Raw genomic sequence first — 72,089 nt, forward strand, 5'->3', positions numbered from 1 at the left:
TTACAAACTTGTTTCAACCTGTAAATTGCTCAGGAAAATTTTTCTATACGTTTTAATATTGTACATCTCAATTATCAGTTAATCAAGTTCGTTACTCAAGATAGTCAGGTCCATTGTTGACAATAATTGTCATTAGTTTAAGCAAATAAACTCGAAGGAGCAGATAATAGGTAAATTTTCACCTGGTCCAATCAAAAGTATAATAAGAACAATTTGTTGTTTGTGGTAAAATAGCTTAAAATTATCCTGGTCGGGATAAAAAGTCTGATTCTTTCATCAAATATTGACAATTGCCATCACCTAGTTCTGTAAAAGAATCTGTGTTGAACCAGTCCAGGTGGCGATGATGACATCGTGTCGAAAATATCGACAAACCCGAGATCATCGAGTTAGGTGCTCTGAGGTCTGGGCAGAAACACTAAGCTTAACTTCCACTATTTATTCTAATAAACTGGAAAAATGACAGTTGAAAACAGACCTGTCAGCTAACTGTTTCACATTTAATCAGCTCTCGTTGCGATAACATCATTTGCATAACTTACCAATTAAATAACTTGTGAGTGCCCAGGAATGCTACGAAATGTGGCGGAACTCGGCTTTGAAATTAGAGCATCTTTTGCCGTCACTGTCGCTATATGGCAAAGGAAAGGGTTCTACTTCTTTTCCCTCGATTCATTTAACCCCGCAAATTTTAACCCCGTATCTTTTAACCCCTCTATCATTTAACCCCTATATCATTTCACCCCTCTATCATTTCATACCGCCAATGAGGAGTCGACATTAAAGGCATATTTTGTCATAATTAAGTAGATAACTTAATCCCATGTTCGGTTGTGATAGTCTCATATCAAGTCCCACGGGCCGCTAAGGCATGGCCAAATGACTATATTGCTAATTAAATAGTCCTTATTTTACAAAAGAATAAAATCGGGTTGAAATGATAGAGGGGTTAAGTGATAGAGGGGTTAAATGATAGAGGGGTTAAATGATAGAGGGGTTAAATAATGGAGGGGTTAAATGATAGAGGTTTTAAATGATGGAGGGGTGGAAAAATCGGGATTAAATGATAGGGGGGTTAAATAAATAGGGGTGGAAAAGCGGTACCCCAAAGAAAAGATAGTTTAATCAATTCCAGCGTGGTTTAAGTTACGCATTTGTTATAGTTGCAACATGGGTTGATCAAAAAAATTACCACAAGTTTAATTATTAATGCTCTCCCGAAGTTATTCAACAATTCAATTTGACCTCGGAAGTTGATAACTACTCGATGCTGATGACAACCGTAAGATAATATTCAGAAATACACAGAGGCTATTATACTCCGATGTCATCAGAAATACGTCAAAGTCATTATTTTAAAAGACTGTGCTGATTACCTGGACGGGTTGTTGTTCCCGTTTGTCTTTCACGAGTTCAGCTTTCATTTTGCCCGGAGGAGGGAAGTTGCAGCCATATTTTGAAAATCGCCCACATCCCGTCACTACCTCACTAGCGACCAACAGAATTGCCACAAGACAGACAGTTCTCAATAGCATTCTTGCAATTTAGTTCTTGTAACGTCTTTAGAGGACAATTTGAGAAATGTTATTTATTTCAGAGAAAAGTTAAAACTAAATTTTTCTGGGTCAAACAGCAAATAACACTTTCAAAAATCTATTTTAAAAAATTGTATTAGTCGTCGAGAAACACTATTAATAAATTAAACGTAGTTTTATTTGGCTTGCTATTTGTTTCAGCAGAAGTAAAACCATGTTTTTACGGTCCTCAACTGGTTCAAATGTCGTAATTAAGAGACTTTCCGGGGAGCTAATATCTTAAATAACCAATATTTTATTGTGGCCTGGCATATATTTGTAGTCGTGTAGGCGTCTACTGGAGCCAGATTGCATATGAAGTTGTCTTTTTTCCGGATACATGAGAAATGGTGATGTTTTGTAACTGAAAACGAAATGTCATGTATACATTTTATCAAGCACTAAAACATGGAGTAACACCAAATAAGCATCTTTGCCAGGCAAATAACTCCCAAGGCTTTATATTTTTGTATTGTATATGAATTTTTTTTAATAACGACATTATTCTTGCAAGAGAGGGCACCAGTATAGCCAAACGAGCGCAGAGAAAATGAAAATAAAATGTGAAATACAGCCGAATATTTCTTGAGATGAGTTTGGTCGATATTCAACTCAACACTTTAAAGGTATTTTTGTGAAAAGTACTTAAAAATAATGTAACAAATGTCTTTGTGGTCGCAGCCTCCTTCTTCCACCGTTAGGGGTGCGGCCAACTTGCCGAAAACCAAACTTAAGCAACGTCAAGTGATTAATTCGCCCTTGCTTACATTTGTCGTATTTTAGTCTAAACCAATCAGATTGTTTGCGCAATCAGACTTCAACATTCGGCTGTCATAATCATTTGACCACGAGTCTGTGCTTCTTCTCGTAGGTCACGGAGACTTGGTACAGTGCGCTCGGGTATCAAGTGCTGCCATGGTACCCTCATTTGTCACAATAGTTAAACAAAATCTGTTAATTTTGATTCTGAGAAATTAACAAATTAAGAAAATATTCAGTTTCAATTTTGCAAGTGTTAATTGTTATTATTCATTATATTTGCCCACCTTTATGATAAAGTATCCCTGTTGTTATAACAGCTTATTATCAACAAAAATTTACAAAAAAGTAAAATTGTGTACAATTTTTTGATTATTTAAAAGTAAATCATACCAAAGTAAATCTAATTCTTAAAGCAAGTCAGCATAGCAGGCTTAAATCCAAGGCGTATAAAATTCTAAAAGCCAATTCAAGCAACCTCTGCAGAAGCAACAGAAACCTCGGCTTGAAGAGAAATTATCAACTCTCAACCAGATAAATTAACTCTCTCGAGAATGTCGCTCTAGAGATTGGTACCATTGCTTCGTTTATCAGCATCTGGAATCGTCTGTGACGAAGATCTGGCAATTAGGAAGAGCACAATAAATTTTAATGCCTAGTCTGATGAATTGTGAATAGAAGACATAGCATGACCGGGAAAAATTTTTTTCAGTGTATTACAAAACATACAAAAAAAATATGAAAATTACCCATATATTTACCCATATAAGCAGAGATAACTTTCTACAGTTTTTCGTTTTAATTTTTAGGTTTGCGCTTGTAGTATTCAACACTAAGTTTAAAAATTTAAAATATTGAAAATTAGTAAAAAATTTTATCATCTTTAACATAAAAACCGCAACAAGAATTTCAGAAAGCAAGGCTTGATATCACCGTTGCGTTTTAAAAATTGATTTTTTTTGTAATTCTTTTTCCGAGGACACATTTCCTAATGAACTTGAACACGTGTTCAGCTTTGTTCTTTTTTGGCAAAAATTAATGCATATTTGTATCATTGTGGCATATAGCTAATTTTCGGTTAGGTCACATCTTTTTAACAAACAATAAATTTTTCCTCGCGTAGGTAGTTAATTGGGATCAAATTTTCTCAAATTGACCTCTTTACCTTGAGTTACAGACTTTTACCAATTGCTATACTTTACAAACTAAGCTATTGTTAAAATCCAATGTTCGAAAACAGAAGTCAACAATCAAAAACGGAGGTAAATGCTCGAACAGAAAGAAGTCAAAATTCAAGTCATGAACAAACTTGCTTTCTGCTAAAAAAAACCTGTAGAATATCATTACTCCTCTTCGAGTCGTAAAAAACCAAGAGCACCGCAATATAGCTCCGCTCAGTTTACAGCTTCGCAGCTATAAAAAAAGAACTGAAGTGTGAAAAAGTGGCCCAAGAAGTCAAAGAAAGCTTTAGAACAAAAGCGCAAAAACGGTCCAGCAAAAATGTTGCATAAAAAAACCGACAGGGATACATAGAATAATTTCTTCAAACTTCGTTCGAGAGCAATTAAAAATCTACGAGAGGATTAAACCTGCCTCCCATTGTGAACTGTGTTTCTTTTTCAATTTCATGCTGTGCAAATTTAATTATTTGAAATCTATTTGTCAATTTCCTGCCAATTTATTGAGTTCGGTAATCTGGACAATGCAATCTAACAAAAGTTCTATAAAAATTTCTTTTATATTTATATTTTTGAATATTTGTATTTCTTTAAAAGTAAAGCTGTCCTAAATTAATTCCCAATGCGAAGCGAATCTCCAATCCTGTATAAGAAATAAATGTTTTTAACTCCAGAAATGATACTTGGTTATTCATAAAAAGAGCCTCCAAGATACGAGTACTCATTGAATATTCGATAACCACACCCAAATTTTAAATATATATCTGAACAACCAACTCATTAACATCAAGGATTTTAAAATTTTTGGAACGTGCTCAAATTGCTTGAAAAATAAAAACGAATATTTTCATTGATCAATTGTTGGTCGAGAGAAAGTAACTTGATCTATGGATAAAAGGTACCGGCAGTGATAAGCGATGTCAATAGTCTCGAATAGTCTTCACCTAATAAAAAAAACATTCATAATGTTCATAACATTAATAAAATACATCAGTATATATGATAACATAAACTTAGAAAAATTTATATATATATGATCACATAAACATCAGTATATATGATAACAAAAAACAAGAACTTAGAAAAATTTACATTTGAAATATGAATCATTAGCACCCAAAATTGAACCCCCCCCCCCATTTTTTTTAAATCAGTGCTGTTATCTACAAGAAGTCGACTCAGCAGTGTGTTGCTGTGGGGGCCGAAGTCCCACCGAGTGGAACAACTCTATCAGTCTCAAGTTGCAGATTCCCCGGTGAGATAATTCCAGTTTTTGATACTGTGGCAGTCTATAAAGAGAAGATGTAGTATATTGTTTTCTTATAAACAGTTTTTCGCACGCTCAAAAATGAAGTACAATTTAAGAGCAAAAGAAGCTTTGACAGACATTCGTTCCGAGAATGAGGTAAATCCCATCCCAAGCAGTGGTTTAACTCAACCGATGTCCAACCTTACAATAGAAAATAAGTTCCACATTTCACCTGGCTCTATTTTATTCATTCCTGACACAGCCGACAAATTATATAAGATCCAGGTATTAGAACATCTTTTGGAAGAAACGAAAGTTAGATACATTGGATGGGGCCCTGATTACGACTCTTGGTTCAACTCAAAATCAATATGGTCCTATTGGTGTTTCAAAAAACCTTTAAGTAAATTGAAAAGAACCTCCAAGGAACTATCAGACAAAATTGACGATCTGCTAATTAATGCCGAGAGCGCACTCTATGTAAACGAAGCATTAACCGGTTTGAACTCCGAAAGAATTAGAACAGATGGTAACCTTCCAGATATATAAACTTTGCTTCACACTAAAGTCCCGACTATCCGCTATGTCCCTATCAATGTAAGGTACAAATGGTCAGAGCTTTTCTCTGACGTCATTAATGATTGCATTGAAGATCCTAATACGGAACTAAACTGGAAAAAACCCTTCGGATTGTCTAAATGCATTTTACGTGCCAGTAACAGAGGCGGGCAAAAACACAGGCGGAACAACGACCAAAGAATTCTAGAAAGAATTAATTGCTGGAACAGCGGAGACTTTGGAGGGCTATGGAACGAAGCTTGCTCTTTGAAACAATCGAAACGATCAAACGATACAAACTCCGAAGAGATTATCATACGTGCAAAAAATTTGTGTTTCCAGGGCCAATATGGCAGAGCAGCAAAAGTTTTGGCTTCTGATGGTTTTGCACCAGTCAACAAGGCAACTCTCGATAGTTTGAAAAAACTGCATCCCCCTGAAGAAAAGCCTATTGTAGTCCAAAATTTTTCATCACAAGCCTATCAACTCAGTGAGGAAAATGTTTCGGAACAGCTGAACTCGTTTTCAAGATTTACAGCAGCTTGTCCTTCAAAAATGTTTCCCGAACATCTTTTGCATGCTGTACAGTGTACCGCTTCAGATCAGTCACAAGTTGCTTTGAGAGTACTGACTAAGTTTTTAAACATAAGCTGCCGTGGGGAACTTCCCGAATTTGTTTCACAAGCTCTATGTAGTGCATCTTTATCAGCCTTGCTGAAAAAGAAAGCCGGTATTCGCCCTATTGCAGTCGGAGAAGTCTTGAGAAGGCTAATAGCTAAATGTTAAGCCAAGGAAGCAAATTTAGAAGCAACGGAACTTTTCCAGAGCCTGCAATTGGGTGTGGGAGTGAAGGAAGGAGCGGAAGCCATCATACATTCGACTAAGATTTCGTATGAAAAATTACTCACCTCGTCCAGTTCCTCGGGTATTTTGCAAATTGACTTTTGCAATGCATTCAATTCGATAAAACGCAGTGAAATGCTGAAAGCCGTTGCAAATTCAATGCCAGGCATTGCTGCTTTTACCAATTCCTGTTATTCACAACACAGCCAATTATTCTATGACAAATTTGTTGTTAGCAGTGAAAGCGGTATCCAACAAGGCGACCCATTAGGCCCTTTGCTTTTCTCTCTGACGCTCTGGCCCATTATAGAGAAAAGTCAGGAAACTGCGCCAGAGCTTCAACAGCATTCCTGGTATCTAGATGACGGTGTCTTGGTGGGCTCAGAGGACGATCTCATTAGATCTTGGGATCTTTTATGCCAGCTCGGACCTGATCGCGGCCTCCACATCAGGGTCGATAAGTGCGAACTGTGGTCCACGGTAGATTTAGACAGACTGGATACAAGAATAAAACGAAATGATATTTCGGGCCTTGAGGTTCTTGGAGCTGCGTTAGGAACCCCAGAGTTTGTCTGCATGAAACTTAACGAAAGGATAGGGAAAATAGGTGTACTTTTCGAAAAGTTGGACTATCTTGATGACCCTCAGTGCGCCCTAGGTATCCTACGCCACTGTATTGGGTCCCCCAAAATGGTGTATTCTTTGCGCTGTCAAACGCCCACACGTCCAGTTATTGAATCCCTAAAAGAATTTGACGCCCAACAGCGCGAAAAACTTGAGAATATCCTTGGAACTGTTCTTCCAGAAGAATCCTGGACTCAAGCAACCCTACCCATAACCCTTTCAGGTTTGGGCGTTCGCCAATGCCAAGACCAGTATAAAGCATCATACATTGGCTCTGTTCTCTCCTCTGAAGATCTTGTTTCCAAAATAACCGGTGAGAGCCCAAAAAACTGCCAAGTTTTTCAGGATCTTTATTCCAGTATAGCACAACTGGACATTTCAAACCTCTCACAAAAGACGATTCAGCATTCTCTTGATAATGAAAAATTTCATGCTCTCAAAGAGAATCTAGCCTGTGAGAGAGAATCAGCCCGACTTCTCTCATTGTCTGTCCGACATGCTGGAGCTTGGTTGTCTGCTCCCCCCATTCAAGCTCTTGGGCTTCATATGGCACCAAATGAGTTTAGAATTAGTGCAAAGTACAGACTGGGTGTCCCTGTCTACGACGCCGAAAGGAAGTGCCCGTTCTGTAAAGCAGGAGTTCTTGACATCTATGGGGATCATGCCATTGCGTGTCACGGTCGGGGAGACGCAATTGCAAGACATGACCGTATTCGAGATAAATTAGTGTCTGCTTGCTCATCTGCGAATCTCTCACCGGTAGTGGAAAAAAAGAACCTAATTCCAGAAAGCCAGGCACGCCCTGGAGACATCTTTGTCCCTACTTGGAAAGCGGGAAAACCTGCTGCATTTGATGTAACTGTTACTTCGTCGCTGCAATCCAACTCTCTCACTAATGCGGCTACAAAGGCAGGATACGCACTTGATGCAGCAGATGAAAGAAAATATTGTCTCCACGACGATAACTGCGCAAAGATGGGAATCACATTTGTTCCCCTTGCAATTGAAGTTCTTGGCGGGATATCGGCAACCCTCAAGAAAACACTCAAGCGGTTGGCTGTGTTAAGTGACAATCGTTCCTTCCAAGCGCAGGGGTTGTCTGTAGCTTTCTGTAAACTAATGCAATCCTTGTCAATCACCGCTATTCGGGGATCAGCGGATATGTTGCTGGCACGGGCTCCATAGTAGACTGTTTTGCTTTTTGGGTGCTCGACTGCTCGGAGGGGAGATGGTTGATCCAGTACTGTTGCAATCATTGTCGACAGATATGATCAAGGGGTCTGCCTCAATGATTTTGACACGCTCTTTATGGCCAGATTTAACAAATTCAGAATCAGAAGAGTCGAGAGTGGCCTTTAATGATAAGTCACCAAAACGATTGCAACAAACGGGAGACTTATCAATGTGCAGTTCTAGTATTTTTTATTCTTACCTGACCAAAGTGGGGAGAATAAAAACATACATTTTACATGTGAAAAATAAAAAAACGCCGACGAAATGAGATTCATAAACTGTTGATCTGTGGTATTGACAATCACCGTTTTGTTAACCAAGTTAATTATTTTTGGTTCTAGTGTTTAATTTAACCCTATATTTTAAAGGGGAAAAGAGTGTAAAGAGTGTTAAAAATATATCTTTGCCTACTGAAAAAAAATAACATAAACAGTGGGCTCAAATTTGTTTGAGCAATTATACCGTCAAATTTGACAACGGGGAGCTCAATCACGTAGATACTAAATTTCGATAGCTGGCATAAAATTTGTTTTTTGGGAAGTTATGTTACGTAGGAAGATAATGATTCTTTTACAGAATTAATTCTTTTAAATCATTTAAGAGATAGCAAATGGATCAGAAATACACATCAAAGGAAAAATTACATTTCAGAGATAAATATTCTTCAAATAATTTAAGTAAATTAAAACGCCCCACGTTACGAGCTAAGATTGTCATAACAGTTAAATAAGTTTAGAGCATCAAGTTCTGTCATTAATAGTTTCTGGTTCTGCATCATTGTCATTTTCATCTTCAGATCCTGTTTCTCCTTCTGAACTTTCACCTTCGTCCGATCCAGAACCAGACCCGCTTTCTGATTCACTTGAACCCTCTTCGGAATCGCCACTAGCCTCATTTTCTCCCTCGCTGTCGCTCACAGCAACTGCTACACTGTCGCCTGTTGAAGATGGATTCTCAATCGAATCCAAAGTTTGACTGTCGGTTGCTGATTCATTACTATCACCAGGATCCTCACGATTATCATCTGTCGATGCCAATTTGTTATCTTGTCCACTGTTTTCGGGATTCTCATCAGCTGCCTGAGATGGTTCATTGATCCCAGTTTTATTGCTGTCAGTTAAATGAGTTGTTTTATCCTGGTCTGTATTTTCGGCATGTTGATCTTCATTTTCCGGGGTTGCATTTTGATTCGTCGATATAACATCCTTGGTCAATTCCTCGCCTAATTGATCACTATTTTGGCTGGTTTCTGCCACAGAACCAGCAGTACCAGTTAAATTCTCATGGAATGCAGATGTAGATGCTTGTTCACTGGTTCCAGGAATCTCAGCGTCGCTTTCCGATTCCGATCCGGAACCCGAACTGGTTTCTCCGGACTCGGTATCAGAACTGCTTTCACCCGCTTCCTCTTCACTGCTCGTATTTAACCTTCCCTCATCATCTTCCTGAGTAATCTCACCCTCGCTCAGACTATCATTGGCTGAATCATCATTTTGATTCGCGGTCGAATCATTTTTGATACTTTTTGGCTTTCTTGTCCTCCGGTTAAATGAACCCATAATATTGTCCATAACAGCATTGCGACGCTTTGCAGGCGTAATTGTATTCGTGCCAATCAAACTTGGCTGTGCAGACAAATCATCTGCACCATCTTCAGTGTCAGCTATCACCGGTTCCGATAAACCATTCTCTTCTTCAACTAACAACTTGTTATCAGAGACAGCAGCAGTAGAATCTGTACTGATCTCAGTTTCCGGTTCTTTCGGAACTGTATTGCCATTAATAGAACTTGCAGACGTTTTGGGTTTTTCAGAGAGCTTAGTTGAAACATCGTCAATTATTCTCGGAGTCACCGATTCGAAATTGTCGTCTTCGTTCTCAGAGCTTGCCGAGGATTCATCAGAGCTTTCACTTGAACTTCCGTTTGATTCGTCAACTTGGGCCTGAGCTGCTAGACCTCGATTAGCCGGAACCTCGAGCTCTTTCCACTTTCGAGTGCTCACTGGTTTCTTTTTATTCTCATCTCGGTAGGCCAATGGTAGGTCTGGAACCTTGAAATCGGCATCAGTAAATGTTCGATTTGCTCTTTCGTTTAGTTTTGAATCATCAACCGCTTTCGAAGAACTTGGAATGATACTTCCGTCAACTTTATAGAGCGAATCGTCGTCAATATTAACTCCTCGTCGGCGATTTGGGTTTGGTTCGGTTCCAGATGACGTCACAACTTGGGATAAAGTAGGATGAGCATCTTCATCACAGCTGCTTTCAGAGTCTGTTTCAAATTGTTTGCTCTGGATTATTTCCTCGAGAGGCTTTGGAACTGGACACTGTGTTGGAATCACTTGACTCTTCACTGGACCACCTCTGGAAGGTGTTTCTTCTGGTATAAATGAAGTTACGATCTGTGAGCCGACAAAGCTAAAAAAGAACAAAAGTTTTTTAAAAGCTATTGTTAATAAACAGAAACAAAAATTAAACATAGCCTACAGATTGCCGGAAAATAGCCGCGATAGACGCTTGTGGTCTTACATGAATTGAAACTACTAAAGAAATAAGATAGACAGATCGACCACCAGTCCTTTAATAGACCACTAGACTTTTTGGGTTAGAATCGGACTGTCAATTTTATGACACATACGGTCTATAAGGAAAAAGACTAATACTGAAGAATTAGTGCATCTAAGTTTGGCACTACTTAGATGCACACTATTATCTTTAACTAGTAAATGTTCATAAAATTCAAAAAAGTTCCATAGGTGAGTTCAGAAGTCATTTATTTGAGTGAGGTAAGTCACGCAATTGACCTAAATCAGAAATGACGCCACGAACACAGCAGTAGACGTCATTCGAGTCAATGAAAAAGTCAATTCCAAGAAGTCAGGTAGTAAAAATCATCGATGCAGACGACGAATAAAAAAAAACATAGCAGGACAAGTCCTAACGTAGAACTCAAAGACTTTTCATTGACTAAACCAAAAATTAGAGCTAGAACGGACTAGGAGTGATTTATGAAAACCGTTTCTGAAAAAAATCAGATCAAAAAATTAAAAAGAACAGAATATCATTGTCAAAATGCCGCATGTGAACAGAAAAACCACTAGCGAGAATGGAAATCCAGTTCAATCAAAAACCTAGGCCTAGAATGAACTAGGAATGGATTGAGAAAACCATTTACGAAAAACCCGATCCAAAAAATCGAATAAAAACAGTAAATACAATAGAAATTGCCGCATGTGAACAAAAAAACCACTAGCGAGAAAGCGAATTTTTGTTCAAACACCATTTTCTCACTCTACTTTAAAATTAGAGCAAAAAATGTCAAGCTGCAAATTCACTAGCTTTTTCGCTCCCTTTCCCGTTTCGGCGTGACCAAAATCACAACTCCAATTTGACTTCAAAAATCATGAAAATGTGTGAACAGATCTTAAAAAAACATAAAATGTGAAGAATTCCGGAAACGACTCGAAGTGCAAATCCACTTAAAAGCCATCCAACTACTCATCAGACAAAACGTGCCTCCCCCTTTTTATGATTATCTTGAAACAAAACCATTAAAACAAGAAAATGAAATCTGTTAAAATATGATAAAAAATCTAATTTTTTCATAAATTGAGATCACGAAATAAATATCTGTGCGAAAAGACTTCATCAAAAAAATTAATACCTATTAAAACCACTAATGAGATTTTTTTTAAATACTTGAAACCAAATCATGAAGAAAAAGCTCTCACAAACAACTTGACTTAAAAAAACTAGACGCTTGTGGTCTTACATGAATTGAAACAACTAAAGAAATAAGATAACAGATCGACCACCAGTCCTTTATTAGACCACTAGACTTTTTGGGTTGGAATCGGACTGTCAATTTAATGACACATACAGTCTATAAGGAAAAAGACTAATACTCAAGGATTAGTGCATCTAAGTTTGGCACTACTTAGATGCACACTATTGATCTTTAACTAGTAAATGTTCAAAAAATTCACAAAAATTCCATATGTGATTTCAGAAGTCATTTAATTGAGTGAGGTAAGTCACGCAATTGACCTAAAAACTGAAATGATGCCACGCACACAAAATTTAACTGCAAAGCAGTAGACGTCATTGGAGTCAATGAAAATGTCAATTCCAAGAAGTCAGGTAGTAAGAATCATCGATGGAGACGACGAATAAAAAAAACATAGCAGGACAAGTCCTGACGTAGAACTCAAAGATTTTTCATTGACTAAACCAAAAACGAGATCTAGAACGGACTAGGAGTGAATTGTAAAAACCATTTCTGAAAAAATCAGATCAAAAAATTAAAAAGAACAGAAAAACCACTAGCGAGAATGGAAATTCAGTTCAAACAAAAACCTAGGCATAGAATGAACTATGAATGGATTGAGAAAACCATTTACAAAAAACCCGATCCAAAAATCGAATAAAAACAGTAAATACAGTAGAAATTGCCGCATGTGAACAAAAAACCACTAGCGAGAAGGCGAATTTTTGTTCAAACACCATTTTCTCACTCTACTTTAAAATTAGAGTAAAAAAATGTCCAAGCTGCAAAACCACTAGCTTTTTCGCTCCATTTCCCGTTTCCGCGTGGCCAAAATCACAACTCCAATTTGACTTCAAAAATAATGAAAATGTGTGAACAGATCTTAATAAAAAACATAGCCGGAAGAATTCCGGAAACGACTCGAAGTGCAAATCCACTTAAAAGCCATGCAACTACTCATCAGACAAAACGTGCCTCCCCCTTTTTATGATTATCTTGAAACAAAACCATTAAAACAAAAGCAAAAACAAGAAAATGAAATCTGTTAAAATATGATAAAATCTGATCAAATTTTGTCATAAATTGAGATCTCGAAATAAATATCTGTGCAAAAAGACTTCATCAAAAAAACTAATACCTACTAAAACCACTACTGAGAATTTTTGTTAAATACTTGAAACCAAATCATGAAGAAAAAACTCTCACAAACAATTTGACTTGAAAAACTGAAAAAATTTTTAATATTACAAAAGCACATAAATCAAAGAAAAATTCCTTTCAGCCAATAGGGTATCCAGATGCTCGCAATATAATCGGCAAGTCATAATAAGCTCAAAAAAACTTCTCTGAAAACAGAAAAAAAAACAAAACCGCAAAAATTAAGAAAAATAGTTTCAATTTTCGTCGTTTTTTGTCATATTTCTCAACAAAAAATGCTTAATATCTAAAAAACCGTAACCACTTGTTATCTAAAAATTACACAAGTAATAGGGGTTTTTCAATACCCATTTAAGGCAGTAAAACAGAACAATCTTCAAAAAATCTTAAAAATTAGCCCAAAAATCAGCAAAAAACAAGAAAAGCCTCCGAATTAGCAGAAAATTCAAATGAATTTTCACAAACCTTCAAACCACCACCAAAACCATCCTAAGATTAAAACAAAACCATAACCAAACCTCTTAATCAAAAAAAAATTGAAAAAACTGCTTCAAAATTCCGCAGGTGAACAAAAAATTTCGATCGCCTACAGAATTTTTTTTTCGCCTCAATTTCTCGTTCTCTAGAAAACAGCGATATGAACAAAAAACGACTCTCTTTTTGCTCCACTCTTCATTTTGTTCAGCAACAAAATCACTCCAAATTTTTTTCACGTGTTTCATTTCCCGCTTCAAAATTCACTCCAATAAAATTGATTTAAAAAAGGACTTCTCCAATACTCCTCTTCAAGTCGTAAAAAGACAGCTTCTTTGAATTTTTCAAAAACCGCGAGGTCCACGATAAAAGCCGCTATCGCTTCGCGGCTATTAATCAATTAAATAAAGAAATTGTTTTTAAAATGTACTCAAAAACAGTTAATGAAAATCTATCAATGTCAAGCTATTCACCAATTTGGCTTTGGATGTGTAGAGCTTTTGGAATAATTTTCCAAGTTAGAAATCATTAATACACCAAGAAGAAAAAGACCCTTAGCTTAAATAATACGGCATAACCAAAAAGTGACCCGAGCAATTGAGAGTAGAAACACTCAAACTCTTCAAAGTCCAACACATTCAGGAAAGAGTAGCCCAAGTATTGAACGAAAACAATCAGATATAAGTTAAGTCTTTGCACTTCAAAGTTAAGGCATGTCTACTCACTTCGGTCTAAGCTCTTTCATATATTCAACATAATTCGAGTAATTCTCCGGAGCAGTGTACCCGACCACCTTATCCTCCTGGTGACCCACTTTGTCCGGTTTAAACCCGTGTCTTCTCACTGAGTGCCTGGCTTCCCTGATGAGAGTTGACTTGAGTACCGGGTTGTCAGGTCCCCCCGTGTTGCCAGAAGCAGCAGCCTCAGCTGCTATCTGCTTCCTAAGTTGTTCACGCTTCTCCAGATCCTCTCTGTCTTTCTTCCGCATTGCACGCTTCACTATTTTCTCTCGCATTTTTACTAAAAAAACATCACTTCATTTTATTCCTCATTATTCCCAAAGTTCTTGATGTGACGTTTTTTAAACTTATCGTAGATCATCAAATTTATAATGTCATTCAATATTTATAATATCAATCGATATATTACAATATTTATTCAATTTTATAATATCATATTATAATTATAATTGACCGAACTGGGTCACAAACTCCAAGTTATTTTAGATCATTTCTAAATAAGGCCCGATGCTAACAAGGAGGCTCGGTAATGTGCGTACGCACATAATTTTCCGACCCCGCTCATCCACATTCTTGACTTAGATGGCTACCAAATGAAGCGATAGAAAAGTTTCAAAAACATACACATCGTTCAATAAACAACCAATGAAATACGATAATGACACGCTAGAGGGCCGATGAAAGTTGTTGATAATAGGACTACTAGAAAGGACAATAATAAAAATCAAACAACAAACATTATTTACGATCATAACTCGATGTCTATAATAAAAAAAATCATAACAAAATCAAACTCGCATCAGATAAAAACCAAACAACAGAATTTAATCTATACTTCAATAGAAAAGATATGGGACCTGTCCACAATACGACTGGTTAACAGGTCGACAAAAGAGCAAATAGGTGCGAGGTTCAAAAATAATTTCCATTTTTGAAAACAATTAATTTCAGTTATTAATGGCATTAGATATCAGCTGAAATCACTAATATGTTCATTTAAATCTACATAGGAAGCAATTGAGACATGTCATCATTCAAAATTCGATTGCGCAAAATTTCAAAGCCAATGAGATAACCGATTATTGCTATAACTTAAAAAGAAACCAAAAATCCTTTGAAAGGTATGAATACATAAAAATCTAACTTTTTATGAAATCTCGATTGATTAAATTTAAAGACCTCAGGAAGCCAATTGGGCCTGTTAATAATGAGACTAAGTCACGAGCCCACAAAAAAAAATAAAGAAGACAAAACTTCAAACAATTTTACGACATGTCACTGTTTAAGGCACTATAATTATGAGATTCATCATTTTACTTTCATCTTAACATCAACGAGTTTTTCTTATAAAAAAGATTACTTTGACATTACAACAAAAACAAACCCAAAAATAGAACAGTATCCAAATCTCGAGAACTTTTTATGAGACTAAATGGTCAAAGCAATCAGTCACAACGTATAACCAAGCGCGCAAAGAAAATTTGAACCAAAATATGTAATTGAAACTTCTAATGAGTGATATTAAGTTACATGGTGACGAAAAAAAAGCAAAAAGAAGACAGATGAAACATTTTCTTTTTTTTTAATTTAATATGAAAGTCATTAAAACAAACAGCTATAAACTGAAATCTTTAACTAGGTTGGGTTATAAGACTTGAGAAAGAAATTCAGATTTATCGTAATCAGTTATATGGCGCACTAAAACGAAAAGAAGGACAAACATAGGCAAAATGAAAAAAAACACAAAGTTTTGCGAGATAACTGTGTCTCAGTCCAAAAAGCATAAACTATTCAACAAAAACAATTAACATATCCAAATATGCCTCTTTCCAACGTTGTCCATTTTCCCTTCAATGCCTTCCTTTAATTGGACTTGTCAATAATGCGATAATTCGACAAGGAAAAAATGAACTATGCAATTATGATCAAAAATAAAAGAAAAATTGAAAACGCGTAGTACCATTAGTTGAATATAAAACCGTTACCGACGTTAATTTATAACTCAAAGAAAGTCTGTTTCCGCCTGTTTTTACTAAGATTTCGCCCAAACTTGAGAGAAAAAAGAAAGAAAATAGTAGCAATGTAAAAAAATTCACCAAAATTTTCTCAGAACGAATATATTCAAAGTAATGAGACATTAGCTAACAAATGAAAAAAATGTCTAGGTTCTTTTATACCTTCTAAATGCTAACTAGATCTTTGATTGGGGACACTAAGTCATTGAGCTACAAAAAGTAAAGAAATGAAAGCAAAACGCAAGAAGCCCATAACAATTTCTCAGAGCTTAACTCTGAAACAATAAAATAATCTCGTTGGGTCTCGTTAATTTTAAATAGTATCTGTCATTAATTGAGCCCTGATTTGAAAATCTTGTCCTTAATTTACATAAAAAACATTTACATAGCGGAAATATTTTGAAAAAAGGTCGCGCCCCATTAAAATCTAAACAATTTCAATCATAAGGATCCATAGTGAGTTCAAGATCAGCCCAGATATTGCTGCACGTCTAACAAAACACTCAATTATTGAAATGGATGCGAAATAGATCAATTCTATACAAAATTTTTCAGTTTGTCAAAAATAAAACATAGCTGGCAGATTGCCAGAAAATAGCCGCAATAGATTCGTAGATCGGCAGTATAAAAAAAACAGTAAAAAAGACAGACCAAAAAAAACTCGTCTTTTCATTGAAGGCTGATCTGTTATATTTTAAAATCTGTATAAGTTTTTGCTGCCTCTATTAGCTGCTCTCTAATATCCTTCATTTAGAGTGACACACACCCATTTGACCTTATCTCTTTAAATTAAAGTAAATAAAAGTCAATTTCAAAGTGGGGAAGTCATTTTTGAGAGTGAGGTAAGTCAAGTGTGACCAAAAATTTAATCACGCGCATGAACAAAAAACTCGCTCCACTAAGAGCGAAAAATGACGTCACACATGCAATTCAGTTGAAATTGCATGAACGGATGAACAAAAAGTGGCTGTGACGTCATATGGTCGTAACAAAAATCAAGACGACGAAATAAAAAAAACCAAGAGAAGGCCAATAATAGCCCCAGCTATCGCTGTGCGGCTATTAATAATGCATTTTGTATAATTATCGAGTTTGAATTGTCTTAACAAAAAAAAACCCATTTGAGTATATAGTCCCCCCCCCCCCCCCCCTCAAGAGGGGTCGGAACAAAAAGTTTCCCCCAGAACCTTAAATCAAGCCGAGATTAGAATTCACAACTTTATTTAAGGCATGCGCATAATGAATATTGAACAAAGTCATCAATGGAGTTGGGTTCCATATTGCCCTAAAGCAAAACGTAGTGGGCCAAATTGCTGAAAGTTGTCTATACGATATGAAATTACAAAAGGATCTAGCTAAACAAGTTTGCGTAGTTGATGTATTACACGTCGTGGTATTAATGATAGTGTTAACACTAATACTAGAGGTGTACCTTCTTTGGTTTGCATCTTCTGTTGTTGTCTTAGAGCCCTGAGAGCCTCCTTTCTCGCCATCTCCTCTCTCAATGCCCTCTCCTCCTCTATCTGCTTCAGTCTCGCCTCCTCAAGTGCTTCCACTCTCCTGTCCAGAATAGCCGTCTCCAGATTCTACCACAACAAAAACATCTTCATCCAGGAACTGTTATTTCGATCAATTGCGCGAATGATTGTACTTTTTTACATAAAGATTGAGAACGTTATAAATTACTTCGAGTTTATTCCATTGCTTGCATTTATAAATTTACAACCAACAAAACAAAACTCGAAAGCACATCAAAAGGTCACTAGACCTGTCAAGTGATGCCCGCTACCAATCTTTATGTAAAAAAGTACAATCATTCGTGCAATTTCCTTGCATTTATCGTGCGTTTCAGAAGTATCTTTTCAATTAAAAAGGCCAATAAAGTTTGACACTTTTCATATTCTGGCGCTCGTTAAGTCATGGATCACCAGAAACCAACTTGAGATAAAAAAAACATACGTGATAGAAGATCTGATCTTCTCCATTACTGACAGCCCAATACGTTATTGACATGTTTCATGTTTTGAAAAATCATTATGTTTTAATATAGCACGTTCACTTACTTGGGGGCTGAAAATAAAGAAAGAGACAGATCCAACAACGTGAGTAACTGAGCCAAACGCAAGGTATTTTCCCATTGCACTCAAATGACCCGCAAGCGGCTTGCTTCCCCAGTAGCCAGCTGGAGCTCAGGGATGCTAGCATTTCTACGTAACGTAATTTTAAAATGCTTTGGATTAGAAACAAATGAACAGCTTCAACTAACCTTAACCCTCTCGAAAACAGCATGCACCAAAATGACAGCTTGCGCTTTCCGTTTCGCCACTAACTGTACTCGAGCCTTTTTTGCCAACTCCAGTCTCCTGAGCAACTCAAGCACAACAAGACGCCGCTTACGTGTACTCCTCACTTTCAACGCCTCTTTCAACAATCGGTCAATCTCAGTGTTCGTTTGTAAACCAGGAGTATCTTCTTCGCTTGATATGTCATCCAAATCCGATAGAAACGATGCCATTTTCCGTTTATTGCCTGTCGTATCTTTAGGCTCGGTCGGATCGCACATTACAACTTGTCGTTCTTCGTTTTCTTCAACAGGTGATTCCTTGTCTGGTTCGGGCAACGCCGGTCCCATAGACAACGAGAGCTCTTTCGGAATTTTCCTGGCACGACTTTGCGACATCTCGTAAAGCACTGATCGTGGCAGAGTTTTTGGCATTGGGAACGTAACTTTATCTCTTCGTTCTCGTTTCGCTTCCGACTCTGCTCGATCGTCGCTCAGACGTTTCCGACTTTTGCTGTTTTCTGCACGTCGATCTTTAGAACTGGCCTCATTTCGTCTTTTGCTAGATGACTTGTGATGTGACGGGAGTTTAACACGTGATGAGAACTCCTGACCGTAAGAGTTCATTTGACCACTTCGACCTCCAAGTCTGTTCTCATATTTGAGAATCTTGCTTTGCTTCTCTTTATCTTTCAGTATTTCATCTTTATGGAGCTCTTTGAATCGTTCCAGTTTTCGCTGCTGAATTTTGCGTTGGGAAAGGAATCCAGTGCCGTCGAAGTCAACCTAGAAAAACTCAAATCAGAGGGAAGATGCTCTAAAACTATAAAATGCGATAACTTCAAAACAGTTTCTGAACAAATTCTACGATACGTTAAGGTTCTACATTCTAAAGTTTGGTTTACCCATTGAAACGATTTTTATATACCACATAAAGGTGCACACAAATTACTTACAGATGGTTATAAGTTACGGGTATGGTGGGGGGGGGGGGGGGCAGTTTCAGCAGAGAATCTTATATACTCCCCTTGTTCAAACCCGGATCAAACATAATACAAGGGTACAAACGTAGTATTCAGAAGTCATACTTGTGACCGGATTTGCATCCCACACAAACTTGGATGTTTTTATGAATTCCGATTATTTTAAACTCAAACTAAGGAGGCTGTTATTTTCTTTTGTCGAAGAAAAATATGACAAAAATCCGTTTAAGTAATGGTTACGTTACTCTGCTTGAAGTCACTGAGAACCTCTGGCGTTTATCGAGAACCGCGAAGCGGTTCCAGATATTAAGTCAGAGTTAAGTGACTTCTGCAGAGTCGCGTAAACATGCTTAAAAGTCGAAACCCGCACGTTTTAAAATATGAGAAAAATCAATTTCTGGCACTGCAGACTATCAGCATTCAAAAATGTGCACGTGGGTATTTTACGTGTTTATTCTAAAACTTGTTTGATCTATAATGCCTAAACAAGCAATCAAGTCTTATAATAATTAGATAGTCTTAAAACACTACAATTAATTAGACGAATTTTTAGATTCGTCCAGCTAGCCCGCGATTCACTTTTTTTGAGTCATCCTAATTTTTTTTTTATATTTTCATCAGTCATACCTTATACGTATTCATATAAGTCCTGTCATCTATATCCTTGTAGTACAGCCTCTTCCCACGCAGTGCGTTCATTGCGACTGTGAATCCGAGATACGTCTCATACTGAATATACACTTCGAATGTCTTCAGAGTCGTCACATCAGCAGCATCGCATTGAGCCTCAAAGCTGTCAAAATTGAACACTCCGATTCCGTTCGATTCTCGTTTGCGTTTTTTGTAGTTTGAGTCACTTGCGTCAAGTTGCTTCAGAAGTGGGATTTCAATTCGTCTGACCACACCGTACAGTTCGAACACACGGCGCACTATAGATTCTTCTGGCTTGTCCGGAACTGGGATGTTGAGCCAGGGTCGCTTGCGGAACTCCCGTCTAGCTTGCCGTCTTGCTTCCTAAATATAAAGGAGGGATTGCTTTCTTAATTTGATAAATCAAAACGCTAGATGCTCACTCTAACAATCGTAATACCTCTTTTCATTAAAACATTAGAACAAGGGAATTCTTAACTTCTCTTTTCATTATGCAACAGAAAAGAAGTATTCAAAAAAATCGGAGCTGTTTCAAGCAACACCTCGTGGCGTATGTTCTAGTTGGTTCTCTGATGTGCGATCACAGATTCAACCTCAAACCTAACATTTAGTAATGAAAATCCAAAATTGATATTACTAAACAATGGTCACATAATGTAGACATAAATTGTAAAAGCTAGTTCCACTTATAAGGCCGAACAAATCAAACTCGTTCAAAAACGCATCAGTTGATTAACACTCAGTTATGAAAACAAATAATTTCGTTCACGAAGAAAAGGAAATATTTCCAAATTTTGTTCACGCGCCGGTGAGGACAGATTCCAACTCACTTGATCAATTCGTTTCTGCTTTGACTCCTCATCTTCAGGTGCGCCATTTTCTTCACGTCCGTTTTCGGGTTCAACGTCTCCTACGTTTTCCTTCTCATTTTCATCATCATTCTCTCCTTCGACAGCCGTGAACGCATTCTTTTTCCATTGCAGACCTGATTTACTTGCTTTGGTTGAATTGCCAGCGATCTGCTTTTTGTTCGAGGTCTTAATTTTATTATGTTTCGATTCTTCTTTGTTATTGGATGACGATCGTGAACGACTCGACGACTGACTTCTTGAGGAAGCACTCCGAGAGCTCGAGCGCGAATCCGAAGAATCATTGCGACTTCGGCTCCTGCTACGAGACGCCGAGTTCGAGTCGTCAGATCTTCGGCTTCTATGTTTCCTTTTGCGCTTTTTCTGCTTCGATTTCCGTTTAGAAGTGGACTTCGATTTGCTCTTGGATTTCTCAACTCTGTAGATTTGATGCACTTCGTTTTTAGTGTGCAGGAACGTTTTGCCTTCTTCGGTATTCTGGTAATCTCCTGTAAATCAAAAATTAGATGTCATTTGGTAATTTGGGAGTAATGTGAATATAGTACTTACAGGCACACAAGAGAATTTTTAAAAAAATCATTTTTTAAAATGATCTCTATCATGGATTTTGAAATTTAAAAACAATGGTTTATTTAAAACTCTCCTCTTGTGTGCCTGTAAGTACCATATACACATTACTGTTGGCATATCCTCGTGTACGTGTGCCACTTTTATAGTAGGGTCTCGGGGTTGGGGGCAGAAAAATGGGGTCTAAATAGCCAGATGGAGGACGGTGGACGGGGGAGTGGTGAGAAGGGACGGGGTGACAAAAATGTGGGGGGGGGGGGGGTCAAACTCTTTAGATTAGATTATGAACAGCCATTCACAGCATAAATTTATGTACCCTCGGCACAGTTTTGGTGAATCGCATACAAAGGTATCAGTAGGGTGCAAGGCTCAAGAGAGCTGTTCAGCCATATAATGACCTCTGGGCTTTACTTGTTTATCTTTTGGAGGACGAAAAGTTAAAAGCATCGATCAAAACATCGGTCTAGCGAAAAATTGAATAGCTACTAAACAACAAAGACAGGCGGAAGATTAACAACAGATTTCTGCTCGATATATTTCGAGGTTCTGCATTAAAAAACTAACGAGAAAAACAATTCAGAGCCAATCTAGAACCGGGCAAAACAGAAAGAATGTCCTCGTTTTTGGTTCGGCTATGAGTGTTATTATTCTTAGTATAGGTTTGTTGATGTATTGACCTAGCACGATATCACGTTATCTGCAGTTATTCTTCGGGCTATTTTTATACTATGCTAAAAAACATCTTAATCTGCGTGAATAAAGTAATTCGTGTCAAAGAACATTTAACAAGATTAAGAGAACTTTCACTAATCTTTAAAGGAAAGTTTTGACAAAAACCCGCCAAATGTATTTGCAACTAAAGGCTCAACATGAAACACAATTTGAACAGTAGATCAGTTAGCACATTTAGCTATAAATATGAGGGCACAAAAGTTTAATTCACTGATTTTAAGATGACGTTTGCACCCAATAATTAATTCTTGCCCAAGAACATTCAAAAAGAGCAAAGGAAAACTCAATTTTTGTGAAGATAGCGATGACTTCCATTACATATTAAATTTAACAGTAGAACAGCATGGAGAATTACATAGAAAGTTCAAGAGGTTCTACAAGAGCTTTAAACAATAGTATTTCGTTAAAAAAATTAGTGTAAAAAACTAAAAGAAAGTCAGTAAGATTCCAATTTCGTGCCACTGCAAACAAAAGCCTGCCCATTTTCGGCGAGCAAAACCGATCACGACACACTGAAGCAAATCTCAAACGCAAATCAAACAGCATGAAAAAAACTTTGAAAACATTAAATTATTTTAAGTTACCTGTCAAATAGATTTGAATGGCAAGGACATGCGACTATAATAATCGATTGACTTCAAGTCTGAGAGTAATTAGGAATTCAAAAGCCAAATAAAGAGAGTCAAGGTACGGAACTTGCTTCGAATTTGATGATATCACGCTATTCCAGCGCCTTAAATAATGTTACTAAAGCTTATTATAGACGACCACTAAAAAGAATTGAACTGTAAAGCTGAAACCAATTTCGCAGCAGTGTGCGGTCCAATTTTATCAGTGAACAGCCATCAATCAAAAATTGTATTTAAACACACATACAAAGAAATCGCGAAAAATCTTACCAGTCAAAATAAATAAATGAAAAACACTGATATCAATGAATAATAATTTAAAAAATAAACAACCGACCAAACGTCGCAAGAAAAGCTCTCGCAAGAAAAGGCTTGCTCAATTACAGCCTGCTTCAGTCGAGGGTGGGGAGCCTTAGTGGGACTAAGAAGTTCGATAGTGGGCTTCAACCACATTAGAGGTTAACATATACCACTATTAAGATTTAAAGAGAAAAATTACACCAGGTTCTGCGCACTTTTCATTTGACTTTTAGTATTAAATTGCCGCCAATTGAGTTCAGCTGCTTGAAATTGTGATTGAGAGAGAATTTTAGATCACGCGAAACGCAAAAAGCAAAGGGCGTAAAAGTCACTTGAAAAGTCAAAACGGTCAAGCAAACATTTTGCATAAAAAAGACACACGTTTACAATAATTGCTTCTGTACGAGAGCAATAAAAAACTGACTCTCGCGCCATTTCTTGTCTTCCCAAAAGATCATCAACTAGAAAATTAACTACTCTCATAAAATATTGAGCTGGTGGAGGAGGGTTGAATTCAAATCCAGACTGATAAAAAGTAGAAAAACTCAAGAACAAATTCAAGGGAGCCCAATATTGTATAAAAAGTAGTCAAATGAGCCAAAAAATAGTAGCTTTATAATTTCTCCCCGGCTGACCAGCGGGCACTCTTTGTTGCGATAACCGGCCCGCTGTTTACGAATTACATTCAACAGAGGACAGGAAATAAAGCGATGGACAGCAGTCCTCTGGGACTCGCAACCTATAGAAATCCAAATAGTTCTTTTTTGTTTCTTTGGTGTACTCGAATACATTATAAATCTCAAAAAATATCCGCGCTATTGATTTTAACTGTTACTAAAGCATTATTTCTGAAAGATTAAATAATTATTACATGACCATTGCGTGTATAAAAAACTCGTGCCAAAGAACAATCAACAAGATGGAGTTTACCTGTCTTTAATGAGAATTTTTGACAAAACCTGAAAAATCTTATTTGAAACTGAAAATTTGCAAACTCAAAATTTGAAACTCAAAAGAGAATATTTGTGAGAGTTACAAACGTTCGTAGATAAACGAAAGCTAAGAGCAGGTCCCTAAAAATTATCCCTTTTTCGGGCTACAGCGAATAATACGCATATCCAATCTTTAGCAAGCAAAACAACTAAGCAACCAACTAATTTTTAGGTTTTATCAGATCACCAGTGCAACCACGGCCCAAGTAAGCACAAAATATATACATAACCCAAAAAACAAACATTTTCTAAACAGTCTACAGGCTAAAAAGAATAATGCTTCACATAAAATGTCCGAAGAACTAAACTCGGCAAAAGAAGAAAACAAGCAAATCCGTTTGTCAAAGAAATTTTATTCAACAGTTAAGTGAAAAACGGATAAAAGCTTGTATCCTTCAGACAAAAACCAAAAGGGTGTAATATTATGGAAGAGACACAAAAGATGTAAAATGTTGCAACTAAACTGCGAACACAGATTGATTATAAAGTTCCATGAAATTACCATCCCAACGGACCTATCAAACTTATTTGGGCAGCAATGACACACACACACACACACGACTATATTCATTGACTCAGTCTTTGTTTGAGAGCTACTAAGAAGTAAAAAGCCTTTTAACGAGTGTCGGGAACACGGAATTTGATTATGGCTTGCTTAGAGGAATAAAGTTACTCCAGCGCCTCAAATGACGTTATTAGAGCATATAGACCACCAATTCTGTCCCAGTTGTAGCTCAAGTTTTAACAGTTAACTGCCATGAACTGAAAAATTCGTATAAAAACAGGTGTAAAAAACTTTACAAAAATTGAGGGCCTTGAGAGCAAACAGAAAATTGATACCACTTTTATCTGCCTGCAATGTAGGGATACACCACTCTGTAATTTTAAATTCGAAACGGCTATCGCCACTTCAGTAGGTTACGTGCACAAAATTGAGAAAATATGTCATTACATGGTAAATCAGTATATTGAGTGCACCCACTAAGCCTAGAGGTGACCAAATAATCGCATAATAATCATACCATTTCTGGACAAAATTTGCCATTCAACTCAAGCATTTGAGTAAGAAATCAGAAACTACACTAACCAGATTGAAATTGCAACAATATCTTTTTCTGTTGCTCCCGTTTCCGATTTGCTTCCTCTTCGTCTGAATCAGTAGTAGACGACGCAAACTCGTCCTGTGATTGGTCAGACGAACTAACAGGCGAGCCTCGTTGACGTCGACGATTCCGCATCATCCGTTTTTTCCTCGCCTTTTCCCTTTTTCGTTCAAACTCTTTAACTGCACGTTGTTTATCCCGATGGTAATTTGAAAACCAAGCGCAGGGAATTCCAGTCAGAAGGATTGTATCTGGTCGCAAGCCGGGTTTATCCTCGTTGCTTCCTATCATTTTCGAGAAGTGAGTAACCCAATCGTTCTGTTTCGGGATAATGACGTCATACTCGGCTGCGTTCAGCTATCAAATCACAAATACACACATGCAATGCTTCATCACTATGGTCACCAAACAAATATCGGACGGAAGGTAATAATTTCAAGGAGCCATTTGACTATCAGTTGAGGAACTGGTCAAAATGCTCTTGGAATAGCTATCATAAAAAGAAATATTAGCATTGAACGAAATAGGTAACTTAGTGCCAATACAGGCTTGCCTCTCTGTGTGAAAATGAACGCTTAGAATGTCATCCAAAAATTACAACGAATTAATATATTCAGTTGATAAATGCAGACAAAAACAGCGTCTAATTTTAAAATTTATATGGTTTCGAATGTTGGATAACCCGAAGGGAACCAAAAATTGGGTATTTCACATTATATTTCCCCAACGAATATATAGCCACGCGTTATGGTATATTTACAGCAACTGCGAGACGAAAGGTTATTTGACCAATAAGCTTGGGGTTCTATAATAAGAAACACCCAAAAACCAAAAAATCAAGCAACACAAGTTCTAAGCAATCAAATACGAAAGTAGTTTAATTAATGTAGCTTTAGAGAATTTTTTGTGTCTTCTCAGTTTACATTATTTTCCCGTATTCATTAATAAAACGAGAAGGATAACACAAGCTCCTGTTGTCAAAATTTGTTCAAAACCTTGAAAACGTTTTCTGTTCATTGTTAATTTTTGTCTCCCGGCTTTCGTCTTGAAGAGCAGTTACAAATGGGTGGGTAAATATAGCTAACACTACTTCACAGTGAGCTGGAACAAACATCTACCGTTCTAACCCTCCATTAGATGAGTGCAAGGATCTTTTTGAGACTGCCCGATATTTTTCATACCAGTTTAGCAGATTCGTTTAAGTTTTTTTCTGAAAAAAGCGGCAACATTCAAAAACTCATGAAAGAAGCACATCTATTGTTGAAAAGATTTCCCAGAACTTCTATTGTATAAAAAAACGTGGAAGAACTTTAAAATTTTTACCTTTCACGGCCACAAAAAATTACTTCTTGTTTAAGAGAATTTCACTCCACACTAAAATCTAAGTTACTGCGGTTTTTTTTGTTAAAACTGCGGGTTTTTTGGCCATTAAAAACTCTGTACATTTAAAAATGCACATTTAAAGTGCATTTTTAATTCATCTCCTCAAGCGCGGCAGTTCAGAGTACTGGTACAAGGCTTGAGTGATTTTCTTAGGAGACAAATAAGCCAAAAAATTAAACAAGTTTTTACAATTGAATTCACTTGACAACCGCGTTGAAGCATTGACTTACATCAACGCCAAACTTGCAGTGAAAAATACTGGTAAATGATTTCTCGCTTAGATTAATCTTTATCATAATAAGCCGGTGAATTAAAAGTAAAATTTTGAACTGATTCTTCGCTCAGATTAACGCTGTCTTTAGAAGCTCGAAGAAAAATTTGACGAATTTGGAGCTTAATCTGTCCAAGTTGGAGAATAGAAGTTTGAGCTTTCTTGGTTCAGGTTAAGTGTTCAGTTAAAAAAAACTTATAATTAGTTAAAAAAAAACAAATAATTTTTAGAGCAACAAATTGTTCTAATATATTCATAGGTATTAGGAAGGGGCGACTAATGAAAAAATGGCTACATTCTAAACTTTTTAAAATGTAGCTGTCACTTTTGACTAATGACAATATCGCGGAACACCAACCTTTGCTTTTGGTGCATTTTTTGCCGTCTATCAAAAACGTTTTGAATTTTTTTTTAATGTGTTCAAATGACTAATTGAAGTATCTCACTTCAAGTCAATCAAAAGGAACTTTCAATGAAAACTTAAGCTGTAGAGGAAAAACTGTATAGAGAACTCGAAACCATCGTTTTGAAAAAAAAATTTTGAGCCCAGAAGTTTAGATTAAACACCTTTCGTTGTCTTAAGATCAGACGGGTTGTAATTTAATATTTGGTACTAGTTATTACCGTCATTAAATTTTGGTTCACCGGCTGTTGCACAGATTTGATGTTGGCAAGTGTCATTTTTCAAATTTGGAAGTTGGTTTATGGTAGGCTTTAACACCTAATTTAGTAGTTTGTACTCCAAGAAAAACTTTATTGGGAGAATTTATTGTTTCAGTTTCAGATCAGAAAAACTGCATTGTTTGCGATATAAGCTCGTCTTTACTGAGGCCTCTGATGAGGCCTTTGATTTTTGAGCTAGCTAGTAAAAGTCCTGATTAGTGTAAATGACTTATCACTAAGGTGTTCAGAAGTAGTAGACTTGTCTTCTCAGGGAGCGGGCTAGAGATACGTTTTGAAGTTTTTATACTAGCCGCCATTTTGCGTAATATGTTTCCATTCGTCGTGAAAACTTGCAGTGCAATCAAGATATATACCAAAGTATTTTAGGCAATTTACATTTGGTGTTTCGTAATTACCGATCAACAATTTGCTTATTTTGATCTCCTCTAGTATTGATATTTTTGAGAATACTATTTAAGAATGTCCCCTACGCAATATTGAATTAAAAATCGGGTGAATTTTTACAATTTGTACATTCCCAATGGAAAAAACTAAGAAAAGTGAGAAAAGTGATCATATTTTGGTTCCAGGTGCTCGCAATTATCACAAACACAATTAAATCTACGCGATTCACAAAGAGGGGCAAATGAAGTACTTTTTTAATCATACAAACGAAATATTAGGAGTGGAATGATGTAGATTATGAACCTTGAAGACAGCATCGCTTCCAAAACTTTTCAACTGAATGAAACTACCGTTAAGCTTCGATACGAAAATGGCCAAGTCCCGCTTGTCCTCTATCTCTCCTGAAAGCAAACACGTGGACACAGAGTTAAGTACAAACATTGAAAGTTTAGAACAAACACTGCAAACTGAAGTTCCTTTACTGTAGTTCTGTGCGATACAGGTAAGCTGGAATTCAAATAGTGCCACATTTCAGGTAGATTAGTTCTTAAATTATCTAGAATGATAGAATTAATTTAAATTTTAAATATTCTTAAATGATTAAATGCTTCTTTTCAGGCTTGACATGTGGCCCCCTTCAAGGGGCTTTTATTTTAATGCCCTAATGGGAAAGATAGGATATACGCGTTGCTGAGTATGCTACATATTAAAGTGGGGTATGATCATCTATTGCCTACAACGTGCGGTAAAAATACAAGTTTTCTTTATAACTAAGAATATAATTTCAGGTATTTTTTACCTGATTTTTTTTTCAAATGAAGCAGCCATGGCACAAGACTGCAACACGCTGACTAAGATCGTTTTATGTACCGTATAGCGATCTTCCAACCTCAGGTAAAAACAAGAAGTCGCTAAACTTAAAAAAAAGGTTAATATTTCAACAATGGTACCAAATACTTCAAGTAAATTAGCCAGTCACAATGATCCCCGCCATGACATCGTCGCCGAACGATAGTTGATTTGAGTTCATCAATTGACCACGTACAATGAGGTTAAGAAAGGCAGATTTATGGTGATCTCAGTCTCAGAATTTCTTTAAAATTCTTTTCTCGAACTTCACTCCAAAAGCTTTAATACTTAGCTAATTATTACATAGCTCAATTATTTGATCAGATCTATCAACAACCAACCACAACGAGCATCCTACATGCTTCAACAAACAAGCAAAACTTACCCAGGTATCGTAGAAACGTGTTTGTCTCCTTCAAAATCTTCAGATTCTTAAACTCCCGAGGTGTGACCAACTTCCTAATATTGGTCATGACTTCACTATTGGACACAACCCTCGATCCCTCCTTCCCTTTCACGAACGGAATCGATACAGTTATGCTCACTTTGGCAACTGGCTTCAAGTACAGACCACTCGAAGCCCAGAGGTCGGTGACCCCTTCCGGACAAGGTCGGCATTCCACTATTTCGCCCACCGGGCCAAGGTGCGATCGTATTGAAGGTTGTTGGCTCGACGAAGCCATATACAACCTGAAAAACGAGAACAAAAATTTTGAAGGAAAAAAGCTGCATATTTTTTTACGAAAGAGAACAAATTGAACTGATTAACTTGAGCTAAAAATTGAATACAGTCTTCAATATTCACCAAATTCTCCCAACTTGAGATCATTTTTCGTTAAAAAATGAAACTATTGACAGTTGTTCGAGCTCATATTCTTTAATCCATTTTTAGATTCTAATTTCTCACACCAGAGATTCAATGTGATCCTAATATAGAAACAATGTTATCTCGATTTCTAAAGATTTCGGATTCTATTTCGGATGCAAACCAAAACTATCAAGAAACGCTCACGGAAAAATCTATTGCGACAAATATAAACTTCGCGAAACAAATAAGAGCAATGTGAGTTAAATCTGAGTAAATAAGTTTCTAAAGCTATTCTAAAAATAACAAACTCCGAGTAAATAAATATCTAAGTTGATAAAATACTAGCTCTTATAAGACCAAAGGAACACACTGCACCTGAAATAATCTAGCATAATGAATCCTTAGATTGGGAAAATGTAAAGCAAAAGTAACAGCTGATTGCACGGACCTCTTCCGTTTATGCACCTCCCCGACAGCTTAGGGGGTGCATATTATATACAAACCCAAGACGCACATTTTTACGGGCCATGTTTTTACAAGGCTTACGACGTAATTTATGTTATGACACCTGCTCTGTAACGGTGGGGGGGGGGGCAAAACGGAAAAGATCTGATTAAACAACTGTTATTTCTGTGAACCCTGAAACTTCAATTTGGCACACGTATTCTGTTGATTTCTGGTTGAAACGGTACTTTCATGTAGAGTCAAACTTAAGCGCAAATAGTTCATGATCAAAGCAGTTCATAATAATTTATGTAACTTCCTTAGCATCAAATGCAACTGAAAATAATATTAGCATATGTATCAGTCTAAACCCGCACCCTAGTCTCATAGCATATCAGTACTGAAACATTGCATTCCAATTGTATATCGTCCAATCATAGTGTATCCCAAAAAATTGCTACCTAATTATTTGCAGTATAAGCATCTATATTTCAGATCCTTTTTTTCTAAAAATCGATAGACTGAGCATCTCTGATTTTTGATGCGCATAATTATTATAGGAAATTAAAGAAAAGATGTAAATTTCAAAGAAAACTTGATTCTAATTTCAGACGATGCACTTTGTGAGTATGACGATGGCATTAATATCAGGGGAGTTGATATTTTATTCTGTCCTTTTCAACTGTTTTGATTAATTTTTGTCAGGTTTTTGAACTTTAAAGATTTCTATGTAATTGTAGGTAATTGAGCTATTTAAGGCCCAATTTCTTGAAACTGAAAAATTTTATTCAAAAGTTATCTGATGAGCACTGGAAACAAAGTTCAATAGGGACCGCTTTTTTTGGTATTAGGACCAAAACTGAATCGAATTTACAGAAATCGGAAAAAACATTGTTTTCGTATAGATGACGGGCGATAGAAGACTCTCGCCCGAGGGATGCCATCTGGAGAAATACCAACCACCCTATGAAAAAGAAGGCGGGAGAGAAAACTGACCTACGTTGTCTCAATATCTTGGCAATCAGACTTTACACTCGTTTTTGCAATTTTGCGCGGTAAGAATATCTTGTGTCCGATGTTAGGTCCATTCTAGAAAATCGTTTGGACTTCGCGAGCGCTATTTTGCCTACACAAGTCATATTTATGAAAACATGAAATGGAAAGACATGCAAGCAATAAAATTCAAAAGAACAACTTGAACCTGAGCAGTTAATTACCTTATCGAAATAATATCATACGAGCCATAAAACAAAAAGACTTGGAATGGAAGAAATGAACTACAACATTTTGATCAAAACGCTGGAGGTTTTATGCATTTGAGTGATTTGACTTTGCAAGTGTGCGAAAAGTTTATCTCAAAGTGGTAAGACTAGATATGTTGTTTTTGCGCCTCTCGTTTGATAATAGAAATTGACGTTATCATGTCTTTACACATGCTAAGCTCATTGCAAAGTCGTCGGGTTTCTTAATTTTCATAGTAACAACGAGTTGCTTAAAAACATTTCAAATTAAAACTGTGATCATTACTCACTCAGTTGTCTGTTGCTATGTTGATAATGGTACACTTAGGGATATAGGATTTCTGAACGAAATGCCTTTGAATTCTCTATCAATTGCTTTAAGCCCCTTACCACAAGATTCTTTACCACAGTTATTAGCATATGTATGAATTGAATAATTTAAAGCGATTTCCGTTTTTTAATTTTAACAAATGATTGAGAGCGTTTCAAATCAGACTTCAATTTCGCTTTTATCTTTGCTGGATAATACCACATAAGGAACATGAGAGGGCTGCCCGTATGTGACGTAAAAGGAATATAGCGACGTGGAATTCGAGAAATTGAGAGAGAATTAGAAGCGAATTCGGTCAACATAACAACGGAGAATAATGATGCTCTAGAGAAATTCTTTCAGAAAACTTGATACAAACAGTTAAAGAAATAAAACCACCATTTCAAATCACATTTAGAGAGCAGATTTTTGCGTTTGTTAGCTTGTCCATTCTAATATCAGATTTTTAAGTCGGGGAATTGCTATTAGACGTTTTCTGATAGTAGTTGCTTTGAATTGAGTTGGAGGACTTGATTCTTGAAAACGATTGTTTTAATTAGGGTGCGAGTAGTATGATTTTCAAGTCGAAGGACTTTAAATTTCATTTTTGCTCATCGCAGATTTTCAACCGGCGTAAAAACGCCTCGAAAATTGAATTTGCACTTGTAAAACTAAGGGAAGCAACTTACTTTTGATGTTAAAAATCCACCCGTTGACGACAGTAAAAGAAAAAATGTGACATTACACGGTAAGTTACTGTTATTCAGGAGCATTTTCAGCATCAACCCAATCGCCATTAGATCAGAATTCGAAGCGAATCTACCGTAAACGATAAGACTCGCTACTAATCCTAACGGCCAAATTTTGTTGACTCAACAGATTACCATAAGTCAGATTACCATAAAAACTGCATTTTTCGCATCAACTCATATACTCTAAAACAGAGTGGAGGAAGAATAGCTCCTGCAATTTGTATTAAAAAAATGCATTGGTCACTTATTGCAACATCTCTTCCCCCTCAACCAACTTCTATTTTGTTCAGATAGCTGGACGAGAGCTATTCGATCAATTGTGCTGCTACTAAATAAATTCTGCTGCAACTGGAACATTTATGCATTTGATGATCTCGTATATTAAAAACACACCATAACGAAATCATTGATTCATTTTTGATTCATAACTCATATACTTCTTTATAAGTTAACAGTTTAATATAACCCATTTACTTTTCTCTCCTATCCTTACATCGATTCGAAAGCTAGTTAAGACGTGCACGTCGTCTCAACCGGCAGCTAGCATCTGCTGAACTCCATTTGAAAGCCAGCTAGCACCAAAAGGGTCATTAAAACTTATTTGTATAAGCATTTTACGAGCAGTTTTTTCCGATTGTTAGGTTGTCCATTCTAATATCAGACTTTTAAGTCGGGGAATTGCTATTAGACTTTTTCTGATAGAAGTTGCTTTGAATTGAGTTGGAGGACTTGATTCTTGATAACGATTGTTTTAGTTAGGGTGCGAGTAGTATGACTTTCAAGTCCGAGGACTTCAAATTTCATTTTTGCATATCGCAGATTTGCAGCCGGCGTAAAAACGCCTCAAAAATTGAATTTGCTCTTGTAAAACTAGGGGATGCAACTTTTATTTGATGTTCAAAATACACCCGTAGACGACAGTAAAACAAAACATGTGACATTACACGGTAACTTATTCAGGAGCATTTTCAGCATCAACTCAAGCGCCATTAGATCAGAATTCGAAGTGAATCTACCGTAAACGAAAAGAATCGCTACTAATCCTAACGGCCAATCTTTTTTGACTGAAGTGTAGTCAAAAACAGTCAGATTACCATAAAAACTGCAATTTTTGCATCAACTCATTTACTCCAAAAGAGTGGAGAAAGAATAGCTCCTGCAATTTGTATTAAAAAAATGAATTTGTCATTATTGCTACATCTCTTCCCCCTCAACCAACTTCTATTTTGTTCAAATAGCTGGACGATAGCCATTCAATCAATTGTGCTGCTACTAAATCAATTCTGCTGCAACTGGGACATTTATGCATTTGATAATCTCGTATATTATAAACTCACCATTAACGAAATCATTGATTCATTTTTGATTCATAAGTCATATACTTCTTTTAAAGTCAACAGTTTTATATAACCCATTTACTTTTCTCTCATAACGTTACCTCGATTCGAACGCTAGTTAAGACGTGCACGCCGTTCCAATCGCCAGCTAGCATCTGCTTAACTCTAATCGAAAGCCAGTTAGCACCAAAAGGGTCATTAAAACTTATTTGTAGAAGAATTTTACAAAATTTGCTATGGAAAACGACTGTTTCCTCAATCAATGGCAGAGTCAGGTACTGCGAGATCGAGCCTCAATCAAACGACATAGAAAACATGGATTACAGTATTACAATTCAAGGGTACGAATAGAAATAACCGATTAGAAAGCATACGAATCACTATTCACAAAAATTACAACTGACCACCGTTGCAATGACACTTCAAAAACCAACAGATGATGAAGAGAAAAGAGTAACTGTACATTTTACCAATAGCGCGATTGTTGTTAACCATGAAGAAACTTCAGAAAAAAACTAAAAAGAACTGATTGAAAATAGTCTGAAAATTGGTTTACTAAGAACCAGTGCCAAGTAAAAGATTCATTTCTTTCCTGAGGGGCGCACTTTAAAACGTGACTCAAACTTGCTAAATATTCACAACGCAAATGACAGCTGTTTTCTTATTGTTACACTGCTGAATAGCAACTTGTGAAGAGAAGCACGCATATCCTGGGCCTTGTTTTAGACAGCGGACAAATGTCTGTCAGCTGACTTTTAGACAGCTGACTAATAGCAGTGAAAGCCCAATTGCTAAACAACCGAAGAGAGATTTGGATATGCCAATGAGTTTATTAGACACACCTAGATTCGAAGACATGAACCAAGTTCAAGTCAACCTATTCCCGTAATAAATGATTAAGTTTCTCTTAAAAATAATAAACAAGAAACAGGAAAAAGCCATCATAATCGTGTGGTGAAAAGTAAGTTAAAAGAATAGAAAAAAATAAAAAGGTGTGTAAAGTTTGGAAACGAAGATTAAATTTTATTTCAGGTGAATCAAATCAATTGCTGCCATTACGTGTTCCGAGTGGTAAAGCGTACTGGACTTACTACTGCTCAGCAATGGAAAAACATACAACTACATTCTTATACTAAATCTGCTGAAATGATGACGGTAATGCTTTCATATCTGTACATCAGCCAATTTATTAACAGATTAATAAAAATTCTGCCTCGAAAGATTCTGTTCAGATAATGCCTGAGCGATCGGAAAAGAAAATTAAGTTTAAAAACGCAGTCAGATGATTTTTGCAATTCGTGTTATACCTAGATGTGGAGTCTCTAATAGACCAATTTCTGCAGCAAAACATAAGCAAAACAATGCGGGCACTACCGCTATAGAGAAGCATGAAACGTGTTGTTTTTGTCTGATTGTTATCAAACGCGAAAAACTGAACTTGTTCACGTCGATATTTACACTGGCCCGATTGTATTGCGCGTTTAATGACTAAATTGGAAAAACTAGCCCATTCCGTTTATCATCAGACAAGGAAATTCCCATACTTTATTGGTTCAGCGCCAGCAAAAATATCCCTCTTGGCTGATTCGCAGCCTGGCGTTCCAAAATGATGAAAAGATGCTTAACCACTGTCATTTCAAAGGACAATTCAATGGGTATGCTCAAAGCGCGCGTAATTGTAAACGCAGAACTATCCATTAAACTCCAATCATAGCTCACAATATCAATTCCGACCTGCACCATATCGACAAGGCAATTTACACAGCGTCGCTAACTACAAAAATTGATGTCATAGCCACAAAAGATGAGAACTTCACTGCGTTGAACTTCAGAGTGTTCATATGAACGAGAAAGCGCCAACGAGAAGAAGTTGCAGTTCGTGAATACCTACGTTTTATTGATAACTTCAAATCAAGGCCCTGCAGCCTTAAAGAATTATTTGAAGCGCAGACGGACAAAAATCTTCCTCGCCAAGTTCTATCGTGAATATACCGGAAGTCAGAGCGCTCTCGAACAGAAAAGAAATTTACCACACTTCTATAATGATTCCTTCACTAAGCTCAACGATGTAACGCTTCCCAGTTTAAAGAACTGGGAAAAGTCTGAAAGATGAAATTGAGACTAAAACGCAAGATCTCAATCAGATGAATAAAGTCTTTAGAGTTCAACAGCGGGAATTTGAAGGAAGTCCTCAACTCTATATAACAGGTGACACTCCTCAACTCGCTGGCAGCTGTTAAGAGCAGAGAACGCAATGTTACAAAAATGGTTTCAATTATACTGTTTTACACTGCATCAATTCTATGAGGAAGTGCTTTGAAAGTCTCTATTCCGTAAATGGAGCTGTTAACTGACGGAAACATATTTGAGAGGCCGTATGATTCGCGGTGGATTAGAAGTTGAGCAACAAAGGTCCGCCTAACGCTCCTTGCAAAAATGTTTGTATTGCAACTGAGAACATCAACTTTTTAGCAAATTAAATTAACAAAGAGTAAAAATTTATCAGATTAAGGATCTGTTTAAAGTGTTTAAAGGAATTGATATCTCAGACTACCAATAGTAATTAGGTTTTAATGCAAAAAAATGGTCCGCCAAACGTGCCTATAAAAAGTGCGGATTTCAACTGGAAATACCCTATTTGGATTAACTCAAAAAGTAAGATTTCATCAGGTCAAGTTGTTTAAAGTGAACGAAATTCATGTTTCCATCCCAACGCCAGTCATTAGAGTCAGAGGCGGTTCGGTTACGGCTATTCGCCGGCAATGTTATTAATTGAACAACAAAAACAATTAAATGGGATTTCGCTAACCACCGGTATTTCATTGGCTTACTTGTGCGTTTCTTCAAAAAAATTCTTATTTCAACTGGAAATATCACCTTTTCGCTTATATATTTGAAAAAAAGAACAGGTTTTATTTGGTCAAGGATTTGTTTAAAGCGAACCAAATTAAAACTCCAGACCAGCAGTATTATGTAGATTGTAAAGCAAAAACAATTGTCCACCTAACACTACTGAAAAACTGTTGACAGTATTTGATCAATCACTTGCTTTTGCTAATTGCAAACAGAGAAGTCACATCATATTATATTACCTGTATTCCAACTCCCACCATCAACCCAAAATGAATTTCAATTTCTTCAATCAATTTTAATCGAAGAGAACATCGCGTAAACGGTCAGCTAAATTGTCAGCCTAAAAACGTTCAATAATTTCTCTGTGCTATCCAGCGGTTTGTGTGGTTGAAAAGTTGCTGACAGTATTTCATCAATCAATTTCTTTTTCATTATCGCAACAAAAAACAATAATATCACCAACAATCCAAGTTGTCACCGTCGACCGAAAACTTTTTTTTCTTCAATCAATTTTGACAATAAAAACATTGCGTAAACGGTCAGCTAAAATCTCAAAAGCTTTGTACTTTTTTATATTTTGTGCAGGGGTAAAAACATTGCTTTTCCACTGTGAAAGTGAAACCATTGTAATTTTGTTTACAAAAGTTCTGGTATTGACAGCAAAGAGATCGTGCCAAAAACGTCAAAGAGTTTCTTAGTTTCCATGAAAAACGCTTCCTTTTCGGGGCAAAGGAAAATCGCAATTACTTTTTTGGGTGCATTTCGATAAGACATTTGGTTGTTATATGTGAAATATAAGTCCATGAAGAACAACCCACAAAACCGCAAACTGGTTGAAAACATCTTTTTTTAAAAAGATAAAACGGTTTCTGTTTGATGGCGTAGGTTGCTGGCATTGAATTAAGTAACAATTCAAATTTGTTTGAGTCGTTTTTTGATATTTGGAGATTGAAAAAACGAATTAAATAGGATCAGCCAAAATAGCAAAGAAAATTCAGTTATAATGCAAATTTTACATTAAAACAACCAAACAGTGGATTTTTCCGTGGATCACTTTAGAAGCTCAGAAAAATGCGAAGTTTTTCAAATCAACGGGAACTCCTAATTGTTTGAAATACTGGTAAAATTTATAACTGGGGGACCTGCGGACTGTCTTTTTATATTATATGAAATAACCACTTTTTCGCTTATGATATTTTCAAGAAATTAAATTTTATCGGGTCAACGAGTCGTTTAAGGTAAACCAAATTGATATCCCAGACTACCAGTAGTATTTAGATTGTAGAGCGGAAAAAATGGCCCTCCTAACGTTCCCTGATAAAAAAATTATTGCAATTGGAAATACCACTTTTTCGCTTATATTTTCGAAAATAATGAAGTTTTATCGGGTCAAGGATCTGTTTAATTAAACTTATTGCAAAATTTTTGGATTTTTTTACAGCTGACACAACACAGGTTTCAATCCCAAAAAAATAGAACCATCAATATAATAAAACCTTCAATCAAAACTCCATATTTTAACACCAGATAATTTCACACCGAAAAAATAATGCAAAAGCTATTTTCGGTATTAATACCGAAACTTGTTATCCACACCCTACGAATTCGCAAGCATTAATGTTAAATCCATTGAACCAATAAAAAAATAAAATGACGTGAAATGCTAGAGGGATGACATAATTGGGGTTAAATAAAAAAGTGCTATGCAAATAGGGGTGAAAAGCGGTACACCATTGAGATTACAAATTAATTTCCGCCACAAAACCACAAAATGATAGCCACTAACCAGCGCTATATTGTTAATTATTTAGTATTTCATTTTTAAACCAGAATAAACCAATTATTAGGTTTTGTACAGATCAGAGTTTTCAGAAAGCAAATTTTTTCTATGACTTTTTGTCTGGACATGGTAAAAAAAATGACATGATCATAATCTGTTCACAGTAAAAATGCAGACTGGGAAATACTATGATTCAGCGCTGATTTACTATGTTACTATGATCGGGGCGGGCCTAACCTTATAGAATGATCACTAACTTATAGAATCCGTAAAACGAAATATTTGAAAACATTATAAAGGCAATTATCTTGAAATTTGCCAAGAGTTCAAAAGTAGTGAGATCTAACAAATCATTCACTGAGATGTCGACGAAACTGCAGCTGAGGAAACAGCATCCGAATTCATTGAATGTACGCATCCCGCGAAATTAGCGTAGTATCGATTGGCAAACACAATTTCATCACAATCCACAGGCTCAAAGTTGCAACAGTTTTTCCTTTCAATTTGACGACCACTACCATAAACAAACTGACCTTTCTTACAACATTTTTCCTTCTCACAATAATGCGTATCTGTCAAAACCGGCTTTTCTATCGGCAAATTTGCCCCGACTCCAAATTCGTTTGCGAAACTTCGGTCTTCATTTAGTTGATGGACGCTTGATACAGACCAATTGGCTTGCGGAACCCTTTCTGAAAGAACAACAATTACCCGCGATTCCTTCTCAAACAAAATCAGAAGTCGGTCACCCAAGAAATGAATTTCGTCGACTGTGAATAAACCATGTTCCTCCCTTTCAATTGTAACTTGCTTTTTGCTCTCAAGGTACGAAATTGTCACGTCATTATCAACGTTAGAATACGCAAGAATGTTTCCTTCAAAATACAAATCGGCACATACTGGAGGTTTTAAACACGGAAGCTGCAAGTATTTCAAATCTTGACTGGAGAAGGTCAACACCTTTGACCCCGTATCCCATATAACCAGTTCATAGTCACTCCTATCAGAACCGTACACGTATATTATGTATTTTTGACCCGAGTTTTCATATTCCCCCGACGCTGATACAGTTTGAAGGCACGATAAGTTATCCAAAGTTTCGATGTCAAAAATTTCGGTAGTTTCTTCTAAAATGAGAATAATGACGCCTCCCCAAGCATACGCATTTTTAATATCTGCAAACCTAATGTCATTGATTGCTGCTGACTTCCGACCTCCTTTGACCTTTGATTTAGCGTCTAACTGAACAGAAGCAACCGAAATTTTATTTTCCCCACTTTTTGTAATGTTAAGTAACTTTCCACTCATAGACCTATTGTGTACAATAAGACCGAACTTGTTTTCATTTTTCGTAGAACCAGCCAAAAGTTTACGGCCTTTTGGAAGTTTATGGATTTTCATCGATTCGAGTTTTGGAACCTTTATATGGTCCATCAATTTTTTATAGAGCGATTCTTGGATGTTTTGGAGCGATTGAGTAACTTCAAAGGGCTGCAAAAAGACATGAGATGCCATACAGCTTTTTCCCACATCTTCAATTGTATCCCCACATCTCGAAACAAAATTTTCAACATTAACAGAAGATGCAGTGAACGACGAGGTTGTGGACACCATATCAGCCATTTCACGCAAACTTTCATCTACACTCAACAGTTTGTCAACTTTTTCAGAACTCGAGGTAGAGCTACCAATCTCGACAACAGCTCTAGCAAAATCGCTGGCAATATTTTCTTTCAAACCAGATATTATCTGTTCAATTTGAGATCGCACTTTGCTTTGTGACTCCGTTCGTGAAATCTTTGCTGATATTTGTTCCATCATTAGTTTTGTCTTCCTTATAGGCGATGCATATTTTTCAAGATGAGCAATATCCGCCTGCAGCTTTTTTCGAATTACTGCATTCCTCATTTGCAATGATACAAACTGATGTCCAATATGCGTCTCTATGCAGTCCATGCAAAACTGGACATTGCAATCGTTGCAGAACTTGAATGCAATATTTTTGTGTTGCTCACAAACTGGGACATGCACTCCCTCGTTGTCAATTATTGAGTGACCTTTCCGTAAATGGACCAAAATGCAATTCTTGCAAAAATGTTGCACATTGCTTGTAATCACACATGAATTGCATTTGAAATATGAATCATGGTCTAGGGATATGTCACATGATAGACATGTTATGATATTATTGATCTCGTTATCATTATTAGAAGCTCCATCAACCGATTCCGATTTGACTTCGGTTGCCATGCTAAACCTGAAAAACTTTCGACGGATTAGCGAGAATACTTAGTACGCCACAGTTGTACACTATTGAAAATTCAGCTGTAATGACCTGAGTTCTTCCGCAGCTAAGCAATTATGATAGAAAAGGTTACCGAACCGAATTCTACTACAAAAGCAAGACGTTCAAAACTGCAATTCCTATAAAACTATTCTTTATCGTGACAATTCTCGTTACTGCTACCGCTTGATCCTTTCTAGCAACAGAAAAAGCGAAACAAGGACTATCGCATTCTTCTTTATGCGGCACAGAAAGTAGCCACAATTTTTTCTGACAATGCATCAACAAACTTCATGCGGAGGATACAATACAACCGTAAGCATTCTTGCAATGCTCTTTGTCTTGATAAGGCTGAAGGAGAACCATTTCAAAAAAGGCTACAAAATTTCAAAAAAGGTAGGAAATTTGAAAGATGCGAGTTAAATGTGTTCCAAAATTTCATTCCGGATTGAAATTGATGATAACACCTCATTATAGTATCTTTATAACAAGGATCAAGTGGTTGGAATTATTACAAATATACAAGTCTCAAAATGGTCGACAAGTATCCTATTAACCGCGCTTAATTTATTAATAGCACTTTTGACAAGATTGAAGAACGAGAAGTTTCCACGAAGACCGCAGTTGTCTCTCAAGGGGAAACCAGACAACCTGTGTAAGAAAATAGAAAGATCAGAGTCACAAAAAAGTCACAAAATCATCAAAAACGGTAAAAAGCCGAGAATTTGAAGATGACCTAAAGTTCATTAAAAAATTTTCAAAGAGGAACTCCAAAAAAATGGAATACTTGAAATCTAGACGCAGAGACTAAAAAGAAGAGCTTTAAAACAATACCATTTATGCTGATCTGGAATTCCCGATAGAAGTCAAAAATTGTCTGAACCAAAAAAGTGGGGTTAGTATTCGGTTCATTTTTTGGTCAAAACTGTGGAAAATAAAATAATTGGCGAAATGTTAAGGCACCATTGTTATTTTGATCAAGTTTAAAACCAATGAATTATTTAGCAGAGAACAGAGTGAGTGGCAAGAGTGGTAACATATAGCCGATGCAAAGCATAAACATAGATGGGGAAACTTTATACCCGCGCTTGCTGCTGTCTTTCAAACTCACATAATAAAGGCTTAAAAAATTCTAAATAACGGCTTTTGATGCAGCCCAATATCCGAAAATTTCAAAACACTGATATCCACGAAACAGAATTGTTAGACCAATAGCTACCAAAATAATAGAAAAAGAACTAATAGAAAAAAAAAAGAACAGAAAAAATAGAAACAAATAAAAATTGCTGAGCTGCAGAATTCGCGGACAAAAAGATATTCTGAGCTGCTGAAACGTTACACAATAATCATCCATGAAAACGACTATTCTTAAAGCATAACAAAACAGGTTATTACAAAACATGGTGACAAAACAGTTTGCAGTTGAAATAAACTTTAAATTTGGTAGCGTGACCAACACAACAGTTACCAGCTTCAAAATTGGTACATTTAAAACGAAAGAAAAGAGATTAAAAGGAAGACGCACAAAACCTAACATCACAAAATACTAAATTGGGGCTTAAGTCGAGCAATTGAAAATAATCGATAAGTTATAAAATGTTGAGAAGTGTTCTAAAACTAGTAATGTCCAATTCCCTGATTCTTTTGAGAAACTAACGACTAAAAACGCCGGTAACAAAAACCGTTTCACAGCTTAAAAATGCCACCACTCTACAATTTATAGTACATGGGCTTGTCCCATTTTTTGCCCTCTAAAAACTAAACAACTCTCGCTATCGGAATCCAAGCATTTTCGAACGTAATATAACCGCTGATTGCCGAAAAATAGATGCACAATATCATTAAGACCAGTAAATTAGGGAGACCAATAGAAAACAACATAGCTGGCAGATTGCCAGAAAATAGCCGCAATAGATTCGTAGATTGGCAGTCTAAAAAACAGTACAAAAGACAGACCAAAAAAGTTCGTCTTTTCATTGAAGGCTGATCTGTTATATTTTGATTGAAAATCTGTATAACTTATTGCTGATCTCAAATAACCTTCATTTAGAGTGACACACACCCATTTGACCTTATCTCTTTGAATTAAAGTAAATAAAAGTCAATTTCAAAGTGAGGCAGTCATTTTTGAGAGTGAGGTAAGTCAAGTGTGACCAAAAATTTAATCACGCGCATGAACAAAAAAACTCGCTCCACTAAGAGCGAAAAATGACGTCACACATGCAATTCAGTTGAAATTGCATGAACGAAAGAACAAAAAGTGGCTGTGACGTCATATGGTCGTAACAAAAATAATGACGACGAAATAAAAAACATAGCCGGAAGAATTCCGGAAGCGACTCGAAACATCAAAAGTTCACAGAAAACCCTAATTGCAGCTGAAACCATAACCTTTTACATTAAATCATTAACTCATTACCTGCTCAGGTCTGATCTCACAATTGGTGAAATTTAACCCACTGTCACCACAGAGACAAAATGCAGTAAAATTTTATATTAGTGAAAACGTTTGGTAACGTTGAAAAAGTCCAAAATAATGAAGATGGTCAATATACGGACCGGCTGAAAAAGCTGACAGTGCTATCAATTGTCCTCAAATAATTCATGATTCTTTTATCAAAAACATCGCGAAAGTAAACAGCAGAAAACAATCTTAGAAACTAGGCTGAAGTTTTCAAAAAAGAATGGTCAAAATTAAAAACCAAAAATCCACCACAATTAGATCTCTAATCACTGCAATTAAGACAAAAACAACCTATACTTCTTCCTTTATGTATATATTCTAGACAACATGATTTCTTACTGAACCAAAATTAAATTAATCATAGAAAAGACAAGCAAAAGAATAATAATCAAAGGCCAAAAATAGTTTTAAAGTAATACCAAGGCCGGAAGAAAAATGCAATAAAAAGTAATAAGTGGAAAATTTGGAAAAGGTTTTTTTTTGCAAACTCTCAGTACTGCCTTAAGTTGAAAACAATTGCAAACCAAAGAAATGAGAAAAATCTAAGAAAAAGCTGAAATGATTCAAATTTTAACAACCGAAAAAATCAATATAATGAATATAAATGTAGTCCTAGGAAAGGGCCAGAATGATACAGACAAGAATATGATGAAGATGGACACAATGTAAGGAAAACCGTAACAAAAAGACTAATTCTTGATTTTTGAAAGTTAGAAAAGTTATTGTTTGTTACAAAAAATCAAGAAAAGCGAATACATTTCATTGTTCAGCATTCGAAACGTTGAAAAGATAACGAGACAAAGATCCATCCCCTGAACAAAACACAATAAAAAGAAAAAGCAGAATTCAAACAATCAAAATATTAAAACATTTTGCAGAATAAAATGTTCAATAAATTTTTGAGACTGCATTTATGAAAAAAAAGTAACTGTTTTTCTAAAACTTAAAGACAAAAAATGATTGCCAAAAAATGATTTTCATTGAAACGAAATTAAAGTCTCCCATGTTGCACAAAAAGACTATTTCTAGTAATTAAAACCAAATTACAAAAAAAAAACAGAAAAAATTGGGAAAAAACTACCAAAATCGGATTAGCATATGTACAATTTTATAAAAACAAAATTACATCCAGGTAGAAAGAGCCGTTGAGTATATGAATTGTCAAAGGGAAATTGCTACGTTAACTGATTTTTGAAAAAAACACAGCTGAAAGATCCAAAATTGAAGAAATTACTAGAAAAAAAGTCAAAAACTAACTAAAAAATCAAGAAATATGTGCCAATTTTGAACTTCAAACGCATTTTCAGGCTCTCCAAAACACTGTGGTATTAATTTCCGAGGTTTACAATTCAATACAGCATCGAATAAAAATCTACTACAAAAAAAACAAATTAAAAGCAAAAAAACTGGGCCACTTAGACGAAAAAACGGCTAAAAACGGATATCTATATATGCCATTCAGTCAAAAACTACTTTTCAAAGTCAAAAAGTCATTCACTAAACGCAGCGCATGATCAAAAAACTTCTCTCGCTCAGAAAAAATTAGTTCACAAGGCAATTTCACTCACTTTCGCTTTCAGGTCAATACATCGTCTGAACTAATAGTACTTCCGGTAAAAAAAAAACCTTAAGAAAACCAATGCTCCTCTTCGAGTCAAAAAAAAAAAACCAAGAGAAGGCCAATAATAGCCCCAGCTATCGCTGTGCGGCTATTAATAAAAAGATTTGTGGCGCATAAGAACTTGAATACTAATGCAAAGCACTAGATGAGAAAATGATGTACATAATAAATTGCAGCTTATGACAGATAGAAGTCTAGCTGGTCAAACAAGTCTGAAAAAAATTATATGATCGCACGAAAAATCCATACCAACAACGAACTAAGAAACCTCACTCAGCTAGCGTTTCCCAGTTCTCAAAAACAAACCAAGAGACCAGTAATAGCCCTCGGCTACTCTACGCTGTATTTAAAAATGGACATCAAGACCAAATGATTGAATAAACAGCCGACAGATTGCCGAAATATAGCCGCCGTTGACCCCACTGTCCGACTGTTGGATTGGAACAACTAGAGACAATTGAAGATAAACGGTGACGGAAGCCTCAAATTTTTAAAGTCAAAAACGCTCTAAGACGTTCCGTAATTTCCTTAGATTTGGTAAACATGGTAATATCAGCCTCTGAACTGGAGAACAAAAAGCTTAATATTAATACCAATTAGCAGTATACTCCAATGAACTTTGTAAAAATAATGCAGTGAGTCTTTAAACATTAAGTCCAGTGTCCTCGCTTTATTCGTTGATCTCGTTACTTTTGATATCACTTTTTGACCTTGAACGTATTTGAAATCGGTCGAATGAATATTAAATTCCATTCACTTAAAACACAGTCATGTAAGATGTAAAAGCTGAAAAAGGTGACTGATGTAAGCTAATTAAAAAAGATAGCAGGACACGTCCTCAACTACAAATCAATGTATTTTCATTGACTAAACAAAAACTAGACCTAAAATGGAATACAAATGAATTGGTGAAAATCATTTAGAAAAAAATCCGCTTTTTCGCTCGTTTCTGTTCCGGCTAGAACAAAAAAAATCACTTCAATTTTACGTCGACAATCATGCAATTACGCGAACAGATTGAATTAACCAATGACTTGAATTAACTAATGACATCACCATATATCTAGAAACAAAAAAACTATGACTGATCAGAACATAACCTTAAATGCGCAAATAAAGATTAAAAAGCAGAGAAATATTTGAAATTTCCATTTTTGCGAAAACTACTATTGACACTACGTTCTTACAATGCATACACCAAACTTGCTGAAGTCAGTGAGACATCAAAGGTGGGTTAAAAATGAGAAATCTGCCACAGTCGGAATCATTTCGAAAATTAGTGGCGTCACAGTAAAACGTAACCGACTAAACGTCGGAAGAAATGCTCTCGAACGACTAGTGGGAGCTCTAATAAATTGCAGCCCTCTTCAGTCGGGGGGGGGCTAAATGGGACTAAGAAGTTCAATAGTGGGCTTCAAATAACCACATTAGAGGTTAACATATACCACTATTAAGACTTAAAAGTAAAAAATGGCACCAGTTTCGGCGCACTTTTCATTTGATTTTTAGCATTAAATTGCCGCCAATTGAGTTCAGCTGCTTTTTGTGATTGAGGGAGAATTTTAGATCACGCGAAACGCAAAAAGTCAAGGGCGTAAAAGTGACTCGAAAAGTCAAAATTGTCAAGCAAAAATTTTGCATAAAAAAAGACACACGTTTACAATAATTGCTATGAACTTCGTTCAATAGCAATTAAAAGCATGTTTAGACACTAAAATCCTTAAGAGCCATATCTAAAAAATGAATCCCACAAATTGAGTAATTTAGAGAAAATAGGCCAATGAGAACTGTTATTATTGATATTAAGTGATAAGACCACAAAAGCAATAAAAAAGGTTAAACCTCAAAAATACACAATATTTTTTTAAAACATGCAGCGTCAGACACATAAAAACCACTAACCATAAACTCGAATGAAGGATTCAGAAAAATGTATCTAGGGCCATCCAGAACACATTTGTGACATATTACCATAACTCAAGAGAAAAAACTGCCGCAAGTCAAATGCCCGCACATGACAAAAAAGTCCATCTCGAAAATCGAGAACTTCAAACACCAAATTCTCGCTCCTTTTTAAAGATAGTTTTGAACAAAATCGCCTCGTAAACCTACAGGGCTCTTTTGCTCCCTTTACTACTACGACGTGAGAAATCATCACGCCAATTTGACTTCTCAATGATATCAAAAATTGAAATTGTACAGATCTTAAAAAAAGCTGCCCAATAAAAGAGCGCCAAAAATAGCATTTGAGAGGCTGATGGCGGTTATTAAACATAACCCAATAACGTCAGACGTTTTGCTCTCAGAAAACTGGCGAGGGATTGGCTTTGGTAATAGCTAGTAACTTGCAACTTAAGCTCATTATCTTTAATGAGTAGGGGGCGACAAAAAGTGAAGGGTCCCACCTTCTACACCTCCTTCCATATTTTGAATTTATACCTCTTCAGCTGATTCTACTTAAAGCTCCAAGAGCTGCTAAAGGACTTGACGCTCTTGAGCTTTAATAGTTAAATTACAACAAGAAATTAAACAACAGGGCAATTTAAGATCAGTTGAATTAATTCAACTGAAACCATGCCTTTGCCTAGAAATGTCTAAACGTTTGCTGCACCCAAATTAGTTCTACGTCCAATCTCTGCTGCATTAAAAAAAAACGAGACAAAAACTACGCTGTCCATCTCACAAAAGCATTTATTAAAACTTGGCCACAAAAACTAATATTTCCGTGTTCAATTGAGCCCAGAGTCACAACAGCTGTCATGTAAAACATATTTGGAAAAATATGTGAATTTGATTGATCATTCATATACATTTACCTGCCAAAGATAAAGTCAGATTTTAAAATGATGCTAAGATGACACAAAATGTTTAAAGTTTTTCTCATTCACCGCCTTACAGTAAAACATAAATGTGGCGAAAATACGAGAGACGATAAAGAAGCTACAAATAAATTGATACAAACTATATCCATATATCTTCAACAACGGATTCTCAAAATCCAAGTTTTAAAAGATACAACAACTTCACCAACCACAAGCGGCTCTCGATTCAATATGTTGAACATATTCCCTATCGTTTCTTCGTATACATCTAACTCAGCTTGCCTTCTTTCAGTAATTTTTTCTGCTTCATTCTTCGATTTTGGAACCAAATTTTGACTTGTGTCTCGTTAAGAGTCAAGGATGTAGCGATTTCGATTCTCCGTGCTCGTGTCAAATATCTGTTAAAATGGAACTCTTTCTCCAGTTCTGTAAGTTGTTTGTTTGTGAAGTTCGTTCTTCCGCCTCTGGTCTGTACCCCTGGTCCTAAGTGACAACCGGCTGCGGTGAGGTGAGCTCCCACAGCACTGGCGTGGTACTGACTCAAAGACGCACTTTTGGTCCCTGGAACAAACAGCAATATAAAAAAATGTCTCAAGAAGGATAGCATTATTTTAAAAAATAGCCGGCAGATAGACTGCCAGAAAATAGCTGTGGTAGCTTCGTAGAACTTTACTCTCAAAACACAAATGAAAAAAAATAGACAAACTATTTCCGCAAATGAAAATCTCCCCAAAAAATGAGACAAAATGATTTAAAGCAAGCGTCACATCACAGTTCGTAGCAAAAAAGTAACCAAAAACTAAGATAAGGCCCTAATAGCTGCACTCAGCTATCACTATAGCAGCGATTAAAAAAAACTGATGAAAATTATATCGAACTAAGTTACAGAGTCAGACAACTTCGGGTACTAGGATAGGTACTAACGACCCTCGTCGCGTGCTGCCAAATAGCAGATTTCACAACTTCTTGATTAAACTGAGATGTTTTGAGACACATTTTTCTGACATTTTTTAGTGTATTGCTCGAACACAACCGAATAGAACCAAATGCCAAAATCCTCAGTTTGGATCTATTTTTCTCATGAGATCAATTCACAACTAAATGACATAACTTTTTCACATTGAACCGAAATGGCAAACCAATAAGGAACAATTCATAAAACTCGAAAATTCAAGATGAATTAATTCACTTTTCGTTTTTTACAGGAAAGTTTAGTTGCTAGGTTTTTACAATTCCTATTAAGGAACATGCCTTAAGTTATGGGATGATAAGTTGAATGGTAACAACTTAGGTATCTTATAACTTATTTAAGTTATTATCATAATGTATGACTAAACTAGTTCACTCTGGTTTTTTCTTCTGCAGGAAAATTTAGTTGCAATGCTTGAAACATCCCTAACAGGAAAAGAAGATCTTGTGTTATATCGCATTTTAGCCCTATGAAGGCCCAAACCTAACTCCCAGAAATACATGAACAAAATAGAATATAATTCTGTGTCAAAAAGGCGGAGACAGGCACGTCTTACCTAACACAAGCAGCAGTTGTTACAATCTAACTCAAACTGTTTGACTATTTTCAATTCCAACTTGCATTCAATCTGGGACAAACTACAACAAAGTAATCAAATCTGCTGCCGACAAAGCCCAAAACAATCAGTCCAATCAATAACTAATTACCTAAGATCAACATTGTAACAAAGTCGGGGTCAGTTATGTTTAATTTCCCCACCGACTAGAAGTTGGACCAGCCCTCTTTGCCCATGGCAGTAATACATGTAGCCTCATCCTGTTATCTCTGTAGTATACTTAATTGCAGTTGTTATTGAGTGCAAACAGTTAAAAAGAGGAGCAGCTTTATATATCCACGTAGACATTTATTCAACACCTTGAGAATCAGGGTTGATCATTTATTGCCAGGGTACTAATCTAATAATCTGATTGATATGATAAACTATTTTTATTCCAAACGCTCCTGTAAGACTCAGAAACATCACAATGCATAGCCCAACATGCAAGCTTAGCTCTAGTTTTCATCAAAAATGTAGACAAGTCAACATGGCTATTTCTGTCACTTGATTTCATCTTCTACTGTCAACATCTTCTCTCGGAACAAAAAAACATACAGCTGAAAATTTTGCTAATTTCAAATGATCATAGAAAAGCAATGAAAACCGGCGATGTGTCATTTAGCTCTTTTACAGTGGACACGCCTCGAGGAAAAAGTTGAAACTTTTTGACTCGGGCTGGTGGTTTCAGTTCATAATAGGTGGGCTAGTGATTTCAATTGCTAAGCTTTAGAAGGAGAATTAAAGATTATCAACATAATCGAGTTAAATCGAGCAATGAAATTACTATCGATGAAGATTTGATTTTATTCTGATATCACGGACTGATGGTCAAGACATAATCAGGACAAGACTTGACTTAGACTTGACAAGTCTTGAAACGTCTTCACAGGTCTTAAGACTTCAGATAAGACGTGATCAGTACTGAAGACGTGTATTTCACGGGAGAAGTACTGATCAAGACCTGAAATTCGTTCCGGGATTATTTCAAACTTCAGAACAAAAAATCAACCCCACTACGCGAAATTCAAAAACAAAAGGCAACTTTGATCACATGAAAATCGATATCTGGAGAGAAATTCTTCAATGAATCAAACCAACAAGACAATTCGGAGACTAAGACAACATGAATCCTAAAAACTTCATTCAAGACCAATTGATGGTCGTTTCAGATCTTCAAAAACTGATATTAAGAATGTCTGTAAAACCTCCGCAAAATAGAGACAAATGCGATAAAGCGTAAAAAAGTCGCGACTTAATTACATACCCGGCTGATAGTTCGAAAAAAATAAGATTGCATCGCCGGGAAAAACAGAGCGGCAAAAAATACCGTAATTCAATTTTTATTGATCGGATTAAGCGGCAGAATCGCCAGCGTGGGAGTTTGGCTTTGAGATTTATACTGCCTTCCAAGAAGCAGCGGGAAACAAGACCTTCTAGAACTACGAGATACTACTAATATTTAGGAGTCTTAATTAAAAAAAAAAGGGCTGCAAACAAACCGGGCCACCATTATCATCAGCAACCGGGCAGTTTCAACTTCTCGTTGCTTACTCTTTCTATCTTTTTGCTGAACGATCTTATTAAAATTGCCACGACCCAGAACCGTCCCGTTATATTCCCTATTAATGATAAATTGGATGTTCTTAATGTTTGAATTATTGACACTATGCATTTTTGAAAAAAAATGCATTTACAACAAGGCAGCTTGGTAATGTGCGATGGCACATAAGGTTCCGACCCCGCCCATCCACAATTTTGGCATAATTGTCAACCAAATGAGGAACAGATAGAAAAACCCAAAAATTATTTTTTGCGAATCCCAAAAAAGTCCAAGTCTTTTTCAAAAAATTCTGTATCAACGATAAGATAGCCTCCAAAGCAAATAACTCAATGGAGTAAAAGTTGATGCATTAGATTGCTGTAATATGACAATATTAAGAAAGCGAGTCAAGACGAACAGCAAAATCAAACAACAACAACAACAAACATTAATTACATCAAAAAATTTATGTCCCTCTTAAAAACAAAATTTAATAACAAAGTCAACATACCGTCAGATAAACCTAAAACTAAACAAAAATAAGTTATAAATCACCAGAAAACATATGCGACCAGTCCATAAAAAGGTTTGGTAACAATTATACAAAAAAGAACAAAAACAGTAAAGTAAAAAAATTAATTTATTTTTTGAAACAGTTAACTTCAAAGTAATAAATACCATTAGGAATCAATTAATATTACCACAAATTTACGATTACCACTGTTTCTATAGAAGGGCATTAGGACCTGTTCTTATTCATTTTTTAAAGCGGCTAAAAAGAACAACAAAGAACAAACAAAATTTCAATTGAAACTTGCCAGAAAACGCTGTCAAAACCGTCAAGCCAAATTTTGGCACTAAAAATATATTTGATTGCGCCTTTTTCAAACAGCTATAATGTAGTACGTGGCCATTCATTAGTAAGACTAGGTCACAAGTAGACAAAAAAGCGAAGTGCTAAAGTATGTAATACTTTAAATTTTTTTTTCGAAAAAAATTACATTCAATGTCATGAAAGGCATTAATTACAAAAAGAGCTATTTAAATAGGGTCGTTTATTCATGGAAAAGAAGCCCTCGAGACCTGTAATTATCCAGAATATTTCTTGCATCTACAAAAAGAACGTCAAATATGACAAAAATCAAATTAATTTACTTTTTTTTGTGAAAAACCGGTGCCGAAGCCAGCAAGGTCATAACAAATTCTTTTAAAAAAAAGATTTTGGGACACCAATCCCTCTTATTCCCTTGACACCAATAATTTCATATTTGACCTGTAATTAAATAACGAGATTAGGCAACAAAAGGAAACATAAAAAGAACAAAATTGCGAAGTTAAAATGTTTTTTCTTTAAATACTGGAAAACGATTGTTTTCAAAGTCATGAAAGCCATCAGCTATCTACTAATATCAGAATATCCGTTCTTCTATTCTTCCATGAAAAGCCAATGAAAGCTATCACTATACAGGAAATTTCATACGACCGAAATGACAAAGTATAAATGACAGTTAGAGACAAAATTAAAAAATTCAATTGATTTCTTCAAGAAAGAGGCGTCGAGGCCGTTAAAACGATGATGTATATCTTTCAGGATTTTAATATGTTCAATTGTGCCTTATTCTGAATGCTAATAAGGTGACATGAGAACTGTCAATAATGTGATAATGTGACAAAATTAGAAAACGTGAAAAACTGGCAAATATCAAAACAAACAAAAATCTGAAATCTTGTAGTATCAAAGCCAGAAAACAATAACTTCAGGCTTGAAACTGCAACCGAGAATAAATGTTAAATCAATAGAAAGAAGAAGCAGTCTTTCTTTGCTGACACTAAGCTGGAAGTCGATCAAATTAAGAAAAAAATAAAGGAAAATTTAATTAAGCCATTATTTATTGAAAAGTCAATTATTTTTTAAAAAAGAAACGACCATAAACCTTCAATTAAAAAACTAAATGCATTAGCTTGGAGCTGCTTAGCAATCGAATTGGTTGGACCTATCACTCCTGAGCTTTGATTTGATATGTTCTGTTCTTTATTATTAAAAAAAAGTCCATTTTTAAAATAAAAAAGACCGACTGATTACAACCCGATTTTTTTGGATTGTAACAGTCCAAGAATGGCCCAAAACTAGCCCTGCTAATACTTATCGTCCGTTAGGAACAATTGATTTTTCGAATGTTGTAGATATAGATAATTTGTTAGTTGAAAACTCAAAATAAATTCTGCATTTTTGATAATCAACGAGTAAAGTTAGCAAAAAACGGCAAAGTTTTAACTACAGTGCACTCTCAGCGGACTCTGAAGTAGAAATAGCCCCCCTCTGAGTCTACAAAGATTGTATGAGTGTTGTTTGGGGGTGTACTGTCGGCAAATTTAATCAAAGTGGACTAAAGTAGCTTATTTCGTGCTGTTTTTGATGAAAAAGGCTAAATTTTGAAATGTTTATCCAGATTTTTTGACCAAAAAAGTTAAATCAAAACAATCAACAATGCTTGTTCGTCTTCAAAAATAAAATCAACGACACTATTCTTAAAAATTATAACAAATTTTAGCAAAATTGACGAAAATTCAGGCAAAAATTCCGGAAAATGTGAATAAAAACAACGTGAATTCACTCTTCTTTTCTCAGAAGTTTAAACCTCGATAACTCCCTGTAGAAAACGAAAATTAAAAAATCTTTTTAATTCCATATTCTACGCTGGACGAGCTTTCTAATGATACCAGTCTCAACTCTCTACGATGAATATATCGAGCGGCGAAAATTCACGGAACAAAAAAAAACCCATTTGAGTATATAGTTCCTCCCCCCTCAAGAGGGTCGGAACAATTAACGCAGTTCCCCTTATGCAATCAGATCATTTCCAAATCAAGTAATAAGTGTTGATTAGGTCATTACTTGGGCGGAAAATTGCCCATAAGATTCCGTTTACTGTACCAGTATATAATAAAAAATGATCGAGTATACAAATTCAATTTAATTTCCTCAAATTTAACGATAATTACCGAAGAACATGCGACTCTTGGTTTTCGCATTCGCAATCAATTCTTCTTAAAATCAGGCTATGAACTTGAGGAACATTTGGCCACAAATGCGAGAATGATCCCACTAGAAGCTTTCACAGAGGGAGTCTAATGAGGGCTACAATGATGTTTTGATAGTAGCCCAAATGACAAACAAGGTGCAATTCGCCCGCAAACAAAAGGGACCAAAATGATACTACAATTTGCTATCATTGATATTATCGCACAAAAACAACACAAAGTCAACAATGCATGTTGAGGTGCGGTGAGGCAACAAATACGTGATCAACCGCAACACATCATATCACTTTCACTATGTCAAGAGAGAGTTGGACATTGAATAAACACAAAATCAAGAAGTCAAACATACTGGCCAACTTTTAAGTGAGAGCCAGCGAGTACGAAGGAGTCCATAAAACCAACAAAGTGACGATAATAGACATATAGAGATACACAAACATGCTCTCTATCTCCACTGCAAAATTGTTAATTGTCAATAGGTGTGCTGGCCTGTCTCTACACCGAATCAGCAACATAGTCGAAAAATTTACAAGCTCAAAACTTGCCGTGCATTACATTGACATTTTACGCAAAATCGGGAGTTTCCACAAGCTTTGCAGCTGTTTTATATTTGTTAATCAATCTACAGAGAGAATTTAAACAATTATGCAGGAACAAAAAAAACTAGAACAGAAAAACAAATGACATTTGAAATTCTTTTGCCCGCCTTTCAGCAGCTTAGAGGTCAAATTTTTACGCCTACAAGCGCACGTTCTATTTTAAATATGAAAACGTGCTGTATGACCAGTATATAATTTTTAACTGGGGTTATGAAGGTCACTGAAGATCCTAGTTTTCATAATAGATTGTGTTCCCTTTTACACAATTCTGTTTGTAAACGTAATGAAGGTTTTCAAACGAAAAAAAGCCAGTGATAACATTCGAATACATCGATTGCAAACCATTAAATTTTACTGATATTATTGGTGCTGCAAATTATCTACACAAAGAAAAAAAAACTCAACGAACCCGAACATTTAAATCATTTTCTGCAATAGGCCAATTCTGCAACTTGCAAAGTCGACCAAACGTCAGTCAAACTGAATGAACCCAAAATCCAACAACTCAACATTGCTACCCAGTGGTGGATAGTTGTGCTAAGTTAGCAAGCGGTTCTTGATCTAACCGACCGATGGCTACTATCAATTCTAGTTTTCTCTCTCTCTCTCTCTCTATCACTTGTCTTTGTTAACTTTGATATTACACCTGGCGCCACAGAGCCATCACACTGGGATGCATTTCAAACAAGATTCTTTCATGTCAAGTTTGAATTGAGAACCCCCGATCAAACAAGACCCGGACAATTCACTTATCGCTAGTCTGGAAAAGCTGGCTCCCTTCATAGAGCAACGGTTAAACACAAGACAAACAGTTATTGCTATGATCAATATCAACAATGCTTTATCTCAACTCAAACCACAATCCTAAAAACGTCGTCGCTGTCACAAACTGATCAACTCAATTCACGGTTTATCATGTCATGTAATTTATCTACATTTTAGATTGACGAAATTTACACTTCGTCGGTCTTAGAATTAATGTATATTCGAAGGCGTTTCTCCAAGGCCCAAAATAGAAAACAGTTTCGCAAACTTCCAGTTTTGAGAAATAACAGTTAAGAAACAATAGAGTTGTTATGTTCCATTCCCTGGCCCGATAGGATTAATTTTGCAAAAAAAACAGCAAACGCTCAAATTTGCTCAATATCTTTGAGAAAATATCCCAGGACTATGACATAAATAAGTTTGAAAAATCATTCGGTTTTTCCTAAACAGAACTTTTAAAATCGACATTTTACTTTTATGGAAAAAAATATTTTCATATTTTTGTATTTCTACATTCTTCAGCAAGGTTTTTTAAAAATCAAAAGCCGTCCTTTTAGATAGAAATTATACCTCTACAGAAATTTTTTTTTTACATTTTTACAAGATAAGCTTTAAGGAATGGAAAAAATCTCGATTTTGTTTACAGTTATTTTCAAAGCTGAATGAAGATGTTATTTTATTGACTCGATTACAGCTGCTAAGCTCACTATCCTTTACATGCTGGGCTCATAAAAAGCACACCACAATCACAAAAACACCTTAAAAACAATTCTTATTAACCAGCAGCAAAACTGTAAAGCAGTCTTGAAAAGATCAACACGATTTATATCGGTAATATCGAGTATTACAACCGTTCTAGTATCACTATTAGTAAAAAGTAGTTATAATAAAAGGATAACATTGCGATAGAGAGAAAGAGAAAGCGACATCATAAAAATTTGAAGCACAATAAAAAGAACAGTTGATCTTGTAGCATTTTATGGGGTGTGCATTAACGCACTACTGCACACTATAGCGAACCAGGTGATAGAGAACGGGGGGTACAACTGGGCCGAGGGGAAGCGAGGGGGGAAGTTGAAAGGTTTTATGGAGAGAGAAAGAGCTAGGGCTCCTCTCTTTGGCCCCATTGAATTCAACCTCGGCACGCATGGCACCGCACACTCACACCTGAAGCACTATTCTAAAGAGGCATGGTTGAGTAAACAGAGATAAAGCATAAAACACTCTGGTTGAGAGCAAAAGAGAGAAAATCTAAACAATAACACAAAAGATGAACAAACAACAGATAAAGTCTGCTATGAAAAACAGTTCTCCGCAATGGTATAAAAAACAGGGAAAATTACGGAAAACACTAATTAATGTGCAGTAATTCATGATTACTCGTTAAGGGTAACGAAAGATTTGAATTTAGGTATTAGATAAAAGGTATTAAATAAGAAAAGTGTCAAGCTTCAGCCCTCGAGCAGAAACTTCGTCATTTTCGCGTCATCAAAGTCATCACCCTGAAAGGGTGAACATTTCAGAACCCATTCAATTGTTTTCACTTCCGAAACTCAAACATTTGGAAACCATTCAAAACCAAAACAAAAACGATCCGGAAAGAATTGAAATTACTTACATAGTCAAACAAATTATTGAAAAACATTAATGAAAAATCCGCCGGTAAAAATTGCACAACAAAATCAAGAACGACAACAAAAATTGCTTCTAATTTCGTAAGAGAGCAATTAAAAATTTTCACAGAAGTTCACCAACAGAAGACAAAAGAGGAGAAAAGGATCTGTTTGTCCAATAGAGGACAAAAGAAAAAAACTTAGACTACGGCAACAAAGTCTTCTCTATTTCATTGTATTGCAGCTGCTGCGAGGTTAACACATATTTAGCTGCAAAATAAAAAGAGCTTTTACTTACAATCATGCAAACTCACGCACAATTGCAAAAGATCAGACGTTTCAGATCAAAACATTGATGCACAATAAAAGCGGAACGAATGGCTCTCGTGAAGGGCTCAGCTCCTGACTGTAGCCGGCTTCAGCATTGCGGATAGTAGCTTGGATAACTTCACTAAGGCGCTTTAAAAGATGTCAAAGCTCATTATTGACAACTTAGTGATTGAAATTGAAAAAAGAACAAACGCGCGATTTTCATTTAAATTTTAGTGGGGAACTGCAGCCATTTGAAATCAGCGCCTTACGATTGCAAATGAGGGCACAATTATTTCACACAAAACTCAAGGAGTCAAATCAGTCAAAATACGGTTGGCATAAAAACGTCATAGACACGAATGCAACGATTGCTTCAAACTTCTTTCTAGAGCAATTATTTCGTTCAAATTAAGCAATAAATTGTACAGTCTAAAATTTCCCCAGTGGCCAAGATATTGCACATCGCTGTCACGATACATACAGAAACACAGAACATAGTTCAAACAATGCTAAATAAATTTAACATTTCCATTCAAAAATTCTGACTAACTGAAAATCAAACAAAACTTCAACAAAATCAACTGCAATTAAAACACATATTGGTTCCGAGACCTTTAAAATTTGTTTTAACCGTTGGCTGCAGTTTCTCAAACGGTTGTCACGATACAAGTTTAACAAAGGGCAGCATCTGGCAGTACATCACCTTGAAGCGATCGAAAAACAAAAATATTTTAAAACAGTTTCCATGAGACTTGATACTTAAATTTAAAAAAAATAACCGGAATTGATTGAAATACAAACAATTTCAGTAATCCAGACTAATTAATACTTATAAAAAAAGAGCTGAGTTTTGTTTACAGATTGATCAAAACTATTAATCGTTAATTCTTTAGCCAGTCATCATCATCATCTTTTGGCGAAATTTTGAGAACCAATGCGTATGCTGCAATCAATGCGTAAACAGATCTGCGGAATATAAATTCCGGCGTAAAGCCACAACTACTGAACTGATCCAGAAATTTTTTTAACTGCCAGCTTACTCGCGACTACAAAAGGCTTTTACATTTAGAAACATTGGTCATCCAAATGATGAGGATCATGAGTCTGACTTCCCATTCAGAATATGCCCATTAAAACAATTGCCACAACTGAGATGTCCAATTGCTAAAAAAAATATTTTAATTACCAGCAACCAATGGTAGGTAATTTATGGTAGATAATTAAAAATATCACAAGAAAGAAAGTTACGGACGTCTGCGATACGCATAAAGAGACAAAACTTACATATATGTTGAGGTTGGTTCCGTCGCACTTTCATCCAGGCAAACTGGGGCGACATTGCAGCAGATACAGCTCCAGCACTTGCAGCATGCGCAGCAGCAGCGGCGGCGGGAGAGACGTTGGCAGTTGATATGGTTGACGCCGATCCCACCGCATGTCCGTGAGGATGAGGAGTTGCAGCCAACATCTCCGTTTTCGGATCTCCTGCTCCTCCGATTAATGGACCGGGTGCTGATCCTGGACTCATTTTCCTAACATCCGGCAATCCTTGCGAACTCTTCATGTATTCGGGTTCTCCTAGATGCTGAATGGCTGTAGGGTAACCAGTACCGTCCGGTGACGTATCGTGGTGGGTCCCAGCTGAATGTTGAGTGGGATACAGTCCATTAGGGTTGTTATTGCAAATATTGGCGAAGTTGGATTGCTTAAGCTCATCCATGTAGTCATAAACAGGACTTGAATGTGCATTGTACTTAGCAACAGGCGACGTCGTATGTTCCGAATGGTTCCCGCTATGTGGGGTGGTTTGTTGACTTGAATGTTCTTCGGAACTAAGGGACGATGGCCCGTTACCTGCGATGTTGCAGCTGACATTGATATTGACCGCGGCTGTGGGTGGGTGCGCGTGGGATCCGGGCGCATTAATCGAGTTCCTCTGCGCCATGTAGTTTGAGAGGACGTTGTTAGCATATGGTCCCTGTCCCGCGTGACCGTTGGGATTCCCAGACGGGTAGGAGTAGTACTGTTGGGGATTGTTGGGGAAGAAATACTCGTGTAAAATTGTGTTCGAGGGGTAGAGCAGCTCGGAGGTGACATACGCACTCGCGGATCCGAAGTCATAGTTGGCTGATTTGGAGTACGGTTGGGATGCAACGGTATCTTGTTGTGATAAGTACGAAGAAGGGGTGCTGTTCAAATTGTACGACGGATTAGTCGACGAATGAAAGTTTCCGAAACTTGAGGATCCCTGCGCAGACCCGTTAACAGATGTGTAGATATTATAATTTGAGTTCGAACTATTCGAGTTATGATACGTTTGATAATAACTAGGAGATAAATTATAACTTTGTGAGTTAGTAAAATTTGACAATATTGGTTTATGGACTGTCTGTGAGTTGTCGTTGTAGGCTGACGGTTCAACTTTCAAACCCGAGTTGATGGAGTCATTTAGGGTCAACTCGTTCATACAACTTTGCTCTGTTTGGAAGTTCTGGGCACAGGGTGTCGGGGTGCCATTGGGCGTTAACTTGGGCGTAGGGTACGCGACGATGTGTGAATTGTTTGGGATGTTGTTATTGTTGTTGTTTTGTTGTTGTGTTTGCTGAGTTGTGATTGAAGAGTTTGACACGTCAATTGGGGAAATTTGGGAAGCGTAATGATTACCAGTGTTGCTGCTGTTGTTTACAATTGAGGTCGCCGAATTGTAATCCATTTGGGGAGGAGTGGAAAGGGATAAATGAAAAACAAATCGAATTGTAATTATAATTTGTTTGTTTGGTTGTTTGCTGTTATGTGCAGCAACAGCAGCGCAACAATTAGAAGAAATCAATTCAAATAATTAAATCGATATTTAATGCGATCAGCATCAATTCTCAATCAGGAGCATTCTCATTGACACCGATTACAATTTGCAATTATTCCAACAAACAATCTAGCTTGCAACATTCACAAAATGATTTTACACCTCTTACTAACTCTCTTTCTTAGCCCAACCAAATCAAATCCAATAGAATTTCAAGATTTATACTAGCAATGTATCTATATATCCTTATATCACCCCTCCTGATAACAGTAGTACTATTACTGGTTATATAGATTCTACTTAGCATATAGATATCACCTTTCTCGTATCATCATTTCACATCAAAGACATCACTACAAGGTATTGGCCAATCAGAACGTTCCAAATCTGTCAGCCAATCAGATTCACGCTTAACAGCTACAGGATAAAAAGCCGCAATTTTATCACTACAGATAAAAGAAATACCTGTAGGATTATAAATTGTTTATTTAACAAGTACAACACTGGACTTTGCTAAAATAACAAACTATAGCAACACTTGAAAATGATACGTAGGGCAAACAAATACGAGCCCAAGAAAACTTCGCTCATACATGCCACACAGTAAAGATAGATAAACAATTATCCAACAAGTTCCAAGAACAAAGACCAGATTTCAACATAAGTATCATTTGTAAACAGAGGAAAAGTGACTGCCGAGAACTCTTTCATTTTTGATTTAATCGTTGGAAATCAGATTTAATCTTTAGCAAAAACTGCATTCGTTTAAAAAGGTTACCTAAACTTATCTTCTACCCCTTGTTCTATGCTATCTACGCCAAGAAGCTATAATAATAGCTTGCCAGAAAAAAATAAATTAAGTACTGCTGTATACAGCCACGATAGCAAATTATTGCAATTGTGAGAACCAAGCAAAAAATTGAGTTCAACATCACCATTTCAAATTAAAGCTTTGAAACGCCGACTCATTTCCTTTTCTAGACGAAGTCGAAAACAGTTGCTTATTAAAGCATTCAACGTTTGGAGTCATTTCCCAAAATGGCATCAAGAACTCACTGATCAATCATAATGCCAGCAAATAAGAGAAAGATTCTATTTGCCGAATTTGAAAAAAGATCCCCGAAACAACTGTTCAATACAAAAAGAATCTCATTTTTCAACCCTCACTAAAATGGGGGCTAGACATTTTAACGCAAGCTAGACATACTTTTTGTTGAGCCAATTTTTGCAGATCGATATTTTTAAGGGGATGAGACAATAGGCAAAAATTTTCAATTCTTGCGGAAATAAGGCGAAAATTGGAAATAATTCTTGTGGTTAAAAACATTTAAAACACCTAAAGACTGAACCTCAAATCCGCTTGACGCAATAAAATACGCAGCTGTCCCTAACAATTGTCTTAACAAGATAATAGCTTACAAAAATACAGAAAAGTATTTTTTAACATTATAAATTATTTCAGTTTAGTTCCATCTTATAGTTATGCCAACATTTTGCTCGAATATACCTGAACCACATAAGTCTAAGCTATCGAGAAAAATGGATTTTGTATAAAAACAAATTTCACCAGTCTTTCCGTTTTTTAAAAATCGGATATTGCTGAGGGGTGTAAAAATGATGTAAAAAGTTGAAAAATAGAACATTTTCTTGTTTATAAACAATTCATCTTCAGACACTTGAGCATTTTATAGGGTAAAGTGGATATTGCCGTACCATCTTTGTTTAAGTGTTTTGTAGTTGATAGTTAATAGCTACCAAAATTAGCTCCGTATAATCGAGCCTTCAGTTAATAACTACGGCCCTTTTTAAGAGATATAAGGGAGCTACCCGAAAATCTGAATTGTTTGCTTAACAAAACTCTTAAGCTAAAAAAAATTATTCACCGAGGAAATACTGAAAAGTTAGATTTGAAATCATCACAGTACCCTCGTCATTTCACGTTTCAAAATGAACTGAAAACAAAATAAGTAGTTACATTTTAATATACCATTTTTGAAATGAAAAAACAAACTTTCTAAAGAAGTTCGAAATAGAGATCGATTTAATTAGTGTCACAGGCAAGGTTAATTATTAAATTGAAAAACAAAAAAAAAATTATTTCACTCATCTGAACATTCCAATATTCCTTTTACGTTAAAATTTTAATGAAATAGACTATTTTTAACAGGGATTTTACGCTACCTTTTCGTTCCATCTGAGAAAAAGTTACTCCATAACGACTTTTTCGTGAAAAAAAGACCATTCAGAAACCCCTTTACCTTCTGCAGAGATAAACACTTCTTTGACTTTAGAGAGCCCATATATATTACCTACAAATTCCAAAAATTTAATCACACCAAAACCTATTAAATTGCAATTAAAGAAATTTTTTTAAAAAAATTCGTAATTCGCTTCTGTTACAAGAACCAACTGCAGTGAATATCGTACCTTTGTGAGGAGATGAATCAATTTTCAGACTAAAGAGATTTTTTATCAAACGTTAAATTCTTTATTGCAAAAACTTATTTTTTTCTCTCTTTTATTTTATTGAACAAAATGTTGGCTGCATCAAGCGTTTGATACCAAATTCAAAAACAAAGATGTCATTTTTTGTATCGCACCTCGTTAAACGCTTTTTTGTCGCGTCATTGAGTGAAAACTTCCACTTATCAATACACGGTACAGTGGCCTCTCACAAAAGCAGCTTAATTAGACAAAACCAGCGAAAAGTCATAATATGCGATTTCATAGGAAAAAAAATTATACAATGCACTATGAGCCTCAGACGGCAACAGAAGGCTTTTGCTAATTATACGATTTGAAGGTACAAAAACGCCAGCATTTGAACCTTCAATTAACTCTTGCAACCAATTCTCTAGTTTCTTCGCACATATTTTGTAAACATTCAGCAAAAAGACTACAATTTCAAGAACTAGATACAATAAATTCGATCGGTTTGTAGCTGCGTAACACTGCTGCTGATTACGAAAAAAATCTTACAAATCGTTGCCGGCATAAATGGTGTTAAAAACCCAACAAACGCTGACATTCATTTGTAAAATAATTCAGCACAAAAAAAAATTTGGACAAGAGCGCTATTAATGACACTAACTTATATCTCACCTTGAGAACACGCCACTTATCCTACGATGCTTAAATTTTTATCTCTGTTTTTGCTGAGAATTTAAGATTGACTAGAATTTACCCTTACTTCTTCCCCATACATTTCCCAGAGAACTCAAATTCGTGTTATAAATTCTTTCTGTTTTCTACAACTAGGCTAACAGTTGCTGGCTTGTATTTGATTTCGCTCTTTCTGTCCCTACGAACAGTTATCATTCTAAATGCAAATCTTTAAAAGCTTAACGAAGTTTCTTCCAATCAACGTCGGCTCACCAACTATTGGTCTTCACCACTTCGCTTTGTTTGTCAGACTTGAAAGCAACTCAGTAAATTCACATTTCAATCTCAACTTTATCTTCCTAAATATTCTGTTTACGGCATCATCTCTAAATACACATCCATATTGACTCTTACGCACGGCATGGGCAATCTGATCTTCAAACCTACCTGACACAAAAGTTGTCAGGCTAATCGGTCTCACCTATTTCTCTCAACTGAGCTATCAACGAAATGCAACTCAGCTTATAATACCCAACTTACCTCACACTGTTAAATGTATCCCAGTGTAAATTTTTAGGAGGCAATCTAACATTCTTCTCCTTAAACAAGATCAGACAAGATGCCCCCCCCCCCCCCCCCCACAATCTGTTTCGGGTACCTATCTCTGTTTGAATGCGAACCACTGTATACAAGCGTCTGTTTAAACAACATCGGCTAAGAGTTGTTGAGAATTGGTCTGTGTTTCTCTCTTTTCTCAGGTATCTCTCATTTCCTGTGTAGCGTAGTGAGCCCTCTCTCGTTCTTTTAGTCTTGCTCTTTCCCTCTCTCTCCCAACAGGGCGGATTTGCACTTCACGCTTCCCTAACTTGCATCAAGGAAGAGCCGGGTGGGTGGATTTCCCCCAATACACCTTTTCACACCCAATCCATCACTCTCACATTACACTCACAACACAAACAAGTAAACAACAGTCAACAAGAAAAACAAACTAACTACATAATACAAAACTACTATGATCATGCTAAATCTTGCATCTCGCCAACTATAATGAATAGTGTAAATCTTCATTGTCTGTATAATGTTAACCGAGGCTCACAGTTACAATAGAATGAGTTAAAAAAAATCAGCAGTCAAGAACACTAACTAATTATACGATTAAAAAAATCAAACAGCGTGTATGCCCCAATACTATGCTAACTGCCAGAATATTTTCGGGAATTCATTATAGAGATACTTAAATCGCACAGATTAGCATTTATCAACCCAAGAAACAAGGAAAATTTAGCCAAACAACACGGAAAACAATCTATTAATGCAATACGAATTCAAAAAAAAAACATTCGCGTTTTGAGTTTCCGCAAACGGCGGCGTATAAAATTCTTCGAAAAATTTAAAAATGACGCAAATAGCCAAAAATTACCTCGTCAAATTAACCTAATCAAATAGCTCGCTAAAAATAAATTTTCATTTGAACCCTTAAACTATCATTTTAGTATTATATAAACTTTGAATCACAAAATGAGGAGTTGTAATTAATATGCATGTTAATTAAATCAATAAACTATAGTTTAAGGCGCTTTAAATTATTTTATAATGCATTCTATTATGATTATCAACAAAAATAAATTATCCTGCTTTCAAGAGCTTGATGCGGACTCATCTCAACGTGTTTTTACATTAATCAATTAAAAAAATGTAAACGGCAACAAAAATTTGAGACGTAACGTGTCTTTACAGGTTACGTCATCACGTGATTGACTCCAATCGTGTCCTGTAAGAGTTGAAGAAATAAGCAATGATGACTGAACTGATGATGGCGAATGTGAACATCGGTCTTTGTCTCACAAAAGTGGAGATGAAGCCGAGCACTGACTGATATCGCATAAGAGACCACTCGTTGCCTCCGCTATTGGGTTTTGTTCTGGGCTTCGGAGCACTGAAATAGCCACATTGAATCGGTTTTAACGGCATTTTAAGATATTATATTATCTCAATCAGATCACCACCGCGCGACCAATGCAACTCTAAGTAGAGGGACAAAGAAACACACATCATGATGTCAAGTGAGTTGGCACCTCAAATTGACTGTCTTAACGCAGGTAACTTTTGAATTGCTTCAGCCAACTAAATTTTGGTTTTTATAATTTGTTTTAACACTAACAACTATCAAAAGTTTTAGCACTCGGAAGTTTCTACCTGAGATAGGCTACGAGTTTGATCAATACAATTGATATTGAATTGATGCTGGACGAGTTAAAAAGAATGCGAGATAAATATTGTAGAGGTGCAATCTTTATGATCACAGCCGTTTTTCTGTATCTCATTAGATTGGTATGAGGATAGTCAAGAGTTGATTCACCCACCTAATATCTTGAATGAGCTTAGCCCTTTTGGATATAGCCCCAGCAGGGTACTTGTCCATGAGGTCCAACGCCGAGTCAATCAACTTATCCCAAGGTACCGAGGGATCATTGATGGAGTCGCCGAGCATCTTGTGTATCATTGGCATCTCACACTCACAGTCCAACACTGCTTCTCTCATGTGCAGCACAAACTAGAATAACCATTATTAGGATAGTTTCAACGAAGACCATAAGCCACTACCGTCGGGTAAACTGCTCTCAAGCGACTGGCGAACGAAGACTTAGAGAGGCTAGCTTTAGCTTAAATTGGGGGTGAGGTGACTATGAGGGGAGGGGGGCTGTGAGCGCGGGTGGGATCAAGCGTACGGGGTTACTGATGGAACGACGTGAAAGAGATGGAGTGGGAGTGAAGTGGCGGGGGGGGGGGTTAAAGAACCGCCCTCGATATCATGAATTGATACCTCTTAAAACAAACCATTATAAACATAACCGACTAACGTCGGGCGAATTGCTATTAAACGAACGGAAAGCGGTTGGTTTCGTCAGTAGCTCACCACGGTTAGTGAGGCTAGCTTTAGCTTGATTCGACTCTGCAACTTTTAGTTTTCTAGCCTTGTTAGTAAATAAATCAAATGAAGAATTGATATTTTAAAAAATTTCAAAATATTGCAAAGTTTAAAAGAAAAGCCTCCAGATGTCGCAAAGAAAATGTTCAAAACTTTTTTGTTTCTTGGGTTATGTAAAGTAACTGATCTTGAAGACTTGAAAAGCTTCGTTGGCCATTAAAGATCGTTAAACTCAGAAAAGGTCAAAAATATTCAAAAATTTTGAAAACAATCGCAAATTTTAACAAAATCTTGCAAAAATTCAAGATGTTAAAAACTTCAGAAACCATTTCATTGCCTCAAAACACTATCCAGTATTACTATTTCAAGCTTTAAAGATCCATAAACTTGGAACATGATATTTTTCCAAAAATTTGAAATAATCTTTATCAAAAAATTGCTAAAGCTGGAGTCATTAAAATATTGATAATCATTCTATTAACTCTAGAAATTGTGTGACAGCTTATCATCAAACCTTGGAGGAGGTTCCTAGGACCTTGTTGCCGGAAAAAAGATGACACATTCAAAAGATTAAAAAAACTTGAAAAAGATTAAAAAATTGCAAATATTTTATAAAAATTGCTCATATTAAAATCTTCAAAAACAGTCGATTACATCTGGAAAACTTGATAAAAAAATTACAATTTTTGTCGGAAAAAAATAAAATTCGGGATGTTAAAATCTTGAAAAATAAACCATTACCTTTAGAAAGTTTACAGTAACCTATTGTCTAACCCTAGAGGAGGTTTTTTGGCATTTGAGGCTGGTGAAACCTAAAAACCGAAAAATTTTCAAAAAACTTGTAAAAATGCAAGTTTTATAAAAAAAAATTGTCAAAATTTCTCATATTAAAAAATTGAAAGCTATTCCATGGCACATAAAAGTTTATTAGTAACTTATTATCAAACCCCTAAGGTCGTTTTCTGGCAGGGTCAACGGGGGGGGGGGCGTATGGGGTGGGGGCAACAGGGGGGGGGGGGGGGCTGGGGCAATAGTGGGAGGGGGGCAAACAGTGGGGGAGTCTTAACCTCTAAGATCCGCCCTTCACACCATAAGTATAAGTCTCCAAAACAGTTTGAGCTGAAACAGCAATTAAACATAACCGAATAACTTCGGGCGAATTGCTGTCAAATGACCAGCGAGTGGTGGGGGTTAACGTTGGGAGGGGGTCTTTGGCTGCACGAATCCTTTAAAGCCTAAACGATGCGATGTGCAGTGCTGGGGATTGGGGGCAGATGTGGGGGATCAATTTCTAAGCGCCCTTCACACCATAAATATAAGTCTCCACAACAGTTTCTGTGAATCGAATAGATGGAGAATACTGAGCTGAAAGGCATTGAGAGAACTTAAAGCCTATTAACTTAAGTCTATTAAGTCAGAAGAAAAATCGGTCAAGCGAAAAATTGCATAAAAAAGCAACATGATTCATATAATTGCTACAAACTTCGTTTGAGAGCAATTAACAATGATTTCATAAGAAGTGCTAGAGAGGTCATTTTTGCCCAAACGTTTCTAATATAATTCCGCGTTAATGAGGGTAATAGATGATGACATTACGCCACATAACAGCAGCTGATGTGAGACATCAACAAAAGAGTTAAGTAAACACACACACAGAGAGAGAGAGATAGTGCGAGAGATAAAACGTGAACAAGAAAGAGAAAGAAAGAACCCCCAAACAACAGAGAGAAAATGCTAGGAAAATGATGAGATTTGACTGCAACTTTAGTTTTCTATTTGTTTGTAATTAAAATAATATAGAAAACAAAATATAGAAGTGCAGAATTTATTATAAAGTTTCCCGATTCCGCAGTGAAAATGTTCCCAACCCCTTTTTCTCTACGAAGTTTTGTCATGTATCCCATATGCAAGACTTAAAAAGTTTCGCTGGCCAGTAATAATCGTTAAACTCAGAAAATGAGAAAACACTTAAAAATTTTAAAACAAAAGCAAATTATAACAAAAACTTGCTAAAACTTTAGATATTAATATCTTCAGAGCCAATTTATTGTCTCCAGAGACTATCCAGTATCCCTATTTCAAGCCTTAAATATTTCCACTGGCTCCTAAAAGAAAAATTTATGAAAAAATTTACGAAATTTAAGAAAAGAAATAAAACACGAGTCATTTAAATATTCGTAACGATTCCAATAACTCCAAAAAATATACAGCAGACTATTATCAAACCTTAGATGAGGCCATTGAGTCCTTGCTGTCGAACAAAAAATTTAAGAATATTCAAGACTTAAAAATGATTTTTAAAAAACGCTTAAATTCGTGATATTAAAAACTTAAAACATTCCATTACATCCAGAAACTATACGGTAAAAAAAAATTAAAAAACTTGAAAAAAATGAGTTATATTTAAAAAATTGCTAACAATTGTGATATTAAGAAGTTAAAAACTACTCCATAGCCAATAAAAGTTTTCCGGTAAATTAATATCAAAACCTAAATGAGGTTTTCTGACCCCAAAAAACGTTAAAAATTGGGGGAAGAAGAAATTTTCTCAAAAAAATGCGTAGAATCGTGATGCTAAATTGCTGAAAAACACTAGAAACTAGGCAGTAATCTATTATCAAACCCTAGAGGTAACTTTACACCTAGGGCCGAAAAGCTCAAAAAATGACAAACATGTTCAAAAAAACTTGAAACGATTGTGAAAATTATGAATTTAGGTGTTTTGTTTGCAGTAAAAAAACAAATAGCTCTCAAAATTGTCATAAAAAGTACTTATGCCTGGCAAAAGACCTTATCCAACTTTGTCCAGCCTCAATTTTAGACTGGTTTAACAAAAAAAATTCGAAGACTGACGAAAAAACACGAAAAAAGGCGATATTTTGGGCTCAAAACTCCTAGAAATGACCTTTTAACCTTAAACTGTGACGTTCCCACGAGCTTCACCACACTAAGCACTTGGGGGACTACTAAACGCAGCTAAGCGCCTCTAATGAAACTAAATGCCCGCTGGGCGCTACCTGCTTATCCCGTTTTTAAATACCTCCACAGCTGCTTCGGTGAGCCATACACTAACAATCTGCTTATAGCTCTAAGAGCTGCTCAAAAGTTTGAAGCCCTAGCGCTTCAACAGTTAAATTACAATTTCCAATTAAGTAACTCAGCAATTTCAGCGCAGCTGATATAATCCAACTAACACAACCGACTAACGTCGGGCAAATTGCTCTTAAACGACCGGCGAGCGGTTGGCTTCGTCAGTAGCTCAGCACGGTTTAGTGAGGCTAGCTTTAGATTAATTGAAGGTGTGTAAGTGAGCGCAACGAGGGGGGAGGGTTGCACCGGGGGCGCTGATGGGGTGGTAAATGTGAGGGGTCAATCTATAAGAACCGCCTTCACACCATAAGTATAAGTTTTCAAAACAGATTCTGTGAATCGCATACTTGAAGACTAGCGAGCTGAAAGGCTGTAAGAGCACTTAAAGCCCACTGGGCGCTACCTGTTTATCCCATTTTTGAGGACGAAAAGTCCAATGGGTCAGACGAAAAATCGGTCAAGCGAAAAATCGCATAAAAAAGACCAACAGGACTAATATAATTGCTACAAACTTCGTTTGAGAGCAATCTATTAAATGTCAATTAAAGGTAGTTATCGACGGATTTCATTGTTGTCTTTCATATGACGTTGCTGTTTTTCTAAAACTATTCTAGTCATTTTAAGAAGTAATTGATTATACTGCCTATTAATCATACTAGTTGATCAATTAACTGCTCAAAATTATCATTTTGATATTATAGGAATGGAAAAGGGGTTCACAAAAGATCTAACGGGGAAACAGAAAGCAAACAAAACGGAATAATCATCTGCTTTGAGCAGATTCTCGATTCTATAAATTGAGCGAAAAAAAACAATTTTCATCGGTTTTTTCCACTATTGGAAATGAAAACAAAACCCTTCAATTTAATAAACCGATTCAACAATCTGCTCACAAATCCCTGTTACAAACAACAGCTCTTAAACTAACTAAATAAATATAGCCATCTTTTCATTTTTAAAAAACTAGCCATAATCAAATACAGGCAGCTATATTATATCGGCATTCTGCTATAATTTTCCTGTCAACTAACGCTCAATTTTGTGTAAAACTTCCGTAAATCCGTAGCATTCGATTACTTAGTGCCATCGTGTTATTAAGCGTCCACCCCATTTGTACACAGTTAATCGATACGTTCAATTGTTCACGTGATCAAAGGTCAAAATTGTGTGATTTGATGAAAAAGGGCAACAAACAAAGCTGCAAGATCAAACAAAAATAGTCAAATGTCAATCGCTAAAATGAACACAGTGTATGCGCTCGACAATTAATTCGCGCAAAGCCTTAAAGATGATGCGAACTTTAAAGTTTCCTCAAATATCAGAGCGACTTATCGGAGCCAGAACTTAACAAAACTTAAACATACAATACGGCAGTTAGTTTCCTAATAAGTTCTCGTGGGTTTCATGAAAAAGATAGAGTTTCCACATGTGTCGTCTGTGACCTAAATGCATTTTAATGAAGCATGTAACTTGTATTTTTATTAGAACAATTTTAAGATTACAGGGTGAAGTGATGAGAGAAAGGGAATTGTTGACTTTCACAGAAGAACCAATTAAAACGGTAACATTTTCATTACTCTTAGAAAACGTACTCCAAACAATAGTTAGCAAACGTGTACCCGGAGCTGTTTCCCTAAGACTAAAGAGGAAGTTAGTTTCCCTAACTACAGACAGATAAAAGTAAACAAAACCCTTCAATTTAATAAACCGATTCAACAATCTGCTCACAAATCCCTGTTACAAACAACAGCTCTTAAACTAACTAAATAAATATAGCCATCTTTTCATTTTTAAAAAACTAGCCATAATCAAATACAGGCAGCTATATTATATCGGCATTCTGCTATAATTTTCCTGTCAACTAACGCTCAATTTTGTGTAAAACTTCCGTAAATCCGTAGCATTCGATTACTTAGTGCCATCGTGTTATTAAGCGTCCACCCCATTTGTACACAGTTAATCGATACGTTCAATTGTTCACGTGATCAAAGGTCAAAATTGTGTGATTTGATGAAAAAGGGCAACAAACAAAGCTCCAAGATCAAACAAAAATAGTCAAATGTCAATCGCTAAAATGAACACAGTGTATGCGCTCGACAATTAATTCGCGCAAAGCCTTAAAGATGATGCGAACTTTAAAGTTTCCTCAAATATCAGAGCGACTTATCGGAGCCAGAACTTAACAAAACTTAAACATACAATACGGCAGTTAGTTTCCTAATAAGTTCTCGTGGGTTTCATGAAAAAGATAGAGTTTCCACATGTGTCGTCTGTGACCTAAATGCATTTTAATGAAGCATGTAACTTGTATTTTTATTAGAACAATTTTAAGATTACAGGGTGAAGTGATGAGAGAAAGGGAATTGTTGACTTTCACAGAAGAACCAATTAAAACGGTAACATTTTCATTACTCTTAGAAAACCTACTCCAAACAATAGTTAGCAAACGAGTACCCGGAGCTGTTTCCCTAAGACTAAAGAGGAAGTTAGTTTCCCTAACTACAGACCAGATTGGTAAAAGTAAACATCTCAATTTTTAAAATTTAATTTTTCTCAAATAACTCCGCAGATCCGGTACAGAATTGCAAAGTGAGAATTTTACCTCAATTGTAAGTAATAGCCCCACCTTATCTTAATAAATGTGAAAACATACTGCAAAATTGATTTACCTCGCAATTTTGTCAATTTAAGAGCCAGAGTTCGGGGCGCATAATTGTACGTGGTTTTCGCAGTCTTTGAATGCACAAATTATATCGAAAAATATGCATTCCGAGTCTGAGCTATTGGTTATTATTCAATAACACGGTAAAAAATCAAATTAAATTTAAGTCACTTTTCAAGTCACATATTTTCAGATACATTTACCATAAAATCAATTTTTCAGAGAACATGGACATATTTTTCCATCTGGATAGATTTTCCGAAACTACATGTTTGGAATCCAGAAAATTGCAAAATGTAAGACAAAAATTTGGTTCTATAATTCTGACAGCTATTAAACTCACAGCAGCTGAGAGGTAGACGGGAAGAAGAGGATCAGATGCCACAAAGAGGTCGAACAGTCTCAGGACCAAAGAGAGGTCATTGAGAGTGTGAGAGAACCACGTGATCACCCATGGGAGGGCAAAAATGGTGCCTAATTCAGCACTGAAACCAAAGCA

General features: G+C 36.1%; 3 protein-coding genes across 3 annotated transcripts in view; all 3 read right to left on the reverse strand.

Annotated features, from left to right (window-relative positions):
* Positions 1–8,583: 8,583 nt before the first annotated feature.
* Positions 8,584–29,558, reverse strand: LOC142349891 (uncharacterized). The gene is made up of 9 exons (XM_075401728.1): positions 29,235–29,558; positions 28,304–28,401; positions 25,263–25,635; positions 20,917–21,443; positions 20,063–20,449; positions 18,438–19,238; positions 17,604–17,757; positions 14,142–14,436; positions 8,584–10,436 (listed from the first exon to the last, which is right to left on the reverse strand). The coding sequence occupies exons 1-9, from the start codon at positions 29,530–29,532 to the stop codon at positions 8,759–8,761; spliced, it is 4,611 nt and encodes a 1,536-aa protein (XP_075257843.1). The 5' UTR covers positions 29,533–29,558; the 3' UTR covers positions 8,584–8,758.
* Positions 29,559–47,343: 17,785 nt separating this feature from the next.
* On the reverse strand, positions 47,344–60,537 carry LOC142349209 (uncharacterized). Its single transcript, XM_075400621.1, has 2 exons — positions 58,289–60,537; positions 47,344–48,126 (listed from the first exon to the last, which is right to left on the reverse strand). Exons 1-2 carry the CDS (start codon positions 59,715–59,717, stop codon positions 47,834–47,836), a joined length of 1,722 nt encoding a protein of 573 aa, XP_075256736.1. The 5' UTR covers positions 59,718–60,537; the 3' UTR covers positions 47,344–47,833.
* Positions 60,538–64,370: 3,833 nt separating this feature from the next.
* Positions 64,371–72,089, reverse strand: part of LOC142349890 (TBC1 domain family member 20-like) — a 17,489-nt gene continuing 9,770 nt past the window's right edge. Inside the window, exons 6-8 of the mRNA XM_075401727.1 lie at positions 71,934–72,075; positions 65,273–65,463; positions 64,371–64,845 (exon numbers count right to left, since the gene is read on the reverse strand). Coding sequence (XP_075257842.1) covers positions 64,656–64,845; positions 65,273–65,463; positions 71,934–72,075 — 523 coding nt within the window. The 3' untranslated portion in view covers positions 64,371–64,655. The remainder of the gene's footprint in view (positions 64,846–65,272; positions 65,464–71,933; positions 72,076–72,089) is intronic.

This window comes from Convolutriloba macropyga, chromosome 11 (assembly GCF_964194025.1).
Source record: "Convolutriloba macropyga chromosome 11, txConMacr16.3, whole genome shotgun sequence".
Classification (NCBI taxonomy): domain Eukaryota; kingdom Metazoa; phylum Xenacoelomorpha; order Acoela; family Convolutidae; genus Convolutriloba; species Convolutriloba macropyga.

Bases quoted from the DNA above. Each gene is read 5' to 3' on its own strand.
- LOC142349891 (XM_075401728.1), bottom strand. From the start codon at position 29,532: ATGGCTTCGTCGAGCCAACAACCTTCAATACGATCGCACCTTGGCCCG. The intron at 20,450-20,916 runs GTGAGTTGGAAT...CTTTATATTTAG, and splicing joins AGCAGAAACGAATTGATCAA to GAAGCAAGACGGCAAGCTAG. The intron at 14,437-17,603 runs GTACACCTCTAG...ATGTTTTTTTAG, and splicing joins GAAGATGCAAACCAAAGAAG to TAAAAATGCGAGAGAAAATA.
- LOC142349209 (XM_075400621.1), bottom strand. From the start codon at position 59,717: ATGGATTACAATTCGGCGACCTCAATTGTAAACAACAGCAGCAACACT. The intron at 48,127-58,288 runs GTAAGTTTTGTC...TGTTTGTTCCAG, and splicing joins GAACCAACCTCAACATATAT to GGACCAAAAGTGCGTCTTTG.